This window comes from Erinaceus europaeus, chromosome 3 (assembly GCF_950295315.1).
Source record: "Erinaceus europaeus chromosome 3, mEriEur2.1, whole genome shotgun sequence".
Lineage (NCBI taxonomy): Eukaryota > Metazoa > Chordata > Mammalia > Eulipotyphla > Erinaceidae > Erinaceus > Erinaceus europaeus.
Genome location: NC_080164.1, coordinates 10,256,725 through 10,325,831, shown reverse-complemented (window position 1 = coordinate 10,325,831; position 69,107 = coordinate 10,256,725). Strand labels below are relative to the sequence as shown.

General features: G+C 53.2%; 2 protein-coding genes and 2 long non-coding RNA genes across 4 annotated transcripts in view; 2 read left to right on the top strand and 2 right to left on the bottom strand.

Moving 5' to 3' along the window:
* The window catches only part of GDF7 (growth differentiation factor 7), a 4,562-nt gene extending 2,903 nt beyond the window's left edge, over window positions 1-1,659 (bottom strand). Inside the window, exon 1 of the mRNA XM_060188573.1 lies at window positions 1,226-1,659. Within this exon, the coding sequence (XP_060044556.1) occupies window positions 1,226-1,592 (367 nt within the window). The 5' untranslated portion in view covers window positions 1,593-1,659. The remainder of the gene's footprint in view (window positions 1-1,225) is intronic.
* Window positions 1,660-15,673: 14,014 nt separating this feature from the next.
* Window positions 15,674-50,912, top strand: HS1BP3 (HCLS1 binding protein 3). The gene is made up of 7 exons (XM_060186635.1): window positions 15,674-15,772; window positions 24,383-24,548; window positions 29,581-29,788; window positions 31,794-32,034; window positions 41,932-42,098; window positions 43,660-43,780; window positions 49,050-50,912. Exons 1-7 carry the CDS (start codon window positions 15,741-15,743, stop codon window positions 49,306-49,308), a joined length of 1,194 nt encoding a protein of 397 aa, XP_060042618.1. The 5' UTR covers window positions 15,674-15,740; the 3' UTR covers window positions 49,309-50,912.
* LOC132537631 (uncharacterized) lies at window positions 32,524-35,521 on the top strand. The gene is made up of 3 exons (XR_009549094.1): window positions 32,524-33,129; window positions 34,344-34,384; window positions 34,595-35,521. It is a non-coding gene; the product is annotated as an uncharacterized LOC132537631 (long non-coding RNA).
* On the bottom strand, window positions 44,767-50,592 carry LOC132537435 (uncharacterized). Its single transcript, XR_009548867.1, has 2 exons — window positions 50,468-50,592; window positions 44,767-45,717 (listed from the first exon to the last, which is right to left on the bottom strand). It is a non-coding gene; the product is annotated as an uncharacterized LOC132537435 (long non-coding RNA).
* Window positions 50,913-69,107: the final 18,195 nt, after the last annotated feature.

Here is a 69,107-nt window from a genome sequence, read left to right as displayed (position 1 = left end):
TGGGACAGAAGCAATGGGAGCCCTGAACAAGTGTCCCCTTGCACCAGTGCTTTCCCCAGAAGAGGGGTGCTGGTGGGTGCACCTTCTCGGCTGCCCCCACCCCCCTGCAGGTCTTGACTTCCCCCTGCCAGCCCTCCAGTTGAAGGGAGCAGGACAGGCTGTTCTGCCTGGTCAGCCCAGGAAATTCTTGAATACAGATTCCCACGCAGGCTGAGGCCCTGGTAGGCCTACTTTCTCGAAAGAGAAAGAGCTGGTGTCTTCTCCAGCTTGGGTCCCTGGGGCGTCCCAACTTTCCCAGGGTGAGAGGGAAGGGGATGATTTCAGTGAGCCCCCCAACCCAGCTACTAGTCCAGGGGGAGGGACCCCCAGATCCTGAGAGGCTGCTTTAACAGTCCCATCCTACTCTCTGGCCAACTGGGCCCAGAATGTCTGAAACCTGATGGTGGGTTCCAGCGCTGCCTGGAACATCACTGACTTTCTAGCCCCTGCCTAGTGCCTTGTGCCTTCCCCTCCTGCCTTCCATGCTGGGGCTCTGGCTGGATAGAATTAAGGCCGAAATTACTTGCATTTCCGCCTGAAATTAGTTAAATTTTCCCTATCTGTCTGTTTTTTATGACTTCAATGGAGATTAATCAAAACCAGATGACAGCAAGGCCGCCACCCGCCCTCACCCATGCCCTACCTTTGCAGGGCCTAAGGCGGAGCAAGGTGGGCCGCTTGGTCCGAGAGGGGTCCGAGTTCCTCGCCAGCTTCTGCTCCCCTCCAACTGGACTCCCCAGCCGCGGACTCTGCTAGGGGCCCAGCACCCACTCCAGCCATGCACGGCCTGCGGAGGAGGGCGGCCTCCCGAGCCGCGGTGCCACCAGCCTGTCCCGACGTGGACACCCCACCCGATTACAGACTTCCCAGGGTCGCCCCCAAGTCTGCGGGCCCAAGAAACAAGCTACAGCGGTGGCTGCAGGGAAGTGTCCCCAGCCGGCGCCACCAGCTCCCCACAGTCCCTGTGGCCCTTGCTTCTCCAGAGCTGGGACTCTGCCCGTCCCCTCGAGGGGACGCCCGACTGGCTGGGCCAGGGTGACCGGACGAGGCCGGAACGCGGGCGCGGACGGCGTGTGTCACCTGGGCTGCGGTGGCGGTGGCACCCCGAGTGGGGCGGATGGGGACGCGGTGGCCTCTGCCCGGGGAGCGACAGAAGGGCCGGGCCCGGCGCAGAGGAGGCGGGTACCTTGTGTCGCCTGGTCTGCGAAGCCCGTGATGGTGTCGGCGCGGCCGTGGCGGCCAGAGTCCGAGGGGGAGGCGGCGGGCGCCCCGGCAGGTCCCCTCCCCGCCAGGCTGCGGTACAGCGACATCATGAACTGGTGCGGCACCACCGAGCCGTTCCTGAAGCCCGAGCCAGCGGCCCGGCGGGCGTTGCGGGGACCCGGGGCGGGGGCGGCCGGGGCGGCGGGGCTCGGAGGCCGCCCGCCTGCACCCCCGCCGCCCCCCGGGCCGGGCCCCGCAGCTCGCAGCACGGCGGCCGCCTGGAGCCCGAGGCGGGGTCGGCAGGCGCTCAGCAGCCAGAGGCACAGCGCGGCGGCCGCGGGCAGCTCCATGGGCTCCGCGGCTGCGGGAAGTCCCCCGTCGCCCTGTGCACATAATGTTTAATAACGGGGAAGCGTGCGCCGGTCGCGGCCCCCCCGCATCCCCACCCCACCCCGCCCGGCGCCGAGCAGCGCCCCCTGCTGAACGCTCCCGCGCCGCGCCGCGCCCCCCAAGTCCGGCCCCGCGAGCGCCTGCCTCCCTCCCTTGCTCCCCGCCCCCACTCCGGAGCCCCCACTTTGGGCAAGCGGGCCTCACCCGCCCGCCCGAGGCTGCACCCCAACTCCGGCCCCGCCTCCTGGCCCTGGACGGTGCACCCCACACCCAGGCCCGGGGGCGTCCGGGCCAGACGCGCACTCCCAGCCCCGCCCCCTGCCCCTCGCCGCAGCACCCCCTTCCCCCCCTCGCCCTCCCCTCCCCAGGACCCTGGTCGCCGGGGGTGGGTCTTCGAGAGGACTCGGCCCCGCCCGTCGGAGCTGCGCCCCGCGCCCTGGGAGCAGAGAGGGGCTAGGGGCGCGCTTTGGATGGGGCGTCCGGCGGCTGCCCCCCCCCCAACTCCTGCCCTAAGGTTCAGAGCGGGGATCCGAGCAGGGGAGAGCGATCGTCGGGAAGAGAAGCCAGCGACTGGGAGGGCAGGTCGGAGGGACAGAAAGCCAGGGGCGGACAGTGGGAGGGCTGAGGCTTGGGAGCGCTATTCAGGAGCGCGGGGCTGAGGGCCGCCGAGGGCTGGAATCCACCACCGCGCACTGAGAGGCCCCGAGAGTAGCGACTTTCCGCCAGGATAACAGACGCCGCAGGCTGTCGGGTATGTGAGCGCGCAGCTCTGCGGGGCAGGGTGCGGGTGGAGGGCCCTGGAGCGAGGGGCGGGCATTTGGGGCGCAAGCAGCTGGGGCCAGGTCCCCAAGGGGCAGTTTCAGGTCCCCAAGGGGCGGGGGGGCTCAGCGCCACCTGCAGCCTGACTCCCCCAACGCGAAAAGATGCAGGGGCTGGAGCAACCCAAGTGTGATGGGCGCGGGCCTGAGCGCTTGCATCCCCAGAAACTGGGCGGGCGCAGGCCCGAATGCAAGAGCCCCCAGAAGCTGTGGGCCTCTTTGTCTTCGCCTTTAAAACTCTTCCCGGAGGTGGCGCTTCAGGTCAGTAGAGGAGGTGGGGAGAGGTGGATCCTAACCCCTTCAGTCAGGGATCATTCAGACCCAGGAGAAGCTCCTGGCCCGACTTGGAGTCTGGGTCCTAAATTCCCTGCACCAGCTGCTTCTTCCCAAGCAAACTCAGTACTCTCAGTACTCGCTTTGGGTGGGGACTCAGAAGGCTTTGCCCGACTCCAGCCTCTGCCCTCCACCGAGGGAGATGGGGGAGGGAGGCAGGAGAATTGCAGCTGGGGACCTGGGATGGCTGGCTGCCTTAGCCGCCCTTGATCCAGAGGGAGAACCTGCCACAAGATTTGGTTTTAGGCCCCTTCTCTCCGTGGTGTGAATACAAAGCCGTTTGCAGGGTCAGAGAGACTCCCCAGGCTCTGCCCAGCCATCCGGATCCCTGCTGAGGCTGGTCTAGGTCTCTCTCCTCCACTCAGTCTCCAACTCCCTCCCTCACAGCCACCAAGGAAGAGACCAGATGAACAGACTTTGGATATTATACCAAGAGCTAACTGCACTTGGATGTGTGCCAACATTCTGAGCCGGGCAGGAACTAGCCATCCTGTCTGTCGACAGGGCTCTCGGACTTTATTTTATTTTAATATTTATTTATTTATTATTTATTCCCTTTTGTTCCCCTTGTTTTATTGTTGTAGTTATGATTGATGTCATTGTTGTTGGATAGGACAGAGAGAAATGGAGAGAGGAGGGGAAGAGAAATGGAGAGGGAGAGAGAAAGACAGACGCCTGCAGACCTGCTTCAGCGCTTGTGAAGCGACTCCCCTGCAGGTGGGGAGCTGGGGTTCAAACTGGGATCCTTCCTCTGGTCCTTGTGCTTTGTGCCACCCGCGCTTAACCTGCTGAGCTACCGCCTGACTCCCCGAACTTTATTTTTAATGGTGGCAAGTTATAGCCAAAGGGCTGCTGTTCCATCTATGATGACCCACTTTTTTTTTTTTTGTTCTTTAATGCAATATGCAGTGTTATGGGGACAGACCCCAGAGGCTTAAGTTTGTACTCCATGGGCCACCTTATCCTTCCCAACTTTGATTTATTTTTTTTTTTTAGTTTTTAAAGAACATTTTCTTATTTTATTTGATAAGGCAGAGAGAAATAGAGAGGGGGAGACAGAGAGAAAAGAAGACACCTGTAGACCTGTTTCACCATTCATGAAACTTCCCCTCTTCAAGTGGGGACGGGGGGGGGGGTGCTTGAACCCAGGTCCTTATGTGTGGTAACCACCACCCGACACCCAGAAGGTCCCTTGGCGTGTTTCCAGCTCCTTAAAGAAGAAATGGGAGGGCCTGGCACAGCAGGTGCCAAGCTAGTTTTTGTGGGTTAAGTGTCAAATCCTGTCTTGAGGTGGTCATGGGGTGGAGGCATTCTGGGTGGACTAGAGTAGGCACTAAGCTTGCTGAAGCCAGAGTTCACAGTGTGTGCCTGGCCTGGACCACAGGTCGGCACAGAGGAGATCAGTACCGTGTCCCCAGCCCCCAGTCCATTCTGGGTCCCCGAGAGTGCTGGTGGCTGTGAGAACCAGGAGGCCTTGCAGTAGCTGGTCATGGTGGACCAGCTGCTGGAGCCACTGCTTACCAGGAGAGCATCCTTGACTTCGCCTTGCTCACCTGTGTTTCCTGGCCTGCCCATCGAGGCCTCCTGCCCGGCAAGCCCTTCCTACAGCTGCTCTAGATGTTGGTGGCTTCAGCAACTCACAGGGCACCCAAGAGTTTTCAGACCAAAGAAATGGACAGACAGACAGTCACATGGATGGTAGCTAGGAATCTAGCTCAGAGGGTAGGGCATATGCCTTGAAAGCCTGAACTTCTGTAGCGCAGTGTGTTAAGCGCACGTGGTGCAAACCACAAAGACCAGCATAAGGATCCTGGTTCGAGCCCCCGGCTCCCCACCTGCAGGGGAGTCGCTTCACAAGTGGTGAAGCAGGTCTGCAGGCGTCTGTCTTTCTCTCCTCCCCCTGTCTGTCTTCCCCTCCTCTCTCCATTTCTCTCTGTCCTATTAAAAAAAAAAAAAGAAAGAAAGAAAGAGAGAAAGCCTGAACTTCAGGGCTGGGGAGATTGCACAAAGGTGATGAAAAAGAGTTTTTTTATGTTGGAGGCAGCAAAGATCCTAGGTTCAATCCCCCAGTACCACCATAAACCAGAGCTGAGCGGTGACCTGGAGAAGAAAAACAAAGGGGGTGGGGAAGGTGATTGGGGGAGAAAGAAGATGAAAGAAAGCCTGCGGCTTCAGAGTGGATTCGCCGGCACAGTATATAATGAGAACAGCACTGCTGGTATGTCTGTCCCCTCCCATTCTCTCAAATAAAATAACCCTTTTTTAAAAAAAAAAAGCTTCTTTAAATATTTATTTATTCCCTTTTGTTGCCTTTGTTGTTTTATTGTTGTAGCTATTGTTGTCATTGTTGGTGGATAGGACAGAGAGAAATGGAGAGAGGAAGGGAAGATAGGTGGTGAGAAAGAGAGACACCCACAGACCTGCTTCACCAATTGTGAAATGACTCCCCTGCAGGTGGGGAGCCGGGGCTCTGCTGGGGAACTATGCAGATGCAGTCTTTGCCCTCAGGTTTTGCCACTTCCCGTGATATTCTCAAGGACCTCTCCCAACCAATCCTGTCCCAGCACATCACTCCTGGGTATTGACCTATAAAGCCCTCCTACTTTCTCTCTCTCATTCTCTCTCTCTCTCTCTCTCTCTCTCTCTCTCTCTCGGTTTTTTACCTGGGGGGGACGGGAGGGTGGTGCACGTAGCGGGGACAGCCATTTTTTGGCAAGCTCCATGTGGCCCGAACCACTGCGCTCTGACCCAGCCCGAATAAAGGATTGTGTTTCCTCTTCGCTATCTCCTCCGCGTCCCGCGCAAAGCGACAGGGCTCCAACCAGGATCCTTATGCCGGTCCTTGTGCTTTGCACCATGTGCGCTAAACCCGCTGCACTACCACCCAACTCCCTGAAATAAACCTTTTTAAAGGCACATGTGTAGTGCAGTCAGGTGGCTCAGAGCAAAGGGACAGGAAACCAGTGCTGGGGACCACTTGTGTCAGTAGAAGACACCTGTGCCAGTCCAGGGTCCCCCTCCATCCCCTGCACCAGTGCAGCCGCTGCTCACCACGCTGTCCTTAGTCACCTCCACCTCACCGCTGCTCAGTCCTGAGAGCTGTGAGTTATTAGGCCTGTTCAGGAGGCAACGAAAGTGGAGCCACAGAGAAACTCAGCACCTTCTCCAGGATGGCAGAGCCTGGACTCACTGGCCGTCTTGGCCCAGCCTTTGGGGAGGTATGAGGGCAAAGGACTTGGTCTGCAGCCCAGTGGAGTGGAAATGTCCCTGTCTTGCCTCTCTGGTCTCTGGAAAATTCTCAGCCAAGGAAAGGAACAGCCCAAGTAGAGACAGAAGCAGTGTCACCCCCAGGGGCTCCTTCCTGCCTCTGCTGTCTGTCAGGAGCTCAGAACACCTGCGGCCGAGTACTGGCTGCCATCCTAGTGCCAGAAGCCACAGAGCTCCGGAACAGGACTGGCAGGAGTGCGTGGGTCACTGTTTGGTGGGCGTGATGTGAGCTGGCAGCCTTGCAGGGCCCACACAGCCTGGGCTGGACTTGGTGGGGCTGCCTGGGGCAAACAGATGTGCATAGAGCTCTGAAGAAGAGAATCATCAGCCCTGAGTGCTCTGAATCTGACACCCTGAACTTAAGTTCTGTCTAAATGAGGCCACTCTGCAGGGCTGGACCTGGCAGTCCTGCTCTCAAGCTGTCAGTCATTCCAAGATTAATTCATAATCTTCAGAAAGAGAGAGAGAGAGAGAACTTAGAACATACCACTGGCGTATGTGGTGTCAAGGATCGAACGTGAATCCTCAGGCATGCAAGTCCTGTGCTCTGCTGCTGAGCGATGGCCACCAAAAAAACGTGGCTGCTGTTGTTTTGCTGTTGGAGGCAGGGCTTCTCACGGGCATCATTTTACTGCCCCCTCCCTCCCTTTTTCGTTGAGATAGAGACTCACACAGAGAAAGGAAGAGACACAACAGCATCAGAGCTCCCGGGGTCTTAGTACCTCTCATGTGGTACTGGGGTTCAAATCTGGGCCACAAAGAGCAAGGCACACGTCCCATTCAGCTAGCTCTCTCCAGCCCCTGCCAAGTGCCCTTTGAAGGGGGATCCATCCTGTGTCCTCTGTATGGCCCCAGCACTTACTGGAAAAGGTTGATGAACTCACCTCCCACCAGCACCAGCCCCAGGCAGGAGGAGGGAGCTCAGAGCATCTGGGAGAAAACTGGGTGGGAAGGAAGGTGTCATTTCCATCTTCACTGATGACCACCCCTCCCTGCAGACTCCAGCCCCAGCTTGGGAGGAAGGAACGGGCACCCTGGGGATGGGGACAGGGGTGGGGGGTTCCTGGCTGGGATGTGGGGAAATGGAGTCCACATTCCTAGCCCTGGGCCTGCCCTGGGGGAAGGGAGCAACATCCCCCTGCTCACCCACTCACCCACCAAACCGTTTGCTTTCTCCCAGCCCTGGTCGAGGAGGCTAGCTACAGAGCCAGAAAGAGCTTTGGGGTTATTTACACCAATGTCCTAGGATGCCGCCTCTGCTGAGGCCAGAGGTCTTCTTCTCCAGGAGACTGGAATGTTCTCTGTGCTGCTCTGAGAGCCATCACAGAGCTCAGAAACACCCGGGGGAGGGGAGGTGTCACATGGCTTCTGGAAACCAGAGCGGGCCAGTGGGTTGGTGGTTAATCTTGACTTCTGTCCAAGGGAGTCAGCAGGCGGTGACCCTGAAGTCTGAAGTCCTGGGTCTTGAACCAGCAGCTCCTGCTCCCTGGACACCAGCCCGCCAGGTGATGACAAGGACTCAAGAGGTCCAGCAGCTACCTGAGAGGAAGCCATGTCCCCCATGGAATAGAGACAGCTGACATGGTTCCCATCAGCCCCTGCGCTCCAGGCCCCTTGAGACCCTGTGACCTGGGCTTCTGCTGCCTGAAGCTTGGGGGCCTCACAGGAGCCTGCGTAATCCACCACTGCAGGCCCTGCATCCTTGTCCAGGGTCAGAGAGACAGAGTGCTGGCTGCACACCAGACCTGCATGCCTCACACTCCACAGGTTTCTGGTTCAGTCCCTGACGCGGTATGCCAGAGCTCTGGTCTGTCTGCCTGTTTGTAGTTCTCTCTCTCTCTCTCTCTCTCTCTCAAATCAATAACATCTTTTTGCGAAAGTAGGGGAAAAAAGAAAGAAAGAAAGAAAAGATGGATTTGGTGCTAGGGATGAACTCATTTACAGGTGAGATTTAAGAAAGAAGGACAGGGAGGGGAAACATAAAGTCAGCCTTGGGCTGTGTTGGTCTGCTTCTAAATTCTGCTTATAAGACCTTCTGTTTTGATCATCACATTAGGTTCGCTTGTATTACTTACAATGTGGTCTATTTACATAATCACTGTTTTACCTGGGTCCCGCCCTGCCTGCAGGGTATTGGTTTAATCCCCACTGGTTAGATGGAAGCTTTCTATGTTCTGTTAGCACTCTTTTTTTTTTTGCTCCGCCCCCTCTCCTAGTCATTTCCTTTCCCTTGTCACTTCGGGTGAAGAGATGCATAAAAGGCGATGTATCTGATTAATAAACGAGATACTGCTTCCCAGCTCAGCCATGAGTCCCTGGTCGTCTCTCTACCACCCGTGAAGCTATCCCAGCCCGGCAAATGGCGCCTGAACAGGGACTGGCAGGGCTGGGTGTGGTGTATTGCAGCAAAGCAAAGGATTCTGAGGAAGCAGGGGAGAGGTGGGGTGGGGAAGGTGTCGGGGTCCTGGGGCAGGATGCTGGAAAAAGACCGAAGTTCAGGTGACTGTTTTGCAGACACCTAGCACAAGGAGTTGAGAGATTGTGCCCATCCATATGGCTACAACTATACTGCCTAACATTCCCCAAAGAAGTGATTTAAAGAAAAAAATTTTTCAAAAATGCAAGAAAAGAAGAGAAGGAGAAACGAAAGAGAAAATTTCAGATGTGGCCTGCAGACCCCTTAACCCTTGCTGGCTTCAGATGCTCCAAGTCAACAGTGAGGCTGACACTCAGATGTCACCCGTGAGGGGTGAGGGTATGGGGTGTGGGTGGGCTCCTGAGGCCATAATACCTCGGTGGATTGTGCTCCGTCTCTGCTGATCTCAGAAGCTAAGCAGGATCCCGGCTGGTGAGCACTTGGGTGAGAGTGTGAGGTGGGTACCCTGCTGCCAGGGAGACTCTAGCCTGCCCTGGGCCTGACCCCACTGCAGCCCACAGCCTCTGTGACTTGGAGGGGTGGGGAGGGGAGGGGAGGAGGGAGGGCCTGGCTGGGCTCAGGCTCCAAGGATGGTGTCCAGGGGAGGGGTGACAGCACCTGCAGACACAGTCTTGGGGCTGGGTGGTTAAGCACACACAGTACTAAGCTCAAGACCTGCTCAAGGATCTGGGTTCGAGCTGCTGCTCCCCACCTGCAAGGAGGACGCCTCACAAGTAGTGAAACAGGTGTCTTCCTCCCTCTCTATCTCTCCCTTTTCTCTCAGTTGCTCTCTGTCATAGCCAATGAAAAAGGGGAAAAAATGGCTGCTAGGAGCAGTGGATTTGTAGAGCTGACATGAGCCCCAGCAATAACCCTGGAGGGAAAAGAACAAAACAAAATAAAATAAAACAAACAACTCTGCAGCCTCCCGCCTGCTTCACTGCATCTGGAGGAGCTGGTCCTCAGCAGCTAGTGGGTGTGGGGTGTAGACACAGTTTTGGGGCTGGAGGAAGATTCCAGTGGGCTCCAACAGAGGCCCCTGTCTGACCCACGCCCAGGCTGGGCTCCCAGCGCTTTAGCCTCCCCCCCCCCCCCCCCCCCCCCCCCCGGCCACCTGGCCCCCTACAGAACCAGGACAACGGCTGTGGCATCCACACTGAGGTCACCTCACCCTGGGACCACTGACAGGGCCACTGAATGGGGGAGGCGGGCAGACAGAGGAGGGAGCCTGCTAAGTTCTTTCCCACGTGCCCCATGAAGGACCTCTCAGAGCCCTGGGGTTTAGGGACATGTGGCGGAGAACTAGAGGACACTGCCACCTGCTGGTCACTTCTAGTAATAGCATATGTTATGGCTGACTGGCCCTCCAGTGGGGAGAAGGCTGACAGTCAGAAGCTTATCTGGAGCTGTGAAGGTGAGAGGACAAAGGCCTTGTGTCTCAGGGAGCTCCGTAGAGAGGCAACAACATGGGACCAATGGAAGAAAAAAAAAAAAAAACCGCAAAAAACAGGCGTCCAAACCACCTTTGCTGTTCACGAGCTTTGCGGCTGATGAAGTAGTCCTCACCTTCATGCTTAAACGGGGGCAGGAATTCCTACCCGTCAGCACCCAGCCTGCAGGAAGTAAGGTGCAGGTTCTCCCGCTGGGCCGGGCTCAGTAGCTGACGGCTTTTGTCATTTTCTGGGTCAGTCCCGGTGTAGCCAGAGGGAAGCCTAGTGAATCCAGCCTGTCTACCCTCTGTGGACTTGGCCAACGTCAGAATCAGTAACATTCTGGAGTTCAGTTTCCACTGGATTTTCCTGGAGAGCTTTGTGGACTCATTAGGGGTGTGTGTGTGTGTGTGTGTGTGTGTGTGTGTGTGTGTACACAGGGAGAGGGTTTAAACCCAGGGTCTCATGCACATTATCACTGAGCCAGTTCACCAGACCATTTTTTTTCTCTACCCTTTTTAGGGTGAGAGAATGGGGAACCACTCCACTGTGGTGCCAGGCTAGCTTCACGGGCGGGAGAGAATCGACCAGGAACTCATGGCTGAGCGGGAACACAATCCAATTCTGCCTTTATTCATCTGCCTTTATATCTTGCCAGGCGGAAGTGGCAAGCCAGAAAAAGGAACTGGATAGGAGAGTGGGTGGAGAGAAGGAAAAAGCATGAATTCTATCTAACCAGAGGGGATTAAACCAATGCCCTGCAGGCAGGGCGGGTCTCAGACAAAACAATGATTATGGAAATAGCCCACAGCGTTCAGCAATGCAGGGGGGAGCTGGTGTAATGACCAGCACTATGGAGTCCTCCTGGCTACCCTCACTCGGTGGCGGGGATCAAACCCAGGGCCTTATGCGTGCAACTTGGGGCCTCAAAAATGAGGACACCTGAGAACCAAAGGAAATGAGAGGGGCAGGTGGAATGCTGAAAGCACGTGGCCTTCCATGCAAACTTATTTTTAAGTTAATTTGTTTTATTTCATTTGTTTACTTATTTAGCTTTACATATAAAGGTAGAGAGAGAGAAAGAGAGAGAGAGAGAGAGATAAAGCTTCCTTTGCTGTGCTGGGGTCCAGGCTGCAACCTGGATCACACATTTGGCAAAACAGTGACTATCCAAGTGAACAATTGCACTGGCCTCTAACTTGACTTCTTTCCTTCTTTGTTTGTGCCTCCAGGATTATTGCTGGGGCTCAGTGCCTGCACTATGAATCCACTGCTCCTGGAGGCTATTTTTTCCCTCTTGTTGACCTTGTTGTGTATTGTTGTTGTTGGATAGGACAGAGAGAAATCTGAGAGAGGAGGGGAAGACAGAATGGGGGAGAGAAAGACAGACACCTGCAGACTTGCTACAGGTCTTCACAGGAGTCACCTGTGAAATGACTCCCCTGCAGGTGGGGAGCAGGGGGCTCGAACTTGGATCCTTATGTCAGTCCTTGCATTTTGCGCCATGTACATGTAACCCACTGTGCTACTGCCCGGCCCCCTAAGAGAGAGAGAGAGAAATGATGGCAACTAGACATGAGGTGCTGGGGTAAATGCTTTTGTCCTACGTATGTGTCACTTAAAGACAAAGACACATCCTGAGAAACACATCCTTAGGCCATTATGCTGTGCAAACATTATAGAGTGACACAAACACTGAGGACAGGCCACACCCCTGGGGACTCTGCAGGGACCAAGTTCACACCTGAGGTACGTCACCGACCAAAGCCTCACTGCTTAGCCGTGACTGCAGTAAACCAGCGAGTCACTTATTTACTTATGAAAGTCATTTACTTATGAAAGAGCATTACCCTGGCACATGGACTGCTGGGGGTTGAACTTGGGACCTTGTGCTTGAGAGTCAGATGTCTCACCCACCTGGCTGCCTCCTGGACCGCTCCAATAAATTACTTCTCCAGCTAGAAATGCTACTTTTTCACATATCAAACTGTTGAGCGTTTTGAGAATGTGGCCAGGGCTGGTGGGGGCTGATGCTCCATCCGGCCTTCCTGGAGACCCTTTGGAGGGAAACATCAAAAGGTGGCAAGTGTTAAATCCTTGGGAACACCCCATGTCCCCTCAAATTCTCCAACTTTCTGCAAGTCACCCTGTCCTGTCATTTCTGGACAGAAAGGCTGAATTTGCTGTGCTGGGGTCCCTGGAGAGTCGTCCCCAGGGGTTTGTAAATACCAAGGTTTTAGAGTTTATTTTTTCCCCTCTAAATTCATGATGATGAAACCATTGCTCCTGGCAGCCTCCCCTCGGCCCCCCAAATAGAGAGAAGTTGAGAGGGAAGGCGGAGATACAGAGTGTACACTTACTGTCACGCACAAAGACCTGGGTTCAAGCCGCCAGTTCCCATCTTCAGGAGAGAAACTTCAGGATCGGTGAAACAGTGCTGCAGGTGTCTCTCCCTCTTCCGTCTTTTCCATCTCCTCTTCCCATTATTATTATTATTATTATTATTAATCTCTGTCAGCAACAGAACTCTCCCTCTGGGGAAGAGCCCCTGGCCACGCTCCCAAGGCCCCCTCGCACCCCGCCTCCGCAATGTGGTGTTAAGGCCGTCCTGCCAAGGCTCCTTGAGTCAGGCAGGAAGCACTGGAGATCAGAACTAGATCCCAATTCCCGAATTCCAGGCAGTATGGACAATTACCCGCCGCAGCTATGTTGGGGCACTGGGTGTCGATGAGGCAGAACACAGGGCCACTGTTCCTGCTGTGTGGGGGCCATTTGTGCTCCTGGGGGGGGGCGGGGGCTGAGGTTGCACTCAGAGCCTGGGGTCAGAGTAAGGCTCACTCACCTGCAAGGCACTGGAGTCATGTGCTGCCAGCATCCTGATCATGGATGGAACAGCTCCAGATATCTGTTTAGTGAATGAATGAATGAATGAATGAATGAGTGAGTGAAAAGCCCAGGTGGCTGGGAAACTACTCAGCAAGGGGAGCACAAGACCTGCATGCCTGAGGCCTCCAGTTCAATCCCAGGTGCTGTATGTTCCCACGTGGTGCTCTGATTCCGGCTCACTCTTTTTTTAAAAAAATTTTTTAATATTTATTTTATTTATTCCCTTTTATTGCCCTTGTTGTTTTACTGTTGTAGTTATTATTGATGTTGTTGTTGAATAGGACAAAGAGAAATGGAGAGAGATGGGGAAGACAGAGAGGGGGAGAGAAAGACAGACACCTGCAGACCTGCTTCACTGCCTGTGAAGCAACCCCCCTGCAGGTGGGGAGCCGGGGCTCGAACCAGGATCCTTATGCTGGTCCTTGCACTTTGCACCACATGCGCTTAACCTGCTGCGCTACCGCCTGACTCCCTTCTGTCTCACTTTTGTGTGAAACTCCCTCTCTCCTGTGATTTATTTGATTGTTTTATTATTATTATTATTATTACCACCAGGTGGGGGAGGATCGAACCTGGGATTTTGGAGCCTCAGACATGAAAATCTCTTTGCATAACCATTATGGTACCTATTCCCCCCCACCCCCCCACCCCTGATTTGAATGATAAACTAAATTTCTCTTTCTTTTGGTTGTTCCTGAGGCTTCACAGCTTCAGACCAACTTTTCCAGGCAGAAAGACAGAAACAGAGGAGAGAAGGATGGGGGTGGGTGGGGTGGAGCCCCTAGTCCTTATCTTTTTAGTTGCTGCACCTCAGGGCAAGGCTGGGTGGGGCAGTGATGTGGGAAGGTAGTTCTGCAGAGCCCAGGGGGTGGGGTAGGGGGGTGTTAATTATGTGGAGGGCAAATGCTGTGGGTCAGAAAGCCCTAGAGGGAGTCGGAGTCCAGAGTCAGCAGGCGACAGTCCCCACAGGGATGCGGGGAGTCAGTTCCTCAGCCCCACTCCTGGGAGTCTCAGCCCTGGCTTCCTGGGTGTCTCTGGCCGGCCTTTGCTATCCCCTGAGCTCCTGGCCCTCCGAGCCCCACCGAGCCCCCCTGTGGTGGAGTTTAGCCTTCTGGGTGAGTCTCAGCTCCTGGTGCAGCATCCGGGAATCCTGAGTTTTTTTTTTTTTAATATTTATTTATTCCCTTTTGTTGCCCTTGTAGTAGTTGCTGGATAGGACAGAGAGAATGGAGAGAGGAGGAGAAGACAAAGAAGGGACAGAGAGGGGGAGAGAAAGACACCTGCAGACCTGCTTCACCGCTTCTGAAGCAACTCCCCTGCAGATGGGGAGACAAGGCTTGAACTTGGATCCTTATGCTGGTCATTGCGTTTTGAGCCACGTGAGGTTAACCCGCTGCGCTACCATCTGACTCCCAATCTTGGTTTTTTTTTAAAAAAAATATTTATTTATTCCCTTTTGTTGATCTTGTTGTTTTATTGTTATAGTTATTATTGTTGTTGGATTGGACAGAGAGAAATGGAGACAGGAGGGGGAAGACAGGAGAGGAGAGAAAGACAGACACCTGCAGACCTTGTTCACCGCCTGTGAAGCGACTCCCCTGCAGGTGGGAAGCTAGGGGTTCGAACCAGGATCGTAATTACGCTGGTCCTTGCGCTTTGTGCCACATGTGCTTAACCCGCTGTGCTAATGCCAGACTCCCAATCTCGGAGTTTTTAACAAGTGTCTGAATAACAGACTTAAAAATCATTTTATTTATTTATTTTTAAATTTCTTTACTGAGAGAGTAATGGTTTACAGTCGACAGTAAAACACAGTAGTTTGTACATGTGTAACGTTTCCTAGTTTTCCACACAACAATTCAACCCCCACTAGGTCTTCCTCTGCCTCTCCAGTTCCAGGACCTGAACCCTCGCCCCCACCCGAGTCTTTTGCTTTGGTGCAATACCCCGACTGCAGTCCAAGTTCTGCTTAGTGTTTTCCCTTCTGATCTTGTTTTTCAACTTCTGTCTGTGAGTGAGACCATCTCATAGTCATCCGTTTCTTATCTCCTGTAACTTGTTTATTTATTTGAGAGAGGGGCCCACTGTGACATGTGCTGTACCAGGGTCAGTTTTCAGGACTTCATGCCTGCAAGTCCGGTCTCTCCCGGGGCAGCACAGCGTTAGTGTGTGCGCTTAACCAGGAGCGCCACCGCCTGGCCCCGTGCAGCATAGGTTTAATGGAAGAAATAATAATAATTCCATAAGCTCTTGTTGGGCACCCCCACGCGCACCTCCTTTTTTTTTTTTTTTTTAGATATTTTTATTTGTTTATTGTTGGCTAGAGACAGAGAAATTGAGAGGGCAGGGGGAGAAAGTGAGGGAAAGAGACAGAGAGACACTTGCAGCCCTGCTTCACCATCTGTGAAGCTTTCACCCTGCAGGTGGGGACCAGGGGCTTGAACTGGGGTCCTTGCACACAGTAATGTGTGCGCTTAACCAGGTGCGCCCCCGCCTGGTCCTGACTTGCACCTCTTTAGGCGATGCCGCGGGGCAGTTTCTGGAGTCAGGTGGGCCCCTCCTTTGACCTGAGCAGGGTGCCGGCTGAGGCTGTAAGTTCAGGTCGCCATAGAACCTGCAGGGTGCAAAGTCCCTTCCCACCCTCTCCACCCCACGCTCAGGGGACCGGATCTTCTACCCGCTGAGCCCCTCGCTGTTCATGCAGGACGGGGTGCACGGTCACCCAGGGGCGCGGAGAGGTCTGCGCGGGTCATGGGGGGCCATGCGGGGCGCAGGGGCCCTGCAGAGCCGCCAGCGGGCAGAGCCGCCCGCCTGGGTCCCGGGAGGTCCCGCGCCGCCTGCAGGTGAGCGGGCGGCCACCAGGGGGCGCGCGGGGCGGGGCGTGCGCGGGGCGGGGCGGGGACGTGGACGCGGGCGCCCTCCGCCCCGCGATCGCGGCCCCGCCTGGCAGCCTCGGTCATGCAGTGCCCCGCGGTGCTCGTCACCTCCAGGTGAGCCCGACCCCCGCGCCCGGCCGGGGAGCCCCCTGCCTCCGCCCTCGCCCTCCCCGGGGTCTCCAGGGCGCCCTGGGCTCTGCGCCCCGGGACGGGCCTGCGCCCGCGGGTCCTGCGGGGCAGCCTGTGCGCGCGCGGACGGGCCGGGTGCGGGGCCGCTGCGGGGCTGGAGCAGTGACCTTAGGTCGCCATAGAAACATGCTGCGGGGGAGGATCCCCAGGCTCTGGGAGGGGCTGCGTGAGGCCACTTCCTGCAGGGAGAATGCACAATTGTGGCCGAGAAGAGGGCGCAGGTTTCCAGAAGCGGGGCCTCCAGCTCCCCGCCCGCTACAGCCCCCCGCCCCACTTTCCCGGAAAAGGCTGCCAAGGGCTGCAGCGGTTCCATCTCCCCCCACTCACAACCCTTTATGTCCACAGACTCACCGCGCCGTCTGTGCCATGCGGGAGTGACTGGCCCCAGCCCCGAGGGTCTTCCCTCAACCCTAGTCCCAACTGCCCTGGGACCTTGGTTCTGGTGAAAGTGGGGTTCTGTGAGCCCACCCCACCCGGTACCAAAGCTTGCTTGTTCTTCTGTGATGCACTGAGGTTAGGGTCCCCCAGGTCTCCTTGACAGCAGAGTCTTCCCTCCCGCTGAACCTCAGTTTTCCTTCCCTTTCCTTTCCTTTCCTTTTAAAATCTTTTTTTTTTTTACTATTTATTTTTTCCCTTTTGTTGCCCTTGTTTTTTTTTAAAGGGCGTGCCTTCTTAAAAATTTTTTATTATTATGATTTATTTTTCTCTTGTTGGCCTTGCTTCTTATTGTTGCTGTTGTTGTTTTTATTGTAGTTATTATTGTTGCTGTCGTTGTTGGATAGGACAGGGAGAAATGGAGAGAGGAGGGGAAGGCAGAGAGAGGGGGAGAGAAAGACAGACACCTGCAGACCTGTTTCACCGCCTGTGAAGCGATTCCCCTGCAGGTGGGGAGCCGGGGGCTCGAACCGGGATCCTTATGCCGGTCCTTGCGCGTTGCCACCTGCACTTAACCCGCTGCGCCACCGCCCGACTCCCCTCAGTTTCCTTTTGTACCCAAGGAGGTTTGAGACGGGCAGGTAGATATGAAGGAGATCTTGCAGTGGCCCACATGCAGGAACACACACACATCACCATGTGTCAGGACCTGGGTTCAAGCCCCAAGTCTCCACCTTGCTTCACGAATGGTGGAGCAGAGCTGCAGGGGTCTCTGTGTGTCTCTCCCTCTATATTTCCCTTATTAGTGGCTGAGGGGGGGGGGCTAGGAAGGCAGATGTATTTGTCCTGCTCCTGGCTGATGACTCACAGGGGATCCAGGAGAGTATAAGGCAGCACGCAGCAAAAGGTGCTCGGGAGTTTCTTGGGATAAAAAGTCAAGAAATAGTCACCAGGAGAAGGTTGGACAGTGAAAGAGGAACTGCCTGGCCAGAGCTGACACAGAGCAGGGCAGGTGAGCAGAGAGCCAGAGCTCTGGGCATACAGGCTTCACCCGACTTTGGGTTCTGGGGGCCAGGCGGTGGCGCAGCTGGTTAAGTGCACACACTACAGTGTGCAAGGACTTAGGTTCAAGCTCCTGGTCCCCACCTGTCCAGGGGCGGGGGGGCATGGGGGGCTTCACAAGTGGTTAGGTAGAGCTGCAGGTGTCTCTCTGTCTCTTTCCCTCCTTATCTCGCCTCCCCTTTCAATTTCTCTGTCTCTAACCAATAATAAGTTAAAATAAAATAAATTGGGTTTTGTGGGAAAGTAGGGGAGGCGTGTCTCCAGGGGCAGGTTTCTGTGGTACAGAACTGCCTCCTAGTCAATTGCCAGGTGTGGAAGGCTTTCAGAGAGACTAGAAGCAGGTGGCTGGTTTTTGCACCTGTAAATTAATGTCTGAAACCTTTCCCACTAGGAAATATATAAATGTATTTTTCCCCTTACCAGAGCACTGCTCAACTCTGGTTTATGGTGGTGCAGGGGATTGAATCTGGGACTTTGGAGCCTGTGGCATGAAAGTCTCTTTGCATAACCGTTATGCTATCTACCCCTGCCTGAAAGAATATATAGAAAGAAAGAAAGAGAGAGAAAGGAGGAAGGAGTGGTCCGGGAGGTGGCGCAGTGGATAAAGCATTGGACTCTAAAGCTTGAGGTCCTGAGTTCAGTTCCTGGCAGCGCATGTACCAGGGTGATGTCTGGTGTCCTCTCTCTCTCATTCATATTCTCTCTCTCCCTTCTCCTGTCTTCTTCATGAATAAATAAATAACATCTTTAAGATGGAAAGCAAGAGTGGTCCGGGAGGTGGCACATTGGCTAAAGCGCTTGACTCTCAAGCGTGAGGTCCTGAGTTCAAGCCCCGGCAGCACATGTACCAGAGTGATGTCTGGTTCTTTCTCTCTCTCCTCCTATCTTTCTCATCAATCAATAAATAAAATCTTTAAAGAAAAAAGAAAGAAAGAAAGAAAGAATCTCTCATGTCTGAGGGTCCAAAGTCCCAGGTTCAGTCCCCTGTACCACCATAATCCAGAGCTGAGCAGTGCTCTGGGAAAAATAAACTAGAAAAATAAAGATGTATGTATTATTTATCTGGGAGAGAGAGAACCAGAGCATGACTCTGGCACATGGCACACCAGAGATCAAAGTCAGGACCTCCTGTCCTTGCAGACCAGGCCCTCTGCCCACGGTGCCACTACCTGGGCCGCTGGGAGTGTCTTCCTGGGGTGTGGCGGGGCAGGGAGAGGAAGGGAGAGAACCAGGAAGATCCCTTGAGCCAGAGTGGGGCCAGCAGAACGGCCCCGTGAGACGGTCAGCCTGCTCTGCTGTGTGCGGCCCAGGTTGGATCCTGCCTGGCTGCCCCACTGTGCTGGAGGAAGCTTTGGTGCTGCGGTTTCTTTCTCTCCTCCTTCTGCTCGACTTCTTCTTCCTCTTCTTCCTCCTCCTCTTCCTTCTACCAGGGTTATCACTGGGGCTCAGTGCCTACATAATAAATTCACTGCTTCCCAAAGCTGTTTATTTCCTTTGCTGTTTATTTGACCGGGCAGAGATCCATTGAAAGGCATGGGGGAGAGAGAGAGAGGGGGAAGAGAGGCAGAGAGACACCTGCAGTCCTGTTTCACCACTTGGGAAGCTGCCTCCCTGCAGATGGTTTGAACTGGGGTCCTTGCACATGGGCACATGTGTGCTAATGCGTTTTGCTGCTACCTGGCCTCTGTTTCTCTTTAAAGAAGTCAGGCCAGAGGGAATCGGGCGGTAGTGCAGCGGGGTTAAGGGCAGGTGGCACAGAGTGCAAGGACAGGCGGAAGGATCCTGGCTCAAGCCCCCCCCTCCCCCCCTCCCGCTCCCCACCTGCAGGGGAGTCGCTTCACAGGTGGTCAAGCAGGTCTGCAGGTGTCTATCTTTCTCTCCTCCTCTCTGTCTTCCCTTCCTCTCTCCATTTCTCTCTGTCCTATCTGACAATGACAACATCAATAACAACAATAATAGTAACTACAACAACAATAAAAAAGGGCAACTAAAGGGAAAATAAATAAATATAAAATAATAATAATAAGAAGAAGAAGTCAGGCCAGAGCAGTGAAGACCCAGCAACAGCACAGCCAACACCAAAATGGAAGGAAAAGGAGAAAGTGTAGCAGGCAGTGAGGACGGGGAACAAGTGTCCCGGGGACAGTGCTTGGTGCCCAGCAAAGAGAGTGGCTGGAATGGAGTCCGGGGGACAGGACAGAACAGGCAGGCCGTTGGGTTTCTTGCTGAGCATGATGGGACATGCCCCAGCTGTCACAGAGGCCCTGGGGCTGTGGTGTGACAGAGGCCAGGAGACATTTGGGGGCTTCTGCAAGAGACCATGAGATAGCTGAGGGCGTGTGGTTGGATGGGTGGTCCAGGGGTTTGGGGGGGAATCCTGTGTGTTCTGGGGAGGCTGATCTCTGGGATTCTGCTAAATCTGAGAACAAGAAAGAGTCAGGCCTCTTGCAAAGCTTCTGTCCTTGGTGGCTAGAGTTGTGGGGTGCAGACTGTGACCCAGGCAGGTTGGGAGAAGGTGGGGGCCCAGCGTCTGTCCAGCCATGCCAGTTTCATGGAACAGGGGTGATGCCAAGTGGACAACGGGGAAGAGCAGCTGACCTGGACTTGAGAGAGGCATCTGGGCAGCACAGGCCCTCGGTGCTGTTGAAAACCTAGGGAACTAAGAAGCCTAAAGAAGGGGCTCTGGGGAAACTGGGGACCACCCAGAGGCTGAGCCACAGTCACCAGGGAGGACAGAGAAGAATGGGGTTGGGGCGTGCGTTGAAGGCTCTGTTCAAGGAAGAGAGCCTCAGTTGCCAGCTAGGTAGGTGAGAAGGGGGAGCTGGCTTTTGCAGTAGCAAGGCAGAAGTCCTGAGTTCTGGGAATGAGCTTTTCAGTCAGCTGTTGGAACCCAGGACTGGTTGGCAAGGGCTCCTGCTCACCTAGGAGGGGAAGCAGACTCTTTGGCGGAGCTGAAGGAGGAAGGAGGGAGGGAGCGGAGATGTGGACGGGTGACTGAAGCTGGGGAGACACTCAGGCCCATCTGGACCTGCGGAGACCTTGTCAGAATTCCGCCCCGCCTCGCCCCCAGGCCACCTGGGTGCACTTGGCCCTGTGAGACACAGGGTGTGGGTGCAGGGGGCAGACTGCCTGTGGGTCAAGTCCCGCCCCCACCCCGTGTGAATGAAGCTGCTGTCCTGCCCATAGATCAGTTTGCTGGGACTGCAAAGGCGAGCTCAGTAGTTGTTACCAAGACCCAAACATCTACAAAGCCTGAAAGATTTAGTTATCTGGGTTTCTCTGAAAAAAAATTGGCCTGGAGCTGCTGGGGACATAGCTCAGAGGGTAAGAGCAACAGACCTTGCATGCCTGAGGCCCTAGAGACCCCAAGTTCAGTCCTTGGCATCACTGTAAGCCAACAGCCAAGGCTGAGTAGAGCTCTCACATAGAAATAACTTTTTTTTTTGAGGTGTGGAGGGGTGGGCCAGGGCCAGGGAAGGTATCCCAGCATGCTTGGCTTGTATTTGACAGATTTGCAGTTGCCACAAGCTAATGTAGCCCGTGGTCTAATTATTATGCAGAGCCTGGCAGAGAAGTGTAACTTCTTCTTTTATTTTATTTTTTTTAATTTTCTTTTTAAAAATATTTATTCCCTTTTGTTGCCCTTGTTGTTTTATTGTTGTAGTTATTATTGTTGATGTCATCATTGCTGGATAGGACAGAGAGAAAAGGAGAGAGGAGGGGAAGACAGAGGGGGAGAGAAAGACAGACACCTGCAGACCTGCTTCACCACTTGTGAAGGTGGGGAGCTGGGGGCTCGAACCGGGATCCTTACACTGGTCCTTAGTTTAACCCGCTGCACTACCACTTCTTGAACACTGCTCGGTGTCAGTGGGGCAGAGCTCCAGGCCCAGCCCCATTTGATCCCTGATGTGAAGGAAGGGGCACTGAACCCACTGGCTTTGCAGCCGGAAACCCGCTGAGCAGGTTTGAGGTGCTGGTTAAGAAGACCTTGCAAAGAATTTCAGTTAAAAGAAGCTTCAAGCGCTGTCCTGTGCAGCTTTCCTTGTGCTCATTTGCTCCCCTTACACCCCATTTGTTCTTTTAAACCATCCCACAATACTCCTGGCTAATTGAAGCCACTGTGGAATTCCTTTGACGTCACTTGTAACTAATAAAAGAGAGAGACCCAGGGAGCAGATCTACACCGCTTGCTGTCTTCCTAAATGATAGTACACGTGTAAGTTAAAGTTCCAGACTTGAATCTTCCTCCTTCCTTCCTTTCTTTCTTTCTCTTTCTTTCTTTCTCTCTTTCTTTCTTTCTTTCTTTCTTTCTTTCTTTCTTTCTTTCTTTCTTTCTTTCTTTCTTGCCTCCAGGGTTATTGCTGAGGCTCAGTGCCAGCACTACTAATCCACTGCTCCTGGCATCCAGTTTTTCCAATTTTATTGGGTAGGACAGAGAGAAATTGAGAGAGGGTAGGGAGAGACAGAGAGGGAGAGAGAAAGACACCTGCAGACCTGCTTCACCGCTTGTGAAGTGTCTCCCCTTGCAGGTGGGGAGCCGGGGGCTCGAACCTGGGTCCTTGCACTTTGTACTCTGTGCACTTAGCCGGGTGCACCACCTCCGTCCCCCAGACACGAGTCTCCGGGCGGCCATCTATTTGTGTGAATCCTGCTTTGTGACGGACATCAAGGAAGATCACGGGTCCAGCTGACAGGGAGGGGTTAGGCTCAGCTCTGGCGCTACATCACTTGGAGGCCTTGTTGAAAGTCCCCAGGGCTTCTCATCCAGTGTCCGAATTTGCCTTTCTAGAAAGTTCTCAGGTGACGCTGATGCAGGGACCACATCTTGGATGTCGGGGTCTCTGGCGGGGTCATCTCCAGGGGAAAGGTAATGGACCGGTTCTTTCTAGAGTAAAGACACCTGGGAGAGCTGCAGCGTGCTCAGATCTTGCTTATTAGCAGATGGACATGAGTTAAATAGAAAACCAAACAAAGGGAATTTTTATTGAAATATGTCAGAAATTACAGGTTTCTTAAAGGTCGGCTTGCCCCTATGGTAGGGGGCTGCTATGACAAGAATTGATGCAGATACATGAAGGTCAAGATAATTAGTCTCCTGATGCAGGCATTTAATTACCCAAAGGCGTTTGAGGGGAGGAGAGGGGTTGAACCAGTTAAGGCAAAATAGAAGGTGAGCAAGGTTTGATGCAAATTGAGTACATCAAGGGGCACTGCTAGGAGTGTGTGATAAGGTGTGTTCTCTGTGATCAGAAGGTGACTTTGAGTAAGTGAATCTTAAAGTAGGAGGCCATGTGGCCTGCAGTTAATGGAGGGAAGTATTGGGGTTTCTGAGAGTCAAGAAGGAAAGAACTAAGTCTGAGTTTCCCCCTTTTTGCTCACCTCGGTTGAGAGAGACTCACCAAGAGGGTATCTTCTCAGACCTCCATCCAAGAATGGGGGGAGTTCTCCCTAAGCTCTATCAAGCTTACACCTAGTCCCAACACTTGGAGAGCCTTTTTTTTTTTTCTAGAGCCAGGGTGTGTGGGGGTGTTTAGGGAGACAAGGGTTCAGCGAGAGGTTGTCAGGCCCAGGCAGTGCTGCCTCTGGAAGGTGGTGGCTGTGAAATTCAGCTTTGATGGGGGGTAGGGTGGCACAGTGGGCACAGGGAGCTGGAGGGTTCTGGAGAAAGGGTGGGAGTTGAGTCAGGGGTACCAGCAGAGGACACTGCTGGGCGCTGGGCTCACAGCTTTCAGGGGCTGGCGTGGCCACTGTCTGATGTGCTGTACAGAGAGGGCCAGCTTGGGGCCCGGCTCAGCTGGTGGAGCATGGGACAGCCACACCCGAGACTCTAGTTTCAGTCTGCTGGCGCTCTGGCTTCTCTCTGTCATATGCAATAAATAAAATCTTCTTTTATTATTGTCATTTATTGATGGGATAGACACAGCCAGAAATTGAGAGGGAAAGGGGGAGACAGAGAGACACCTGCCACACTGCTTCACCACTTGCAGAGCTTCTCCCCTGCAGTTGGGGACTGGGGGCTCGAACTTGGGTCCTTGTGCATTGTAACATGTGCGCTCAACTAGGTGCGCCACCACCCAGCCCCAATAAAATCTTTAAAAAGAGAAAGAGGGAGCCATCTTGCCACTAGGAGGTGTTGGTGAACCAGGAGGCTGGGTTCCCTTCAGCCCCCCATCTGTCCTCTGCTCACAGACCCCTCTCCTCTAGCTCAGCTCCTGTCCCTGCTTTTCCACCCCTGCCCCTGATATTTTTTCACAGCTATTCTAACCCCTGTCTTCTGTGTCATCCCCAGAAGAGGCAGCCTGGACTCTGGGGGCCACTGGGAAGTGAACCCCTAGACCACTTCTGACCCCCTGAAATGGTGGGCAGGTGGTTTTCTTTCTGCAGCTGTTTTCCTGTCTTTTAGCAGATTTAGACAAAGTCCCAGGAACATAGTTCCAGGAACACAGCCTGAGGTAAAGAAAAGAGATACAGAGGAAGAGAGAGACCAGAGCCTTGCTCAGCTCTGCCTGATGGTGGTGCTGGGGATTGAACCTGGGACCTCAGAGCCTCAGGCAGGAGAGTCTTTTTTTTTTTTCTTTTTCCATCACTGCTGTGCTGTCTCCCCAGCCCTCTCCTGCACTTCTGACAGTGACACCTGTGTGTACGTACATAGTGTAAGCACCCACATGCAACCACCCAGGCAGCAAAGTCTACTCATGTCTAAGGCCAAGCACGCTCACTGGGTAAAGAGAAAGGGGGCCACGTGTCCCATGGAACAGTCTGGAAGGAGTGGGGTGTGAGAAGCTAGAGGAAGGCCATTGGGTGGCCAGGGCCTCAGGGCAGACACAGTGTGACTCTGACTGCCCCCGCCCGAGGCCCAGCGTTCCACCGGCACACAGAGGGGCCGCTCTCGGGCCAGCCAGTACCTGGCCCTTCCTGTTGGACAAAGTGTTGGTGGGATAGGCTCGGGTAACATGGGGCCTTAGGTGGGCTTCCATTCCTGGCCCAGAACCAGGCACCGGCCTGGCCTGAACAGGGCCACCAGGTGTCACGCCTCGTGGAGGGAGGCCGCCCTGCCACCCCCACCTGAGCCCTCGCCCCTCCCCCCACCCGTAGGCGAGTGCAGAATGCACACACAGGGCTGGACCTGTCGGTGCCCCAGCACCAGGAGGTGCGTGGTAAGATGATGTCGGGCCACGTGGAGTATCAGATCCTGGTGGTAACCCAGCTGGCGGCCTTCAAGTCGGCTAAGCACAGGCCCGAGGACGTCGTCCAGTTCTTGGTGAGCGGGCTGTTCTGCCCGGGGCCCTGGGTTCTGGGCTGCACAAGCCACGGGTGGGTGGGGCCAGAGGAGGCCGGGTGGTGGGTGCTGGGACCCATCCGGGACAAGAACACAGCCCCTGGGGAAGAGGCTTGTACAGAGACAGGTGCAGGCAGAGTGTGGGAGCCCTGGAGCCTTTTGGGTGTAGCCCAGGGCTCTGCCCTATCCCAGCAAGGAAGCTCTGTCCCTAAGTCACTGCCTAGCTTTCCTTGTTTTTCTTTCTCTTTCTGATAGAGACAGAAGTTGAGCTGGAAAGGTGAGAGATAGGGAGAGAGAAAGACACCTACAGCACTGCTTCACCGCTCATGAAACTACCCCCTGCAGGTAGGGACCGGGGGCTTGAACCCAGGTCCTTGTGCCTGGTAACATGTGGGCTCTACCAGGTGTGCTGCCACTTGGCCCCTTATTATTATTTTTTAATGGATTTATTTTTTGTTTCTGTTGCTCTGGGTTGGGGGGGGGGGGGAGGATGGCGGGGCTCGGACCTTGGACCTCACGCACAGTCGGCATGTGCGTTACCACTGAGCCACCCCCCAGCCTCTCCCTCTAAGAGGAGCTTTAAGCCGGGTTGTGGCATGGTCCCGTTTGCCTCGCCGATCTGCCCCAGGGAAGAGAGGAGGTGGGGAAGCCCAGCCTCAGACCATCAGATTGGGGTGAGCGGGGGGTGGGGGGGCGAGTCTAGGGTGCCCATGGACAGGCTTGTAAGTGTCCCCGGCATGTCCTTGATTGTTGGCACCCGCTGAAAGAAAGAGGGAGGCAGAGCAAGCAAGGCCAAGAGGTCATTGAGGAGTGGTCATGGCCCCCAGGGGCACAGCAGGCAGGAGTGGAGCCAGGCTCCCCAGCCCGGGAGGCTGGAGGTGATGTTGAAAGGATGGGAGTGGGCAGGGCTGCCCAGAGACAGAGTGGGTGGAGGGGCTGAAGAGACTAAAGGGGAAAAAATGACCATGGGAGGAGGATGGGGGGCCAGCAGGGGCCACAAAGGGAGTCAGAGGAGCTCAGCGAGGAGGAGTTTCCTGAAGGGCCAAGATCAGAGCCCGCACATTTTGTGTGGTCTGCTTCCGCCCAGGCTGGCCCTGTGAGCAGGGATCCTTAGGGAGGGAGAGCAGCAGACAGAAGCCCCGGGCCAGGCCGCAGTGTGCAGGAGGCCAAACCAGCGGCTCAGCTCAGACCCGGTAGCAGAGGCCTCAAACTCCAGGATAAAAATCAGGGCCCAGAGAGAGAGAGCTGTCTGGGTGGGGCGCATGCCTTCCCGCATTAAGGGCCCAGGTTCAAGCCCCGGTGCCGTAAGGGAGGAGCCACGGCACAGGGGGAGACCCCTGTGCTCTGGTGTCTCTCCTCTCTGTCTCTGCCTCTCACTCTCTGAATGAAAAACAGTGTCTGGGCGTGGTGAATAAATCACACACGCATGAGGTACTGGTTCCAAAGAACAGAAAAAAACCAATCTGATAACATACATCTCCCTCCCTTCCTTCTTTCCTTTCTTCCTCTTTTTAAAAAATGTTTATTGTATTTATTTTTATATGTATGTATGTATTTATTTTTTGTCTCCAGGGTTATCACTGGGGCTTGGTGCTGGCAAATCCACCACTCCCCATGGCCCATTTTTTTCCCTTTGTTTTATTTTATTTTATTAGATAGGACAGAGAGAAGCTGAAAGAGGGTGGGGAGATAGAAAGAGGGAGAAAAAGACACACCTGCAGACTCACTTCACTGCTCATGAAGCCGACCCACTGCAGGTGGGGAGCGGAGGCTCGAACCCGGGTTTTTGCACATGGTTCTGTGTGCACTCAGTCAGGTGTGCCGGAACCAGCCTCCCTTCTGTTGTTGTTGTTTGTTTCAGATGTCTTCTGTGTGAACGAGGGAATGACACAACTGGTAGAGCAGTGGGCTTGCATGCCCGAGGCTCCAGGTTCCACCCCAGGCCCACATTCACGGGACGAGTGCTCTGCCTGCTGGCTTCCTCTTTCTCGCATGTGATAAGTTAGTATAGATCTTATATTCATTGCCGCCCGGATTACGTCAGGAGCTTGGTGACTGCCTGCATGATGAATCCGGTGGCCCCTTTTCTTTCTGTCTTCCTTAGGACAGAAATTGAGAAGGGGAGGGGCAGGGAGAAAAGGAGAGAGAAAGAGAAACACACCTGCAGCACTCCTCACTACTCCTGAAGCTTCCCCCCTGCAGGGGGGATGGGGGACTTGAACCCGAGCCCTTGAGCATGGTGACAGGTGTGCTTAACCAGGTGCATTACCTCTAGCTCCATTAAAATAAATATATATATTTTAAAATATTGATTTCTTTCAATTTCATGTGAGATGAGATGAGAGAGAGAGAGAGGGAGAGAGAGAGGAAATATTAGAGTGTAGGTCATCAATTCTCCTTTGGCTAATTCTGCTTCTAAGACCCCTTCTCTTTCTATCCGTATTGGTCATCATGCCAGGTTCCCTTGCACTGCTTGATGCTGTGGTCTATTTACATAATCACAGCTTTACCTGACACCCGCCCTGCCTGCAGGGCACTGGTTTAATCCCCACTGGGTAGATGGAATTCACCCTCTTTTCCTTCTCTCTGTCCACTCTCCTACCCAGTTCCTTTTTCCGGCCTGCCACTTCCTCCTCAGAAGACATAAAGACAGATCAATAAAAGCATTCCATTGCGTTCCCACTCAGCCATGAGTTCCTGGTCGTCTCTCTCCCGCCCGTGAAGCTAGCCGGGCATTAGAGCACCACTCTGGTACTTCAAGCACCAGGGCTGGAACCAGGAGCCTCAGGCATGCATGTTTACACTCTGCCTGCAGAGGTCTCCCCACCCCCAGCCTTGCTCCCACCCCCAGGCAGCCACCCCTCTCGGGCATCTCAGTTGCTTCTCACACTTCGCTGAGAACCAGGCTGTGGTGACGTGACAGTAAGCATCCTGGGACTGGTTTGCTCTCTGGCCAGTGGCTCAGACCATCTCTGAGGACAGAGGGGAACCCACTTGCTTCCCATGAGATCTTGGGGGTGCAGACAAGAGCCTGAGATCTCTTTGCAATGTTAGGATCTAGCTTAACTAGATGAGCCTGCATTTGCGATTCTCTATAAAGGTGCCAGTCCCTGTTCAGGGCACCATTATGCCGGACTAGCTTCGTGGGCGGGAGAGAGAGACGACCAGGGACTCATGGCTGAGTGGGACACAGTTCAGTCTTTATTCATGTGGAACACAGTGCAATCTAAGCTATCTCTAATCACAATCTTGTCCTTATATATCCTGAGGCGGAAGTGTCAGGTCTGAAGAGGATGTACAGTAGGATAGGGGGTGGAGAGAAGGGAAAAGCGTGTAAAACAGTGAGGATTAAACCAGTGCCCTGGAGGCAGGGCGGTGCTTAGTTAACAGTGGTTATGTAAGTAGAATAGAGTGTTAAGCAGGGGGGATTAAACCAATGACACAGAAGGGGATTTAGAAGCAGACCCACATTAAAGGGACATGTGTCCTCCGTGTTGAAAACAGTGTGTTGCTACCACAGAGCCAGCGTGGGAAGGGTGGCCATGTGGCGTGCGCTCACAGAGCAGGGACACGTGCTGATGTCACAGAGACACAGGACGGCAGCACTGTCTGATGACTGGAGACAACAGATTGACAGGATTCCCAGGGCACAGAGCAGCCCTGCACACGACTGAGCACACGTGTCACCGTGCGCAAGGACCCAGGTTCAAGTCTCCAGTCCACACCTGCAGGGGAAGCTTCTCAAGCAGTGCTTCAGGTGTCTATCCTCTCTCCTTCTCTCCCTCTCTGCCTCTCCTCCTTTTTTCTCTGTCTTTAGTAAATACATCAAAGATGAAAAGATTTCTTAGGCCTCACTGTTGGCTGTACAGGAAGCTCCCTGAGAAGTCTTTGCTTTAGGGGATTTGTGAAATGTGGGTCCTGAGTGGAGCTGGAAGCCCAGCTTTAAACTCCTGTGCCTGGGAGACCAACAGTGTCAGGACCCTCAGACCTGAGGCTCTGAGAACCCCAGCGCAGGTGGTCTGCGGGCTGTGCCTGCATGGAATGGTCGGGCCAGCAGAGGGCGCTCCGATCCCAGCTAGCCTGTACTCACTGCAGGGGAGTCCTCCAGAATGAGACCTGCTTGGAACCACAGGGGCGGCAGCCAGCTGCTCCCCCTTCCTGGTGCAGGAAGTGGCCCCACAGCCTTTCAGCCTGGGGACTGGGGGTCAGCCCACTGATCCCCTGAAGCCCCAGCCTGGAGGCGGCAGCCACGGCTTCCTTCCTTCTTTCTGTCTTATTAGTGATTGAATACTGATTTATAAAATTATGAGATGCAGCACCCACCACCAGAGTGCTGTGTCCCCCGTCCCCTGTGCTGGAAACTGCAGTAGTTCTCCCAAGATCACAGATACAGACTGAGAGATATGTCCTTCCCTTTTTCCTCTTCTCTCTCCGGGTCCCGATGGAGTTTAAGTTCAGAGCCCTCTGGTCATCTTCTCCTAACCTTTCTTCCTCTCTGGAAATATAAACCAGAGCATTTTTTTAAAAAAAATTATAAAACGGAAATATTGACAAGGCCATAGGATAAGAGGGGTACAACTCCACACAATTCCCATCACCAGATCTCCGTGTCCCGTCCCCTCCCCTGGTAGCTTTCCCATTCTCTATCCCTCTGGGAGTATGGACCCAGGGTCATTGTGGGATGCAGAAGGTGGAAGGTCTGACTTCTGTAATTGCTTCCTCGCTGAACATGGGCGTTAGCAGGTGGATCCATACTCCCAGCCTGTCTCTCTCTTTCCCTAGTGGGGCAGGGCTCTGGGGATGTGGGGCTTCAGGACACATTGGTGGGGTTGTCTGTCCAGGGAAGTCAGGATGGAACCCTAGTAGCATCTGCAACTTAATGGCTGAAAGGCAGTAAGATGGAAAGCAGGACACAATGATTAATGAACAAAAACCAGAAAGCACCTCCTCCTCCTCCTCCCCTTCCTCCTCCCCTTCCTCCTTTCAAAGGACACCACTTCTCCTCTCATTCCAGGTCTCCAAAAAGTACAGCGAGATTGAGGATTTGTACCAGAAGCTTAGCAGCCGCTACCCCGCGGCCAGCCTGCCCCCGCTCCCCAGGAAGGTGCTGTTTGTTGGGGAGTCTGACATCCGGGAGCGCAGGCTGGTGTTCAGCGAGATCCTGTGTTCGGTCTCCAAGGACCCCGAGCTGGCGGGCAGCACGGAGCTGCTGGAATTCTTAGGTAGCTCAGCCTCTGCACCCCTCTCTGCCCCCGTCACCACAGGGCCTCCCTGCCCCCAGCTGGGCTCCTCTGCTCCTCCTGGTGCCAGTGGGTCCACAGCTGCCCACTGCAGTCCGGAAGCTTCTGCCAGGCTGCTGGGCACAAGAGGGCTGTGCCCATCCCATCCTTGGATGAGGCAGGTGGGCAGAGAGAGTCTAGGGTCCGGCCCTCGAGGGATGACCACATGACTGCAGGGCGGGCTCATTCCAGGGCCTTTCTCCATGTTGACCCCTCTCATCCCTCCAGTGCACTCCCCCCCCCCGCCCCTCCATCCCCCACCCTTCACCAGTCAGACCCCTGGAGCGAGCTTGTCCCATAGCCAGGCTGGTGCCCTGACCCCAGGGAGACACAGCCTGCAGGGACCCAGCACCCAGCACCCTGCTGTCCGGTGGGTGTGAGGCTTGGCTGAGCTGGTGCAGGTGGGTGCTCAGGACGGGGCCAAGGTTTCGCCTGACTCAGAGCACCCATGGGTCCTGGCCTTGCACAGATGGCCTAGGGTGCTAGCATACCTGTGGGGAGGGGGCGTTCCCATTGATGGATCCATAGAGCTGCTCTCCAACTCTAGCGTTCTCTGTTTAAATCTTTTTTCTTTTATTCTTTCTTCCTTCCTTTCTTTTCTTTTCTTTTTTGTGGTTACACCTCATGCATACCCAGTTTCACCGCCCCAGGACAACTTTTTCATTCAGATATAGACAGACAGACAGGGAGGGAGGGAGAGAGGTTACAGTACTAGAGCTTCCCCTTGTGGTGGGGTGCACCCCATGTGGTGCCAGGGCTCAACCCTGGGCTGTGTGTGTGTGTGTGTGTGTGTGTATCTGTATGTGTGTATGTCTGTGTGTGTGTGTGTATGTCTATGTGTCTGTGTGTCTGTGTGTGTCTGTGTCTGTGTGTCTGTGTGTGTCTGTATGTCTGTGTATCTGTGTGTGTCTGTCTGTGTGTGTCTTTGTGTGTGTGTCTGTGTGTCTGTGTACCCAGGCAGGTGCCCCACATGATGAACTGTCGTCTGGCCCATCCCGAAACACATGTTTTTCTGACTCCTGTGGGCCTCTTGGTTTTACAAGACAGATGGGGATTTTTCCAAAGAAAATCAACAGCAAATAGATTGAGAGAGAGAGAGAGAGAGAAGGAGTATGTGTGTGTGTTTGTTAGTTTTAGGTGTGAAGTTGGGAGTTAGAGCAAAACTAATGAGTGTATGGAAGACACAGTAGAGAAGGTTCCAGAACCCAGATTTCTACATCGTTTCTCATGACAACCCCCCCTCCTCCAGCCTGTGAAGCGACTCCCCTGCAGGTGGGGAGCTGGGAGGCTCGAACTGGGATATGAGTGGATGATATATACATATGCCATTTTCTCTGTGCTCCTGCCTTCATGTCCTTTTATTTTTTTTTAATTTCTTTATTGGGAAATTAATGTTTTACATTTGACAGTAAATACGATAGTTTGTACATGCATCACATTTCCCAGTTTTCCATATAACAACACAACCCCCACTAGGTCCTCTGTCATCCTTCTTGGACCTGTATTCTCCCCCCCACCCACCCCAGAGTCTTTGACTTTGGTGCAATACACCAATTCCAGTTCAGGTTCTACTTGTGTTTTCTCTTCTGATCTTGTTTTTCAACTTCTGCCTGAGAGGGAGATCATCCCATGTTCATCCTTCTGTTTCTCACTTAGTTCACTTTGCACTCACATTCTGATCAGAGTTGGCCTCCCTCTGTGGACGCCTGCTCTCACATGCTCCGATGTAGGGCGCGTCTCGGGGTTCCCCCATGGGCCCTGGGCTGCAGGGGGTTGGCAGTTGCTGCCTCCGCCTTGCTCCAGGCTTCCTGGGCGACCGTCGGCCCGCAGAGTCACAGCCTGGGAGCTCCTGCTTGCGCCTTCTTTCCCAGCCCTCAGGCACCCAGAGCACCCAGGAAGTCCTGGGTCTTCTGGCTTTGGCAGACCACTCCCTCCTGTCTCCCCTCAGGTACCAGGTCCTCAGGGCCCCCGGATCTCACCAGCAGAAACTTCTCAGTCCTGGATGCTGACGGCCAGTCGGGGGACGACGGAGACGCTTTTGACTTCTTTGAGCAACAGGGCCGAGTGGTGAGAGATGATCTTCTCTCCCCAGGCCTGCAGGGCCAGGGTGTAGGGAAACCCCAGGAGCGGGAGGATGAGGAGGAAGAAGAGGAAGAAGAGGAGGCCTTGGACCCCCTGGGCATCATGCGGTAGGTCTCCCCATTATGGGAAGGGGCCCCCTCTGGCTTGTCCCAACCTCTCTGGCAGCAGCTCTGCCTGGGTCGCATCTGAGAACAACCCCCCCGGGTTATTATCCCATGTGGCCTCGTGAACTGGGGGCACTGACTCTGTGACCCTGCCCACGTGGGTGGGACTGGTCGTGGTCTAGGACCACCTCTTCTCGCGTCACTGGGTGTCCCCTGGCCTGCCAGGAATGCCCAGCCTGCCCCCCCATCCCCCACCAAGAACGCAGAAGCCCAAACTGCCTAGACCCCCCCATCAGGCCCAGGAAGCTCCCTGCCCAGCCTCTCCCGGCCAGCCTGTGACTGGGGCAGTGGCTGAGCTCCCTGGGTCCCACGTTCCACACAAGGTCTGACGCAAAAGGAGTGAGCCCTGAGGTGCCCAGAGTGGTGGCATCCTTTTTACAGGCACAAGCGCGCGCGCGCACACACACACACACACACACACACACACACACACACACACACCTGTGCACAGCTAGTTGCTCTCTGGGAAAGAGGTGCTCCAGCTGTGGGACTGGCTCCCTGTGGGTGACACCTTGTCTCTGTCCTATCTCATCCCCCCCCCCCAAACACACACATGCTGCATGGTGCACCCCTGCTAGGATCTGGAGATACAGGGCACAGGCCAGGGGGTTTGGGCAGGACTTCCTCCCAACCTTCCTGCAGGGGAAGCAGGCAGATACCTCCTCTGGGGTGCCCTCCCTGCTTCCTCTTGGCCCACCTGACCTTTGGAGAAGAAGCTAATCTTTCTCTTCTGCTCCAGGGCCAGAGGGCTGGGAAATAATTCAATTGGCTCGAGAGAGATTAGCAAGAGGAAAGACAAAATTCAATTACACACACATTGAGCTCCCTCCTCCCCCCCAAATACCAGAACCTGTCATCTGGTCAATGCAGGGCAGTGATTTAGTTTCTGCAAAGGAGGCCAGAAAAACAGGAGTGGGGAGAGAGCAGAATGACTTCCAGTTTAAAGAAAAAGGGGCTTTTTCAGCATTTCAATCTGTGCATCAAGAGCCAGACCTTGTCAGCCCCAACCAGGGTAGTGGAGCTGTCTCTCATCTCCAGGTGCATCACAGGGGAGACCTTCCTTCAGTGTCTCATCTCTAGGTCCATCACAGGGGAGACTTTCCCTCAGTGTCTCATCTCCAGGTCCACAGCATGGAAGACATTCCCTCAGTGTCTCATCTCCAGGCCCATCACAAGGGAGACTTTCCCTCAGTGTCTCATCTCCAGGTCCACAGCATGGAAGACATTCCCTCAGTGTCTCATCTCCAGGTCCATCACAAGGGAGACTTTCCCTCAGTGTCTCATCTCCAGGTCCATCACAGGGGAGACTTTCCCTCAGCGTCTCATCTCCAGGTCCACAGCATGGAAGACATTCCCCCAGTGTCTCATCTCCAGGTCCATCACAAGGGAGACTTTCCCTCAGTGTCTCATCTCCAGGTCCATCACAGGGGAGACTTTACCTCAGTGTCTCATCTCCAGGTCCATGGCAGGGGAGACTTTCCCTCAGTGTCTCATCTCCAGGTCCATCACAAGGGAGACTTTCCCTCAGTGTCTCATCTCCAGGTCCATCACAGGGGAGACTTTCCCTCAGTGTCTCATCTCCAGGTCCACAGCATGGAAGACATTCCCTCAGTGTCTCATCTCCAGGTCCATGGCAGGGGAGACTTTCCCTCAGTGTCTCATCTCCAGGTCCATGGCAGGGGAGACTTTCCCTCAGTGTCTCATCTCCAGGTCCATGGCAGGGGAGACTTTCCCTCAGTGTCTCATCTCCAGGTCCATGGCAGGGGAGACTTTCCCTCAGTGTCTCATCTCCAGGTCCATAGCAGGGGAGACTTTCCCTCAGTGTCATCTCCAGGTCCATGGCAGGGGAGACTTTCCCTCAGTGTCTCATCTCCAGGTCCACCACAGGGGAGACTTTCCCTCAGTGTCTCATCTCCAGGTCCATCACAGGGGAGACTTTCCCTCAGTGTCTCATCTCCAGGTCCATGGCAGGGGAGACTTTCCCTCAGTGTCTCATCTCCAGGTCCATGGCAGGGGAGACTTTCCCTCAGTGTCTCATCTCCAGGTCCATCACAGGGGAGACTTTCCCTCAGTGTCTCATCTCCAGGTCCATGGCAGGGGAGACTTTCCCTCAGTGTCTCATCTCCAGGTCCATGGCAGGGGAGACTTTCCCTCAGTGTCTCATCTCCAGGTCCATGGCAGGGGAGACTTTCCCTCAGTGTCATCTCCAGGTCCATGGCAGGGGAGACTTTCCCTCAGTGTCTCATCTCCAGGTCCATCTCAGGGGAGACTCTCCCCCATGTCTTATCTCCAGGTCCATCACAAGGGAGACTTTCCCTCAGTGTCTCATCTCCAGGTCCATGGCAGGGGAGACCTTCCCACAGTGTCTCATCTCCAGGTCCATCACAGGGGAGACTTTCCCTCAGTGTCTCATCTCCAGGTCCGTCACAGGGGAGACTTTACCTCAGTGTCTCATCTCCAGGTCCATGGCAGGGGAGACTTTCCCTCAGTGTCTCATCTCCAGGTCCACCACAGGGAAGGTTCCCCCCGTGCGCGAGAGAGGGATAGTGAGGCAAAGCCAACAGTCTGCTCCTGGCACCTGCCGTGCACTGGGCGTTGCGTGCTGCGTGCTGTGTCTCATCCGGGCCCCTCTCTGCAGACAGCTGGCATTTCCCCGTTTGACAGACTAGACACACTGAAGGTGCCCCAGGCCAGCTGCCTCCCTACCAACAGATGGCGCTGAGTCAGGGGACGGCAGGCACAGGCCTGCAAAGGCCTGGACTGAGGAGCCAGACTGACTGGCCTCGCATCCTGGCTCTGACCTGTATTAGCCAACTGCCCCTGGAAATGCACCCTTCCCCGTCTTTTACTTGTTTTTAATTTTCCACAGTGAAAACTAGGGTCACGACAGCTGCCTTGTGTTTGGGGCAGTAGTTAGAATGAGTCGACATACGTGTAAGGAGCGGTAAAATAGCTCACTTGGGTAGTACGCTGCTTTGCTGTGTGTGGGATCCAGGTTCAAGCCCAGCCCCCCCGTGCATTAGATTCTTTGTTGGTGCTGTAGTCTCTCCCTCTCTCTCTCTCTCTCTCTCTCTCTCTCTCCTTGTCTCTGACTACTCATCCTGGAGCAGTAAAGCTCTGGTAATCTCTCTCTGTTTCTCTCCCCTCCCACTCTCTCTCACACACCCTAAATGTTAGACTACGGAGCTCAGCGCCTGCCCAGAGCAGCGCACAGACCCCAGGTGAAGCCCATCTGGCTTGAACTCACGCCCCTGAGATCGCCTGAAGTCAGTCAGTAGATGAAGGGCCAGTCTCAGGTCCTGACCCAGGAAGGAATTTGAGATGAGTAGAGGGCGGGAGATAGTTCACCTACAGGAGTGCATGGTCACCATGCATGAGGCCTGGGGTTTGACTCCCAGCACCAGGGAGGCTGCACGGATGATAGAGGAGTGCTGTGGGTCTCCTTTTTCTGTGTGTCTTCTCTGGAAAGAAAGATAGAGGGGGGAGGCAGAGGGGAGGAGAGAGAGGAAGGAAGGAAGGAAGGAAGGAAGGATGGAAGGCCAAAAGAATAGAATATTGGGGGAGTCAGGCGGTAGCGCAGTAGGTTAAGTGCACGTGGCGCAAAGTACAAGCACTGGTGTAAGGATCCCGGTCTGTCTTTCTCTCCCCCTCTCTGTCTTCCCCTCCTCTCTCCATTTCTCCCTGTCCTATCTAACAAGGATGTCATCAATAACAACAACAATAAAAAACAAGGGCAACAAAAGGGAAAATAAATAAACATAAAAAATAGAATATTGGGCCCAGGAGGTTGCTCAGAGCCCCCCCCCCCACGAGGTATATTCCCAGTGCAGCACAAGGGAAAGAAAGAAAGAAAGAAAGAAAGAAAGAAAGAAAGAAAGAAAGAGAGAGAGAGAAGGAAGGAAGGAAGGAAGGAAGCAAGGAAGGAATCATGTGGTAAGGACACAGCAGCTGCCCTCAGGCTGTCCTCCCCAGGATGGGCCCCCAGAGGGGTCGTGGCAGAGACCAGATTATTGGGATGAGAGTTCATGGTGAGGAGAGGCACTGGGGTCCTTGGGGTGACTTGGACTGGAACCAGTAGTCTGTGACGCCTAGGCCAGGCCCTTCCAAGTCTCAGCACCCCCCACCCCCATCCTGGACTGGGTGGGGGGCACCTGGCCAGAGGGACCAGCAGTGGAGTCATATCAGGACAAGTCTGGGACAGCCACCAGGCCCTCGTTGGGCTTTATTTTGCTAAGGATAAGGCTTTGAGCTCAGGACTGGCCTTGGAGAACAGCGGGCAGTGCCAAGCCAAGCTGGACACAGGGCGCCTCGCAGGGCGGCTCCTTTTTTGGGTAGGAAAATGCTCTTTGGGACTGGTCATGGCGCCTGTGAATTGTATGTTTTTTCCACTAGCTGATCATGGGGGTGTGGGAGACATCCTGGGGCCACTGCCCCCCCCCACCGTACCCCCGGCCTTGATCTTGAATCCTAGGACAACTGAGCACCTACCTGGATTCCAGTAGAGTGCAGGGCTTGCATGTGTCAGGCCCTGGGTTCTATCCCTGTAACCTCATAAAAGGACAGAGTAGTCTGGCTTCGTTTTCTGTCTCTCAACCGAGGGTGTGTGGGGGAATAAAAAGGAATGTTAATTAAAATAATTCCAGAGGCTTGGGGGCCAGATGGTGATGCACCTGGTTGAGCGTACAGGTTACCACGCACAAGGACCTGGGTTCAAGTCCCCTGTCCTCACCTCTAGAAAGGAAGCTTCATGAGCTGTGAAGCAGTGCTGCAGGTGTCTCTCTCTTTCTCCTTCTTGGTCTCCTCCTTCCGTCTCAAGTTCTTTCTGTCTCTGATCAAAAGAAGTCAATTCATTTAAAATATATATTAAAAAGAAGAATCCCAGAGGATTAAGACTTGTCTACATTCGTCTGAGTGACACAGACGCTGTTACCTCCATCAGAAAGAACAATTCACAACCTCTGAGGCCTTATTCAATGCTGAAAACTGATTGGCCCCTGATATTTCCTGTCTGAATTCAATCAATCAGTCGTCAATCCATCCGTCTATCTGTCAATGCCATGACCTTGCTCTCGGGTCTTGCCATGAATTGCTCTCGGGTCTGGTGTGGGTTGAGGCTTCCAGCCTTAGGGGAGGTGCACAGACCCCAGGATTTTACCCCTTTCACAGATGGGAAAATTGAACACAGGCTTCAGTGAGGACTTGGCCCTGCACAGAAGTGCGGGTACCCCGCACCCAGGCCCTGCAGGCCCACGCAGCTTCCACTTCCTCCCGCAGTGCTCCCTTCCCGCCCCATGCTGGGGGATGTTCTTTTCTTTGCATATCCCAGGGCCCTTCCAGAGCTGCCTCTGTTGCTAGGCACCGGGCGTGTGTCATTCCTGCAAATGGCCACAGTGAGGCGCTGTGGCTCCACCGCCGAGCGGCAGGAAGGGAGGCAGCCAGCAGGGACCCGCCTGGCTTTGTCTTTGTCTTTTAAAGCAGGTTTTGGCTGGGAGAAAGAGCAAACGCTTGAATGCTCAGCAAGCAGGAAGGATGGTATTCGCCATGCCGCCCTTCTCCTCTCTGGGGGGGGACTGTGCTCCCCCCACGCCCCTGAGTCTCAGAGCTGGCACGTGTGCTGCCTGTCAGCCTCCCTCGGGGCCCTGTGCCATCACTATTAGTTTTCATATTTAACTTTCTATTTTGGAGACCTCACAATTCCGAGCAGGATGCTAATAGTTCTGCCTTCTGCTGGGAACATTTTTAATTATAACTTGGATGTGATGTGATTTATATTGGAAACACGGCTAGATGTCCTCTTTCCCTGTCGGTGTTGACACTTTGAGGGATATTTCTGTTCTTTATTAGCAAAGTGGAGTTTTGTTTTTAGGGCCCAACCTGCAGTCTGTTCTTCATCTTCTTCTTCTTCCCCCCCCCCCCTCCAGTTTATATTCCAGGTCTTTTGAGATCAACTGCAGTTGTCTCTGGATATTTTTAAAATTAATTTTATTTTTATGATATATTTGTATTTACTTACTCTGGAGAGGGACAGAGAAATTGAGAGGCAAAGAAGAGACGCCCGCAGCGCTCTTTCACTGCTTGTGAAGTGTGTGTGGTCATGTGTGAACACTACCAGATGCGCCAACACCTGGCCTTAGAATTTTCTTCTCAACATTGTCTTATTATTTATTTCATAAGAGAGAGAAAGAAAGACCAGAGCCCTGCTGAGTTGTGGCACATGGTGGTGTCAGGGATTGAACCTGGGGCCTCTGGCCTGCAAGCCCTGTGCTCTACCCCAGAGCTGTCCTCCCATCCCTTAAACTCCCAGTGTTCTTACTGATTCCCCTTTTTTCTCTTTCCCTATCTGAAATTTTTTTAAAAAGTCAGCAGGGTGGAGGTATAGCATAATAGTTATGCAAAGAGACTTTCATGCCTGAGGCTTTCAAGTCCCAGGTTCAGTCCTCCACACCGCCATAAACCAGAGTTGAGCAGTGCTCAACAACAAAAAAGTTAAAAACAACAACAAAAAAGTCAGCCAGAAGCAGGGGAGCCCTGCACACATGAGGCCCTGACAGGTATTTATAAAAAGCAAGGCAATGGGAGTTGGGCGGTAGCGCAGTAGGTTAAGCGTAGGTGGCGCAAAACGCAAGACCTGGCACAAGGATCCCGATTCAAGTCCCTGGCTCCCCACCTGCAGGGGACCTGGGTGCTGGGGTCAGTCAGGACAGGACCTAGGTGCTGGGGTCAGTCAGGGAAGGACCTGGGGGCTGGGGTCAGTCAGGGAAGGACCTGGGGGCTGGGGTCAGTCAGGGAAGGACCTGGGGGCTGGGGTCAGTCAGGACAGGACCTGGGGGCTGGGGTCAGTCAGGACAGGACCTGGGGGCTGGGGTCAGTCAGGGAAGGACCTGGGGGCTGGGGTCAGTCAGGACAGGACCTGGGGGCTGGGGTCAGTTAGGACAGGACCTGGGGGCTGGGGTCAGTCAGGACAGGACCTGGGGCCTGGGGTCAGTCAGGGAAGGACCTGGGGGCTGGGGTCAGTCAGGACAGGACCTGGGGGCTGGGGTCAGTCAGGGAAGGACCTGGGGGCTGGGGTCAGTCAGGGAAGGACCTGGGGGCTGGGGTCAGTCAGGACAGGACCTGGGGGCTGGGATCAGTCAGGACAGGACCTGGGCCCTGGGGTCAGTCAGGGAAGGACCTGGGGGCTGGGGTCAGTTAGGACAGGACCTGGGGGCTGGGGTCAGTCAGGACAGGACCTGGGGGCTGGGGTCAGTCAGGGAAGGACCTGGGGGCTGGGGTCAGTCAGGGAAGGACCTGGGGGCTAGGGTCAGTCAGGACAGGACCTGGGGGCTGGGGTCAGTCAGGGAAGGACCTGGGGGCTGGGGTCAGTCAGGACAGGACCTGGGGGCTGGGGTCAGTCAGGGAAGGATCTGGGGGCTGGGGTCAGTCAGGGAAGGACCTGGGGTCAGGGGTCAGTCAGGACAGGACCTGGGGCTGGGGCTCTGTGCATCTTGTCGCTGCCGCTTGCTGCTGTCTCTGGAAGGCTCAGGCAGTTGGCCTCAGACCAGCCCGGGGTGCAGCAAGGTAGGGTCCAGGTGTGCCCGGCGTCACAGATTGCTGACTTCAGATCAAGACAAGAGGCCGGAAGGTTCTTGGGGAGGGACATGGAGTGTCCACCCAGCCAGCGAGGAAGACTCACTGGAAGGGCAGCCTGTCCCCACTAGTGCTCGGAACCGCCATCGGTGTGAAGGAGGGAAGTCACTGAACTTGCGAGGCCCCTGCTCTCATTGCGGGTCCCCGAGACCCTGCATCAGGGGCCTCGGCATCTGAGCGGGTGGGACCCGGGTGGGGGGCGACTTGGTCTCAGAGAAATAAGTGAGGCCTCTGCCTGCCCTGTACACTGTCCGCCTTGGCCTCCCTGGGCACGGCTGCGCGGAGTGACCGAGGGAATCTGGTGGGGAGCGTGGGCAGGGCCCGCAGAGCTGCCCCGGATGCTGGCTCCGTGCATGCTCACTGGGGTCATCACCAGCTTCTCCGGGTTCTGGGATGGTGGTCCTATATGCTGCCTACCTGCTGGGACTCAGTAGATGGCAAAGGGGCCATCCCAGCAAGTGTGGCCACCCCGACCCCGCAGTGAGGATGGCACTTCTGTGCCACTGACGTCGCTGGACAGTGCTGCTGTGAGGATGGCTCTCGGGGCCTCTCTCCTTGTCCAGCCACACAGGCAGTGGCCAGAGGTGTGTCCCGGGTGGCCTGTGAGCTTGTCTGGCTTGCGTCAGGGTTCGAAAACACGCCGGGGGAGGTGGAGCGGGAGAGCTCACCTGGATAGTGAGCCTGCTTTGTTAAAGCAGGACCCAGGTTCAAGCCCAGCCTCCACTGCACTGGAAGTAGGTGTGTGTGTGTGTGTGTGTGTGTGTGTGTGTCCATGGGGGGATGGGAGATAGTTCACCTGGTACTACAACTGCTTTGCCCTGAGTGGGGACTTAGGTTTGAGCCCCAGAACCATAGCAACAGTGGAAGCTTGGGTGCTGTGTTGTTTCTCTCTCTGAAATAAACCCCAGAATAGTGAGACTGCACATGCATGAGGTCTGGCATTGTAAAGAGAGAGAGACAGGCGGACAGAGAGAAAGAGGGAAAGGGAGAGAGAGGGAGAGAGATCTCATGTGAGCAGAAGCCTTTCTGACACTGCCCCTGTGCAGAATCTCTGTTCTCCATCTCTGCCTTCAAAAGATGTCACATCCTTGCAGAGAACAACCAAACCAAGCCCCATCCCCAACCTGTGTCCCCTTTCTGCCCTCGGACACATGGAAGAGGAAAACGCAGAGGATCATGGGTACGATTGTCTTTAGTTCACGTCGCTCGTTCTTCCTGCTGTGTGGCCCAGAGCAGACACTCAGCCTCTCCAAGCTGCTGTGAGACTCTCCAGCCCTGAGCATGCAGGAGTTTATCCCAGCTTCTCTGTCTTCTCCCCAGCTCAACCAGCGAGCTGCCCGCCTGCCACGTCCAGCCCGTGGGAACAGCCACCCCCAGGTCCTGCCCTGCAGCCCCCAGGGCCCTGGCCGACTGCTATTTGTGTCTGCTGCTGGCTAATCTGCACTGTCTTGGGACAGAACCGGCCTCTGGGCTCAGCTTTGCCAGAGTGAGCTCAGACGGTGACCTTGCTCCAGTGGTACTGCCCGTTGGCCAGACAATCCCGGCACTCCGGATAGCCCGTTTCCAGTCAAGGGCAAGACTCTTAATTTGCTGGAAACTTCCAGTGACTCACGTGGGTCTCCGCAGGAGGCTCCGGTTACTCTTTTAAAACACAGATGGATTATTGATTTGCTTGCTGGGGGCGGGGGTCATGTCACCTTGTTAAAGTGTAGCCGGATGTGTCTGTCTATGTGACAGGTGTGACTTAGAGACGTGCGTGCGGATCAGGGTGTTGGGCTCGCTGGCTGCTCCTGTTTCCACCAAGTAACCGCCTCCTGGACCAGGAAATAAGCCCGGGGTTGGGGTTGGAGGCCAAGAAGCTTCCCCAGCACCCTGTTCTCCCTTGCAGCAGTGGGCCTGCGGGTGAATGAGGCATAAAGGGACCTTAGAGGTGACTTGGTAAGCAGGGTTCTTAGTGCCGGAGGGGCTTCTTGAGGCAAGCAGGGTTCACTCAGTGGAGCTGAAGTGTTTTCTAGAAGGATGGACATTCCTGTGGTGTGGGCACAGCTGAGGGGGGAGACACAGGGGCATGATGGGGACTGCCCTCTACCGGCCCCGAGACACATCCACCTGCTTCTGAGTGACCTCTGAGGGCCTGAGCAGCCACCTGCCCAGCTCCGGCAGCCGGGCTCTTGTGACAAGTCCTGACCTTTTGTTTTGCCTGTGATTCTCCAGCTCCAAGAAGCCCAAGAACCTCCCCCAAGTGGCCGTCAAGCCCAAGCCCAAGCCCAAGCCCCGGCTCACCATCTTCGATGAGGGGGACCCTGACGACGTGGAGTTCTTTGGCCCCAGTAGGAAGCTGTCTCCACTGGCCCCCTCAGAGGGCAGGGACCCCAGGGACCGTAAGTAACGGCCGGCTTACGTCACCCCAGCCAGGGCGCACCTGTCCTGCCCTCCTGGTGACCAGGTGCCTTCTGGGAAGGGATTTGCACCCACCCCAGCACGGAGCCCCCTGTTTGTCCTGGTGGAGGGTTTTTGCTGGGAGGCCCTGTCTCCCACCTGGACTTTGAGACCATCTGTGTGTTCTCCTCAGTCCTCAGCAGAGGAAGGGTAGCTTTTTGCAAAGCTTTATTTTATTTTTATTTTTCTTACTATCAGGGTTATCTGCTTCCCACAGCCATTTTTTTCTTTTTTTTTCTTTTTTCTATTTTAATTTCATACGGTAGGGAGACACTGAGAGGAAAGGGGGAAGATAGAGAGGGAGAGAGAAAGAGAAACACTTGCAGACCTGCTTCACCATTCGGGAAGCATCCCCCCCATTGTGGGAAGCAGGGGCTCAAACCCGGGTCCTTGCACATATGTGCTTAGCTGAGTGTGCCACCCTTCCCAGATGCTTTGAAAAGTGGGCACAGTCTGGGGTGCTGTGCCCTGAGGCGGGGTGGAGATGGATGCCAGCTGGGCTGGGCATCGAAGCTTCTCTTGGGGCACAAGGCTTTATGTCACCAGAAGCAGGGACCCCACAGGAAGGGCCTGGGCAGGCTGGATAAAAGGGGGAGTCAGCGGTTCAGACCTCCAGCTCCCCACCTGCAAGGGGGAGAGAGGGGTCACTTCACAGGTGCTGAAGCAGGTCTGCAGGTGTCTTTCTCTCTCCCTTTCTATCTCTCTCTTCCTCCTCTCTCAATATCTTTCTATCGTATTCAATAAAATGAAAAAAAAAAAAAGCCACTTGGAGCTGTGGATATGCGGTGCCGGCACCAAGCCTCAGGGGTAACCTTGGAGGCAGAAAAACTAGGGGAGAGTCAGCAACCTACTCCCTGGTTCCATCTTGCCTCACTGCACCCAGCTTCTCGCCCAGGGGAGGCTGCCTACTCCCAGAGCTGGGGATGGGGCTGGGCCCACACAGTGACAGCTGAGACGTGGTCCCAGCCTTGGAGAAACAGGGTGCCTGACAAGGACATCTGACAAACCTCCGGGTACAGCGGGTATCTGTGCCCCACAGGGCTCTCATGGACATGGAAGGTTCCTGCTGTGGGGGTGACATGGGGCCAGGTGGTTGAGGCTGGACAAGGTGGGGGGTAGAGCCAAGCTCCGTGGAGCCAGGACCTTGGGCAGAGGGATGTGCTGCCCACGTGGGAGGGGCTTATCGTATAACTGGGGTACATCCCTGGGAGCTGAGCTGCGAAATCCAGCAGGATGGCTTGTGGGGGGCCCAGCTGGCTGCTTCCTCCTCCTAGCAGTGGGTGGGTGCCTTGAGTGGCCCAGCACCCACAGACGTGGGTGTGGGGCAGAGACGGATGGTGGGGGCAGCACATGGGGCTGCTTGTCCCTCTCCCTCCTGTCCCCTTGCTCCTCTGACCCTGTCTTATCCCTTTCTCTCTCTGGGATGGAGTCTTCACTCTTGTCATCTCCCAGTAGATGGGAGGCTGAGGATCTTCCAAGACTGACCACTTTGTTTTTCCACAGCCTTGAAGTTATTTGAGGATCCTGACCTGGGTGGAGCAATCCCCCTTGGAGACCCCCTGCTGCTGTCGGCCCCCCAGGTTGGTGACAGTCGGAAGGAGATCTCTGTGGAGAAGCTGTTCAGGTACCAGCAGTGCCCCACCAGGGACCCTTCCAGCCCAACAGTGGGTGTCTCACTGGCCACAGAGGGAGGGAACCCTGCCCATCATGGGAGGCTGAGATGGGGGCCAAGGATGACAGCAGGGGTCAGGGGCCCAGAGACAGAGGTGTGAGCCCTCTTTTCCTTTCCACGTTCATAGGACAGTTTATGGTATAAAAATACACTTATTGGGGGTCGGGCGGTAGCACAGTGGGTTAAGCGCATGGACTGGCAGAAGGATCCAGGTTCAAGCCACCGGCTCCCCACCTGCAGGGGAGTCACTTCACCGGTGGTGAAGCAGGTCTGCAGGTGTCTATCTTTCTCTCCCCCTCTCTGTCTTCCCCTCCTCTGTCCATTTCTCTCTGTCCTATCCAACAATGAACGACATCAACAACAGTAATAACCACAATGGGGCTACAACAAGGGCAACAAAGGGGGGGGAAATGGCTTCCAGGAGCAGTAGATTCACGGTGCAAGCACTGAGCCCCAGCAATAACCCTGGAGGCAAAAATATATATATACTTATAGGCTCTCCGCTCCTCACCTGCAAGGAGGTCACTTCACAAACCGTGAAGCAGGTCTGCAGGTGTCTATCTCTCTATCTCCCCCTCCCCTCCCAATTTCTCTCTGTTCTATCCAATAAAATAGAAAGAAAAAAAAAAGGCCTCCAGGAGCAGTGGATTCATAGTGCCAGCACCAAGCCCCAGCGAGAGAGAGCACACACTACCAAATACTAGGACCCAGGTTCAAACCTCTGGTCCCTACCTGCAGGAAGAAGCTTCATGAGCAGTAAAGCAGTGCTGCAGGGGAGTCTCTATCTATCTCTGCTTCTATCTCCTTCCCTCTAGATTACTCTCTGCCTCTATCCAATTAAAAAAAAAGAATACATTTGCATGATCACATGGGCAGGCACAAGTGGTGTGTACATGTCGGGGTTGCATCGCGGGAGAGAGAGAGACCAGGAACTCGTGGCAGAGCGGGAACACAAGTCTTTATTCATGTGGGAGTCCCAGAGCTGGGTGTGAGCACAGAGGGTTTAGGCCACGTGGAGCTAGCAAAATGGCCGTCTCCCACTGTGCATGCCAGCCCTACTCCTGGTTGAGGCATGGAAGAGAAAGAGAGTGAAACCAGGAACAGCAGCGGGCTTTATCGGGTAAAAACGGATGTTGCAAGTCGGGAACGGGATTGGCTAGGAAAGGGGGTGGAAAAAACAAGGCACTCTGGGAAGGTAGAAAGCTGGCGGGATTAATGTGCCCTGCAGGCATGGGTGGAGATCTTTCAGGCAAAACAATGATTATGTAAATAGGCCATAGTATCAAACAATGCAGGGGAGCTGGCGTAATGCCCAACGTGCACAGCCTTGGGCGCTGATGAGGCCAGCTCGTGTTAGGATGCCTGTCACCCCCATGGTGCAGAGTGCAGGGACCCCAGACAGAGCTACCGTGTCCATGTCAGGGGAGGGCCTGGCTCAGTTGGCCACACAGGAGCTACTTCCTAAGGGTGTTTGCAGGGTCTCCTTGAGCACACAGGGTCCCCACACCCCCCAAATGCTCGAGCCAGGCCTGGTGTCAGGCACTCCCACCCATGTCTGTCCCGCCACTCCTCTGAGCCCTTGGAGGCTGAGAAGCCACCAGGTGTCCTTCCCGGTGCCCAGGAGCCAGGCTGTGCCTGTGGGCGACAGGGGCTGTTCGGTGGAGGCGGGGCGTGCAGTCCGGGGGTGTGCAGTCCTCAGAGGCTGCCATGCTGCCTAGTTAGCAGCCTCGGGCTGTTGGCCAGTCTGGATCACAGCCTCCGCCTGCCGGTACATGTCCCCGAGGCCCCGGGCATCTGCTGATCTGTCTCCTCTCATACTGATTCCTCAGTCCTGACATCCTGACTGGCTGGTGAAAGCCGGGCTTGCTGCCATGCCATTTGGGGAGAAACTGAGGCACAGGGGAACACACAGTAGAGTCAGCCTGGGTAGTTGCCAGGGGCTTCCTGCTGAGGTGGTCCTCTGGGGTACTCTGCCACTTCCAGAGACCCGCTCACCCCGCAGGTGGACTTCTTTGGCATGTTTCATTGGAGATCACTATTATGCCAGCACTTAGCAGCCTGTATTCTTCAGAGCAGTGGTAGGGGGATGCTCAGAGGTGTCCCTTTAGGGGTCCGTGCACCTCAGCCTGAGCCAGAATCAAGCGTAAAGCCACATGGCAGTATTGTGGTGCTGGGGAAACCTCAAGGCTGCCTGGTCAGCGTCTCTGTCTTAAATAATTTTTTTGCCTCCAGGGTTCTTGCTGGGGCTCAGTGCCTGCACCGCAAATACACTGCTCCTGGAGGCCATTTTTCCATTTTGTTGCCCTTGTTGTCATCCCTGTTGTTGTCATCATTTTTATTGTTGTCATTGCTGTTGTTGTTGCTGGATAGGACAGAGAAATGGAGAGAGGAGGGGAAGACAGAGGAGGGGGAGAGAAAGACAGACACCTGCAGACCTGCTTCACCGCCTGGGAAGCGACTCCCCTGCAGGTGGGGAGCCGGGGGCTCGAACCGGGATCCTTACAGTGGTCCTTGAGCTTCACACCATGTGGACTTAACCCGCTGCGCTACTGCCTGGTCCCCCTTAAAAGATTTTTTTAACTTTAATTTTGTTAGGACAGAGAGACATTGAGAGGGAAGAAGGAAAGAGAGAGAGAACTGGCAGTCCTGCTTCACCACTTCTGAAGCTTCCCCTGGCAGGTAGGAACCGGGGGTTTGAACCCGGGTCCTTGAGCATGGCAATGTGTGCGCTTAGCCACTTGCACCACTGCCTGGCCCCCACAGACCCACTGTCTCTGTCTCCATCTGTCTGAACAAGTCAGCCCAGAGTGGTGGAACTGCGCATGTGCACAGCTTCATCAGTGCAAAAGAACCAACCGACCAACCAAACCAACCAACCAACCAACCAACCAACCAACCAACCGACCGACCAAAGAGGTAGAGAGAAAGAAAGACCCCTCAAGTAGGGTTGAGCCCTCAAGTGCAGGCTGACGGTGGAGGTAGTCCCCCGGGGGCAGGGGGCATTTTTCTTCACAAAGGCCCGTGGGTATCACAGAGCATCTGAGAATCCCCGCAGCCCTGTGTGACCCTAGCTGGCATCTGGGAACAAAGGAATTAAGCAAGAGCCATATTTGGTTCTTCTCTGCCTCTGTGCTGTAACCATCAAGGATGTCATCAGACTTCCTCACAGTAAAAAATCCTCATATTAATTAATTAATTCATTCATTCATTCATTCATTCACTCACTCATTCACTCACTCACTCACTCACTCACTCACTTGCTTCTCTCCTCCATCCACTTCATCATGCCCAGCACTCCTCAGGCTGCGCGATGTGGCAGGCCTGCCAGCCCAGAACATCCCCTCTCACTGTGTGGCCCCCACTCTGGTTTCCAGCTGAGTTCTTGTGGTCCGGCGGGAGCGCAGAGGGTTAAGCGCACGTGCTACGAAGTGCAAGGACCTGCGTAAGGATCCCGGTTTGAGCCACCGGCTCCCCACTTGCAGGGGGTCGCTTTTTCTCCCCCTCTCTGTCTCCCCTACTCCCTCCATTTCTCTCTGTCCTATCCAACAATAACAATATCAATAGTAACCGCAACAATGATTAAAAATAAAACAAGGGGGAGTTGGGCTGTAGCGCAGCGGTTCAAGCACCCGTGGCGCTCGTACAAGGACCCGCATAAGGATCCTGGTTCAAGCCCTGGCTCCCCACCTGCAGGGGAGTCGCTTCACAAGCAGTGAAACAGGTCTGCAGGTGTCTGTCTTTCTCTCCTCCTCTCTGTCTTCCCCCTCCCGTCTCCATTTCTCTCTGTCCTATCCAACAACAATGACAACAATAATAACTACAACAATAAAACAACAAGGGCAACAAAAGGGAATAAATAAATAAAAATAAATATAAAAATAAAAAATAAAACAAGGGCAACAAAAGGGAAAAAATAACCTCCAGGAGCAGTGGATTCGGCACCGAGCCCCAGCAATAACCCTGGAGGCAAAAAAAAAAAAAAAAGATCTTCAAGCTGAGTTCTGTGTTCTGCAGGGACATGGGACGGGACATGGGAGGGGCTTTATAGCCTGTCCAGCCTCCTGCTGGGTGAGCTCACACCAGAGACCTGGAAGAGGGGACGTGGAACCAGCACCAGTGGGAGCACTGTGGACGTAGCTCAGAGAACCCAGCTGAAAGTGGGGTGGTGGAAAGGGCTGTACCCCTGACCCTGAGGGCAGCCCCCACCCCACTGTGCCTGATCCCACCTCCCCATCAGAGCACGTCCGACTCTGGGCAGCTGTAGGGGTTACTGCTTGGCCCAACAGTATCAGTCCTGAACCCTAGCCTGAGATTTTAATGGCAGCTTTATTTTCCCAAGGGTCTCAGCTTAAGGGATGTTCATTCCCTTGCAACTTTTCCTGGTACTCAGACTCTGGGTGGGGCTGGGGGTGAGGTGGGGGGAGCAGCACCAGCCACCGGGGTACTCAGAGGGCTGCTGCTTGGTGGGACAGTGGACGCAGGGCACCATCCAAGGAAGAAGGGGTCTGGTTCTGTGGACAGCGGGAACTGGCAGAGGGTAGAGTGGTGTGTGACTGCCCTTCTCTCCTGCCATTGGTGCCCGTGGCTGGTCTTGTGTGATGTTTCATCCCCACGGATGTGCCCACAGCTCTGAGGCCACAGCAGTCTTGCTGGACTCTGGCTTATGCCTTTTCCAGTCCCCATGGGCTCTGTCTGGTGCCTGTGGCCCACAGAGGGGCTCCATGGGAGGGAGGGGCAGACCACACCCCACAACAGCTCAGACTCCTCCTCTGTTCTTCCACTGATGACTGATCTTGGTTTAGATGAGAGAGCGGCTTCTGAAGCATGACACCCTAGTTCCAACCTGGGCATGGCCACACCCTGTCACCTGAGGCAGGTCACAGACCTGACTGTCCCTCATATTCAGGGACTATGGCTCTGCAGGTGTGGCAGGCACCCTGCAGGTGAAGTCACTCAGAGAGGCCAACAGAGTGGGGTCCTCTGAGACTGTCTCCCAGAGGCCGCTGAGGGGCCCACTGTGCTCCCAGCCTCACAGCTCCTTCCAGGGGGCATGATGGTGGGACAGTGGGGGTGGGGCCGTGAGCTGGCCACGGGTGAGAGGCCAGAGCAGGAACTGCCCCTGTGCCCAGCACTGTTTAGGAGTACTGTTGCCTGGAGGGGGCGGGGGGCTCAGACTTTTTTGCAGAAGGCTGTGCTCAGGGCTTCTTCCTCTGTTCCCTAGAATTGAAGAGGACTTGGACCAGATTCTGAACCTGGGGGCTGAACCCCAGCCCCAGCTCAAACCCAAACCCAAGCCCAAGCCCAAGCCCAAACCACCAGTGGCAGCTAAGCCAGCACTACCCATGGTCCCCCTTGGAATGGAGCCATCTGACTCCACGACTCAGAAGCAGCAGCGGATCCAGACCATGGACGAGATGGACATCCTGCAGTACATCCAGGACCACGACGCAGATGGCCAGGCTGCCCCCAGGCTCTTCTGAGCTTCTCCCGTAGAGGGGTCTATGCTTGGGGGTGTGACTGTGCGGGGAACGGGGGGCAGGGCTTGGCCTCTTACGGCTGGGGCCTTTGGTTCCAAGGGAGGGAGGGAGGAAGCCGCCTGGGTCATAGGATTCCTCAACAGTTGCCTTGTCTCTGTGCCTCCTGGCCTCAGGGGTTACCTCCCCACCCTGCCCAGGGTGCAAAGTCACCATAGGAATTGGAAGCCGCAGTGGTCCATGTGGATGTGGAGGGCAAGTGTACATGGGGGCGTCTTGCCAACCAAGACTCCCACCCCAGGTGGTATGAGGCTTCACTAGGGCAGGAAAACTGTGTGCCCACTTCTGCCTACTAGGCCTGCCCACAGGGAGGGCCTGGCCAGCCTGGGCCTGGGTTGGAGGCAGGGGTCTCCCAATCCGGGCTGCTCTAGCATCTCTGGAAACACAGCTCTTAGGGATCCGTAGGCCCAACCCAGCCTCCCTCGGTTCTGATGGTCTCAGGAGTCCCGGACTTTGCTCTTCCTGCTTTTCCCAGGGCGGACCTGGCCAACCCACGACCACCTTGGACTTGCGGCCACAGGGCAAGCGTCCACCATTGCAGCTGGAAGCAGCGGGGGGCTGACGTTCTCCAGAGCTCTCCCTGGGGCCTCACACCCACCAAGGGCCTCAGCTGAAAGCTCTGGGTGCAGCTTCGAGGACGGCTGTATCCAAGCTGCCAGGCCTTCCCTCTCCGCTGAGTCTGGACGTGCCCACCAGTGTCTCCCAGAGGCCCTGTGCCAGGGCAGGGCCCGTGCCTTAGACTTCTCTGGATCCAGGGCCCCAACCCCGGGTCTGGTGCTCAGGAAATTCTCCGTGAGTGAATGACTTTTCACAGCACAGAGAATATGCCCATCCCTCTCCCCATCCCTAATTAGACCGTTCATGTCCAGAAATGGGATTTATTGAAGCAGTTTGCCATACAATGCAGCCACTGTTGTCCCCTGTCAAGTCCTGGCTGACAGAGGCACCCAAAGAGGGTTGGTTCCCATTCCCAGTGGAGCCCCCAACCCCAGCCTGCTGTCTGTTACCATTCAGCGCCCCCACCCACCCAGCCCTCTTGCCCCGTGCCAGAGCCTGTGAGGCAGAACGGGGCCCCTACCTCACCCATCCTCATCTCACCACGTACCTTGCCAGTCCTGAAAACCTCCATCCACCTTGGCCAGAGAGAGAAGAAACAGGCGGCTCTGAAGCCCATCCTCCCTCAGCCCTAACCCCTCACCCCTGACCCTCTCGAGGGGCTTTGGGCTGACTGGGTGGCCTTGGCCCCACCCCCAGCACTTCCCTTCTGCTGCCAGGTCTTCACACCCGAACCCACAGGCAGACGCCTTCCCGCCTGCCTTCTTGCTCTGCCCGGGGCCTGCACCCCAAGACTGTGCACCAAGACTGTGAGAGGCCTTGGGAGGGAGGAAGCGGATGTGAAGCAGAGGGCTAGCTCCCTCCCTCCCTGTTGCCTCAGAGCCCAGTGGCGGTTCCCCAGCCCCCAGCCAACATGTATCACAGGAACAGCTGTGACCAAATACAAACAGCCAGTCGGCCACCCGGGTCTTCCAATAAAATCTGTCAGTGACGCATCCCCGTGTGTCTGAGTGGCTTTCTGAGCTGCATCTGGGCTGGCGGCAGCAGCTGTCTTTCCGGGGAGCTGCCTTTGAAGGAGCCAGTGGTCTCCTCACCTCCCTCCCCCCCCCCCCCCGCACCCACACACACCACACACACATACAAGGCTGTTGCTTGGGGACAAAGGGAGGACTCCACTGTGGAAACTGAGGTAGAGGCCAGCAGCCCACGTTGGGTGGGAGTCATTGGGTCAGCAAGCACTCAGCCAGGACCATCTGAAGACAGGACTTTCTCTAGGCCTCTGGGATGGGGCTGGTCTAGGCCTGGCCTGACCCGGGGTCCTTTCAGCTCTGACAGTCCTGTCCAGTGGTCACGTCCTTTCCTGCACGGCCTGTCCTGGCCACCATCTGCCCGCCAGAGCTGACATCCTGCAGTGCAGCTTCTGTTTGGGACTCAGAGAGCCTAACCCATGGGGTTCTGCAAGCCAGCACTCCCTAGAGAAAGAGAAGCAGGGCCTCGGGCCCAAAGAGGCCTCCACAGAGGTAGTTTCAGTGACCCTGATGTTAAGGACAGCTCTGAGGGACAAGAGGCCCGGACCCTCAGATAACCAAGACGTGGTCGGGAGGAGAACTTTGGGATTGGCAAAGCAGTGTCGCAAGTATCTCTCTGTCCCTCTCTGTCTTCCCTTCCCCCTTCTCAATCTCTGGCTGTCTCTACCTAATACAGAAAGATAATATAAAAAAATTTTTAAAAAATGACCACGTCTTGGTTCACACCTAGAAATGATGACAGTTTTTGAAGAGCACAAAGGAAACGCCCTTTCTGATGTGGGTGAAGTTTCAGAACCAGTAACCCAATAGGAGAGACAGGCGATCTCAGCGGAACCGTGGGAAGCTGGGTGCAGGTGTGAAGGGAATGTGAGAGGTCAGGGAAGGAAAGAAGCCTGGCCCGGCCTTGGCTTTCCTTCATGTCCCGTGGGCCTGGCATCCCACCGAGCTTTCTTCACAAGACTTGCAGTAGAGTTTATAAATTCTGTACCTGAGTACAGGGTCACCTGCAATGGGAGAATGCTGGCTCTGTGGGGGCTCCTCTCTGACCCTGGCCAGTTCCCCCAAAATAATGGTCTTCTCCCTGCCTTCCCCTTGTCCTTGGTTCTTGTAACAAGAATGAGCTGGAGAGCTGGCTTCTGGGGCTGGACAGATGGAGCATTCTAGTAGGATCTGAGGCACGCAAGGGTTATTATTATTATTTTTTAGGATTTTATTTACTTATTCATGAGAAAGATAAGAGGAGACAGAGAAAGAGCCAGATATCACCCTGGTACATGTGCTGCTGGGGACTGAACTCAGCACCTCATACTTGAGAGCCCTATGCTTCATCCATTGCACCACCTCCCAGACCACACAAGGGTTAATTTTTAAAGAGAAAAAGCGAAGGTTAACTTATCTTTTTTTTTTTTTCTCTTTTTCCCAACAGAGTTATCTCTGGGTCTCAGTGCTGGCACTATGAATCTTCCTCCTGTCCCCTTTCTATTTTCTACTAGAAATTAGAAATATTAGAAAGAACAGAGAAACTGAGAGGGGATGGGTAGATAGAGGGGCAGAAAGATAGACACTTGCAGAGCTGCTTCACCACTCGGGAAGGGAGTGGAGGCTTGAACCTGGGTCCTTGTGCATGGTAATGTGTGCACCACCGCCTGGCCCCCAAGTTGCACTCTCTGTATACAAAAAAAAAGACACCTGCGAAGCTTGTTGCTGTGAGTTACCAGGGGAACTAGTAAAAAGGGCCAGCACCATTGCTCTTGTGGACACGATTCTGGCTGGGTCTGCCGGCTTAATAAACACGGCTTCCTGAACGATCACCTCGGGGTGTCCTGTCCGTCTGTGCCTCAGAGTCTGGTAACAGATGGATCCAGCCCAGAGACTAAGTCCAGCAGTGTAACCAGAAGTTTGTTTGTTTTGAGACAGCTGGGAGCCCATGGACAGGACGTGCCATCTGCAGCTGGCCCGCTCCCTTCCAGCACTGTTCCTGTCAGGAAGTGGGGGACTCCCGCTGGTTCTCGGGGAAATCCCCGGCAGGCTGAGTGGTGGGCGCTACTGGAACCCTTTTAAGGTCTGGTGGTCACCTCGTGCAGTGGCCAGTCTTCCTACATGTCCTCCGGGCTCCCCCAGGGCCTGAGCCCTCACACACATGCACAGGACACCTCACAGGGCCCACTGGCCTTCATGTCCAGCTGCCACCTTGGCATCACACTCTGTCACCAGGGTTAGGCTTGGGTTTGTGTGCCTAAGGTTGTCTCTATGGAAACCTGAGGCAGAAAGTTCTGCTGAGCTCTCAGGACTGTCCGGTTAAACACATCCTAGGAAGGACAAGGGACACTGGCTGCTGGTGGGTACCCAGCATCGTGGCTGAACAGCTGGCACCATAGGGGGCTGTGGGGTCTTTGTGTGCCTTTCTAGCCACCTGGAGCTGCTGTGGTCAACTCTCAAAACCCCTCTGAGCGGCTGAAACTTTCAGTGTTAAGTTTTGGAAAGCTCAGTGCAAAGTCTTGAGTTGGTCCTGAGGCCTCTCTGTTGGGGGAAGCTGACCATAGAGCCTGGGGAACAAGAGAACCCCTGTGGGCAGCTCTGTGGGCAGAAAAGGACTGAGGCGCCAGCCTAGCTTGGCTATGTGACATCCCTAAGCCCTCAGTGCCAAGGGACTTCAGGGAAAGGTCCTATACATTTTTTCTTACTCTCATATTTCTCCCTTTTTTTTATTTGTAGTAGTGGGCTACAGCATAGTATAGATCCACATCACACTCATTACCCAGGTTCTGTGCCCTTACCCTCTCACCTCCAAGAGATAACCACCATAGTTCTCACAAGTCTTAGAGATAGTATGTTTGTTGACCGTACGTGTTACAATGTAAGGACCGCGGTTCGAGCCACCAGTCCCCACCTGCAGAGGGAAAGCTTTGCTAATGGCAAAGCAGGGCTGCAGGTGTCTCTCTGTCTCTCTCCCTCTACCACCCCCTTCCCTCTCGATCTCTGGCTGTCTCTATCCAATAAATAAATAAAAACAATAAAACAAAATTTAAAAAGAGTCTATTTGCTTCTTCCTTTTTTTTTTTTTTTTTTTTTGCAAGTTCATGCCTATCCATTCTCTAGATTCCACATATAAGTAAAACCATCTGGTAACTATCTTTTATCTCGTTACTGATTTTGCTAACTATAAGCACCTCCAATTTCATCCATTTTGCCCCCAAGGACAGTGTCATTTTTTTAACCACATAGTATTCCATGGAGTATACATCCCATAACTTCTTTAGCCAGTCATCTGATTATGGGCATTTAGGCTACTTCTTCTCCTTGGCTACTGACTGCCTCACCACTTGTGAAGCTTTCCTTTTGCATGTGGGGACTGAGGGCTTGAGCCTGGGTCCTTGCGCCTTGTTAGACACCTGCAGACCTGCTTGTGAAGCAACCCCCCTGCAGGTGGGGAGCCACGGGCTCGAAGCGGGATCCTTACACCGGTCCTTGCGCTTCATGCCACGTGCGCTTAACCCGCTGCACTACCGCTCGGCCCCCTTGAAGGAAACTTCAATACTGTGATCTCTTTCTCTTTCTCTCCTTCTCTCTCTGCCTCTCCATCTCTATTTTAAAAAACCAAACACAACAACAATAACAACAATAATTTTTTTTTTATTTAAATTTTTAATTTAAGAAAGGATTAGTGAACAAAGGCATAAGGTAGGAGGGGTACAACTCCACACAATTCCCATCACCCAATCCCCATAACCCACCCTCTCCCATGATAGCCTTCCCATTCTCTAGCCCTCTGGGAGCATGGACCCAGGGTCGTTGAGGGTTGCAGAAGGTAGAAGGTCTGGCTTCTGTCATTGCTTCCCTGCTGAACATGGGTGTTGACTGGTCGGTCCATACTCCCAGTCTGCCTCTCTCTTTCCCTAGTCAGGTGTGTCTCTGGGGAAGCTGAGCTCCAGGACACATTGGTGGGGTCCTCAATCCAGGGAAGCCTAGCCAGCATCCTGGTGGCATCTGGAACCTGGTGATTGAAAAGAGAGTTAACATACGAAGCCAATCAATTTGTTGAGCAAACATGGATCCCAAGATTGGAATAGTGGAGAGGAAGTGTTGGGGAGGTACTCACTGCAAACTCTAGTGTAATCCTGCTTTCAGGTATATATTTTGCAGTAGTTTATGGATACGTGTGCACATACGCTCTCTCTCACAGAAACTGGTGTATGTCTAGGTTATGGGACTTTGTTAGAAAGTGAACTACCTGAGATGAAATTAGAGTGTACTATAAAAGGAAAGGTCTCACCCGAGTAATGAAGCTGAAGGGTTGTCATTCCACACGTGAAGTCTCTGGATACACTCTGAGGTGAAGCATGTTGAGATGGCAATCGTTGCTTTGGTTAGGTTGTGATCGGCGGATGCAATATTATTTGGTATGGATTGGGAGAAGCATACGGGAAAGTGAGCCCTATCCAAGGGTGCCAGGACTGGGGGAAGTAGGGGCTCTATAGTGAAGATGTGAGGTTCCTGCTGTCTTAGGGTTCAAAAAGACAATCAATAGTTAATATTACCCACACATTATTTGTTAATTGGGTTAACTTTGAAAAGTCCCTTTGTTATGGTTTGCTGTACAGTACCCAGTATCTTGTATATAGCTGTGCTATTGGAAGCTTCTAATCTACTTGGTCTAGGCTTTTGAGAGAGTCCGCATATCAAATACGTAGCCTATCTATTAAAAAGATTCAGTTTGTCTTTTGAGAACCTTTGAGACATACAATTGATTTCCCCCTCTCATATTAATTAACTACTGATTTATATGTCTACATTTTGCTAGGAGTGTACATAAACACCATTCCCATCACCAAAGGACCGTGACCCATCCCTCCCGCCCATTCCCACCCCCCACTGGCCCAGGAAGCTACATGTCTACCCCTCACCACTGGGTTTTTACTTTGGTGCCCTACTTACAATTTGATCAGGTCCTGCTTTTAGTTTCCCTTTCAAATCTTCTAAGTCAGCTTCTGTTGATGAGTGGGATCATCCCATACTCATCTTTAACTTTCTGACTTAGTCCACTTAACATAATTCCTTCTAGCTCTGTCCAAGATGGGTCAGAGAAGGTGAGTTCATTGTTCTTGATAGCTGCATAGTATTCCATTGTGTATATATACCACAGCTTTCTCAGCCATTCATCTGTTGTTGGGCACCTGGGTTGCTTCCAGGTTTTAGCTATTATGAATTGTGCTGCTATGAACATAGGAGTACACACCTCTTTTTGGTTGGGTGTTATGGAGTCCTTGGGGTATAACCCCAGGAGAGGAATTATTGGGTCATATGGAAGGTCCATGTCTAGCCTTCTGAGGGTTTTCCAGACTGCTCTCCACAGAGGCTGTACCAATTTACATTCCCACCAGCAATGTAAAAGGGTTCCTCTGTCCCCACATCCTCTCCAGCATTTGTTGCTGCTGTCCTTTTTGATGTATGCCATTCTTACAGGAGTGAGGTGGTATCTTAGTGTTGTCTTAATTTGCATTTCTCTGACAATCAGTGACCTAGAGCAGTTTTTCATATGTTTGTTAGCCTTTTGGATCTCCTCTGTGGTGAGTGTTTTGTTCATTTCCTCTGCCCATTTTTGGATGGGGTCATTTGCTTTTTTGCGGCTAAGTTTGCTGAGCTCTTTATATATTTTGGTGATTAGTTTCTTGTCTGATGTCTGGCATGTGAAGATCTTCTCCCATTCTGTGAGGGGTCTCTCTGTTTGTTTAATAGTTTCTTTGGATGTGCAGAAGCTTTTCAATTTGATGTAGTCCCATTGGTTTGTTTCTGCTTTGGTCTTCCTTGCAATTGGGTTTGATTCATCAAAGATATCCTTGAGGTGTAGATGGGAAAGTGTTTTACCAATGTTTTCCTCTAAGTATTTGATTGTTTCTGGTCTGACATCTAGGTCTTTGATCCATTTGGAGTTGATTTTTGTTTCTGGTGAGATAAAGTGGTTCAATTTCATTCTTCTGCATGTTTCAACCCAGTTTTCCCAGCACCATTTATTGAAGAGAGCCTCCTTCTTCCATTTAATCCTTTGGGCCCCCTTATCAAAGATTAGATGCCAACAACAATAATATTTTTAAAAGTCACATCTCTTTATCAAATAGACTTCAGATCTTACAAGTGACTCCTCCAGAGTGACCTGTGGCACAAAATGGAGTCAGCAGTGCTCAGAGCCATGCTGGCTTCCAGGACAGATACTCAGTTCTGGAAGGCTTTTCCGGCTCCACATCCTAGTTCAGAATCAGCCTGATGGCTTTCCCAGGCTACTGACTCCGGGGGCCGTCCTTCCTAACGCCTCCCCGTGTCCCCATCCTCTTCTCTCTGGATCTCAGAGGGAGCTGGAAAAGGGCCTGACAGCTCTGATGGTGGAAAATCTTTCAGAACGTGGGAGCCTCTGGCTTCCTTTGCCAGGATGGCTCTGGATTTCACCTGTGCATTTCTGTTCTCACTTTTGGTTTAGAAGCCACTTTGCTGATGTGGCAAACACACACACACACACACACACACACACACACACACACACACACACACACACCACACCACACCACGCCTAAGAGCAAGCCTTGTCCCAGAAGGTGATTTTCCTGGAGACAAAAGTCCAGCAACTGGCTTCTTGTCCACTTGTTGCTTGTCCACCAGTAGCAGCAGATGCTGAAGTTAACATGGTGCCCCCCTAGGGCCCAGTGTGACTAAGACAACCTGGGCTCCAGTCAGGCTCGGTCTGGTTGAGTAGGACTGGAACCCCAGCCTCACAGACTAGAACCTCCACGGATCTAAGAATAGAAAATTCTCTAGTCCCTTGGGGAGAACATTTAGCAGGGTTTTTTTTTTTTTTCCTTTTTTCTTTCTTTCTTCTTTTTTTTTTTTTTTTCAGGTTCAACATAAACTTATCATACTACCCAGCAAATTCTACTTGGAACAGATCCAAGGAGAAGAAACACAAATGTTCACAGCAGCCTTACTCATCCCAGCCGAGAAGCGAGAAGCGGAAGCTGTCCCCCCCCCAAAAAAAAACACCAGCTGGTGAGTAGGGAACAAAATGTGAGCTAGCCCTGCAGTGGAATATTACTCAGGGATAAAAAGGAAGGAAATGCTGTGAATGGAGCAAACTTAAAAACACCAGGCTGCGTGCAGGTCAGGAGCTGATCTCACAGAGCACATGGTATGATTCTGGAACTTCCCCAAGGGACAAATAAGCAGAAATAGATTAGTGTTTACCCCAGGCTGGAGTCTGAAGCAACCGCTGCCTATATAGGACAGAGGACTTTGGGAGGAGGGGGGGAGGGTGGTGGACATGTTCTAAATGGGTTTGTGGGGGTTGCACTGCCGATAACACGTATGGGAGTCCTTCAGAGGAGCACTTCAATGGGCAGATTAGAAGCGAAGCTCTGGGAGTTGGGTGGTAGCACAGAGGGTTAAACACACATAGTGCAAAGCATGAGGACCAGCGTAAGGATCCCAGTTCAAGCCTCCGGCTCCCCACCTGCAGGGGAGTCGCTTCACAGGCGGTGTAGCAGGTCTGCTGGTGTCTATCTTTTTCTCCCCCCTCTGTCTTCCCCTCCTCTCTCCATTTCTCTCTGTCCTATCCAACAACGATGACATCAATAACAACAATAATAACTACAATAACAAGGGCAACAAAAGGGAAAATAAATAAATATAAAAAAATTAAAAAAGAAAAAGAAAGAAGCGAAGCTCTACCATTGAATTACACTTTAAGAAAACTGTTAAAAAGTTCATGAGGACTGGGTTTGGTGTACTGCACCAAAGTAAAGGACTCTGGAGTCGGTGAGGGGAGGAGAGTACAGGTCCAGAAAGGATGACAGAGGACCTATGGGGGTTGTATTGTTATCCAGAAAACTGAGAAATCTTATGCATGTACAAACCATTGTATTTACTGTCAAATGTAAACCATTAATTCTCCAATAAAGAAATTAAAAAAAAAAGCAATGGGTATAGATGGGATGGAAAGAACTCGAAGTGATTATGCTAAGTGAAATAAGTAAAGAGGTAAGGGACAATTACCAAATGATTTCACTCATATATGTATAATAGAGATGACTGAAAAAATATAAATTTGCAAAGAGAAAAAAAAAGAACCAAACTGTCTCTTGTAATGTGTGAGAATCATGATTTAATGGTGTTTGAAAAGAAAAAAAAGAGTTCATGAGGACTGGGTTTGGTGTATAGCACCAAAGTAAAGGACTCTGGTGGGGGGTGGTGGGGAGTTCAGTTCCTGGAACATGATGGAGAACGGGGACCCAGTGGGGGTTGAATTGTCATGTGGAAAACTGAGAAATGTTATGCATGCACAAACTACTGTATTTTACTGTTGACTATAAACCAGTAATCCCCGCAATAAAGGGGAGTGGGGGAAGCTAATGACCAAAACACAAAAGAAACAAATCCAAGGGCAACAGAGCACATTGGCCCTGAGGGTGGGCCAGCACTGGGCCCTCCAGCCCACCATGCTGTGCAGCCCTGGGTCAGTTACTCACCCTCTCTGGGCCTTAGTAGCCTCACCTATTTATTCTTAAACAATATTTTGTTTACTGTCGACTGTAAACCATTATTCTCCCAGTAAAGAAATTGAAATCTATTTTGTTTTTATTATTTATCTATTCAATTATTTATTTATTTATTCCCTTTTGTTGCCCTTGTTGTTTTATTGCTGTAGTTATTCTTGTTGTTGTTGATATTGGATAGGACAGAGAAAATTGGAGAGAGGAGGGGAAGGCAGAGAGAAAGACAGACACCTGCAGACCTGCTTCACCACCTGTGAAGCGACTCCCCTGCAGGTGGGGAGCCGGGGGCTCGAACCGGGATCCTATGCCGCCGGTCCTTGTGCTGTGCGCCACATGTGCTTAACCCGCTGCGCTCCCTTATTATTTGTTTTTAATGAGACAAACACGGAGAGAGATACACAGAAGGACCTATGGTGGTGCTTGGGATTGAACCTGAGACCTCAATCCTCAGGCAACAGTCCTTCGCATCATCATTGTGTTATCTCCCCAGAGCTATCCTTACCTATTAAAAAAGAAAGGAAGGAAGGAAGGAAGGAAGGAAGGAAGGAAGGAAGGAAAGAAGGGAGGGAGGGAGGAAGGAAAGAAAGAGAGAGAGAGAGAGAAAGGAAGGAAGAAAGAAAGAGGAAGGAAGTCGGGCAGTAGTGCAGCAGGTAAAGTGCAGGTGGCACCAAGCACAAGGATCTGCATAAAGATCAGGAGCCCTGTTGGTCTGCTTCTAAATTCTGCTTCTAAGACCCCTTCTGCTGCATTGCTTGACATTGTGGTCTATTTACATAATCACTGTTTTACCTGGGTCTCGCCCTGCGTGCAGGGTATTGGTTTAATCCCCACTGGTTAGATGGAAGCTTTCTGTGTTCTGTTCCCTCTCTTTTTTGTGCTCCGCCCCCTCTCCTAGTCATTTCCTTTCCCTTGCCACTTCCGGTGAAGAGATGCCTAAAAGGCGATGTATCTGATTAATAAAGGAGATACTGCTTCCCAGCTCAGTCATGAGTCCCTGGTCATCTCTCTACCGCCTGTGAAGCTAGCCCAGCCTGGCAGAACCCCTGGCTCCCTACCTGCAGGGGAGTCATTTCATAGACAGTGAAGCAGGTCTGCAGGTGTCTCTCTTTCTCTCCCCCTCTCTGTCTTCCCCTCCTCTCTCCACTTCTCTCTGTCCTATCTAACAACGACAACATCAATAACAACAACAATAAAAAAGGGCAGCAAAAGAGAAAATAAATAAATATTAAATCAATTAAGTATTTGATAGTTTCTGGTCTAACATCCAGATCCTTGATTCATCAGGAGTTGATTTTTGTTTCTGGTGAGATAAAGTGGTTCAGTTTCATTCTTCTGCATGTTTCAACCCAGTTTTCCCAGCACCATTTATTGAAGAGAGCCTCCTTCTTCCATTTAATATTTTGGGCCCCTTTATCAAAGTTTAGATGTCTATAGGTGTGGGGGTTTAACCCGTCAGCCTCATTACTTGGGTGAGACCTTTCCTTTCATAGGATTCTCTAATTCCATTCCAGGTGGTTCACTTCCTAACAAAATCCCAAAACCTAGATATAGACCAGGTCCCATGAGATAGAGCACATGGTCACATGTATCCATAAATTAGGGCAAAATATGTACCTGACAGCAAAAGTACACAATAGTCTGCAGAGAATCAGTATAAAGTTCAGAATGAAATAGTGTCTACTTAGACTTAAATACTCTCCTCACCTATTTCCTATAATACTTCCTCACTCACTCCCAAGCTATCCTTATCAAAGCAAGGACTGCAAAAGCTGAATATGGGCAAGAGACTGACATACTTTAATGATGACTCTATAGTCACTATCAGGCCACCCCATCAACTGGCGCTCTAGTCGGGGAATCCTGAGATTCCCAAACAGACATGATGTCTTAGACCTCGAATAAATCCTTCTCTCCATCGTTACTGTTCATCTCTATCAGGAACAACAAAACAGACCCTTTTGTGGGCCCCCATAGGGCCTTTCCCTCAACTTGGATCAACAACGCTAGAGAATGCTCCATCCTCCGAAGGGAAGATAGACAACATATTCTATGCTACACCTGAGGAAGATAGGTTGATGTTGAGGCAGTTGGAACGATCCTACTCATGACCACAGAATGTGAGGTCAGATCTACAGGAATGCAGAGGTCACATAGGCTCCTAAGCTGAATATGGGCCCCAGATCAGATCAAATCGATAAGGTTTACAGTCAACAATATTTATACACCTTTCCCATATTTGGGGTTACTCTCTTCCCTGATCCAGCTTTCTGGTCCTTTTTTCAGTCATGACATCATCTCCCCAGACAATAACTAGGATCCACCTGAATATCAGATGTCAGGGGAAAAAAAAAAACTAGTATAGCCACAGGCCCTTTGGAATATAACTAAAATATGCCTATTAGCTATCTACAGAACAGAGACCCTCACCCCAACTCTTCATCTGCACTATTCCAGCCTTTAGTTTCATGATTAGTCAACAACTTGTTTGGCTTTGTATGTTAACTCTCTTTTCAGCCACCAGGTTCCAGATGCTAGCATGATGCTAACCAGACTTCCCTGGACAGACAACCCCAGCATTGTGTCCTGAAGCTCCAATTCCCCAGAGCCTCACCCTACTAGGGAAAGAGAGAGGCAGGCTGGGAGTATGGATCGACCTGTCAACACCCATGTTCAGTGGGGAAACAATTACAGAAGCCAGACCTTCCACCTTCTGCATCCCATAATGATCCTATGTCCATATTCCCAGAGAGATAAAGAATAGGAAAGCCATTGGGGGAGGGGATGGGATACAGAGTTCTGGTGGTGGGAATTGTGTGGAGTTGTACCCCTCTTATCCTATGGTTTTTGCCAGTGTTTCCTTTTTATAAATAAATTAAAATTAAAAAAAAATAAGAAAGAGAAAGAAAAGCAGGTTGGGGGGGTTTGTCGGGAAGTGGCATACCTGGAAGAAATTAAGAGGGGTGAGGAGATAGAGAGGGAGAGAGACAGAGAGACACCTGCAGCCCTGCTTCACCACTCATGAAGCTTTCCCCCTTCAGGTGGGGGCCAGGGTCTTGAACGTGGGTCCTTGGACACTGTAATGTGTGCTCTTAACCAGGAGCGCCACCACCTGGGCCCCCAAGCACTCTCTCTCTCTTTGTCTAAGAGTGAGAGGCAGCACTGGGGTGGGAGGAGCAGCTGGAGGCTGAGTGGAAGGTGGAGGATGTGACATTAGATGCAGCCACTCGGTCCCTGGGGCCTGACTGCAGAGTGGGGTAAGGACTGTGGGAGACAAAACTGGGTGATAGCCGCAAGGGGACCTGCCATCTGGGGTGGGGGTGGGGGCTCTGGGATATGACCTGGAACTCCAATCTGAATGGGCCATGAAAGGTGGCAGGAGGGAGGGTGGATGGACCACTGTGGAAAGAAGCTGTTGCTGCAGACGTCATTGTGCTGAGGCTTGCTGATGCCACCAGTGGGCTCATCCCAGCACACCCCGCTCCAGGCCACATGCAGTTCCCCCAGCACCATGGTGACTAGGAAACAAACAAAAAGTGTACTTCCCTCCCCGACCCTGACCTTTTGTCCACTTAGAGCTGCTGGTCAGGCTGGGCGGGGCTCTGGAGGGAAAGGTCCAGAGGGGAGACAGAAAGTGAGAGAGAGAGAGGCCTTTACTTCCAGGGGCTTGGAGCCTGGTAAGACTTTGAGGAGGGTCCCAGCACCGCTAACCCCCTTCCTCTTTATACTTTGGGCCTCTCCAACCTCCTCAGCAGTGCTCTGTTCACTTTGGCATACCTGCATTCCCCAAACGTCCCCCCCTTTGTCAAGTCCTACCTACAGATGTTGACAGGTCAGCATTATTGCGAATAGCTTACCCCCAACTAAAGGCGAGAAGCTTAGTACCCATCACCTCAGTACATCTCAAACACAGGCACAGGAAAAGAAGCCAGAATCCCCTCCAAGTCCACTCTGTAGGATTCCGTGTGTAAGAAGTTCTAGCAAAGAAGGGCCAGGCGGTGGTGCACTGGGTACCACGCACACATTACCATGTGCAAGGACCTATGTTCAAAGCCCCAGTCCCCACTTGCAGGGGAGAAGCTTCACAAGCAGCAAAGCACATCTGCAGTTCTCTCCCTCTCCCTCTCCCTCTCCCTCTCCCTCTCCCTCTCCCTCTCCCTCTCCCTCTCCCTCTCCCTCTCCCTCTCCTCCCCCTCCCCTCCCCCTCCCCCTCCCCTCCCCCTCCCCTCCCCCTCCCCTCCCCCTCTCCTCCCCTTCCCCTCCCCCTCTCCTCCCCTTCCCCTCCCCTTCCCCTCCCCTTCCCTTCCCCTCCCCTCCCCTCCTCCCCTCCCCTCCTCCTCCCCTCCCCCTCCCCTTCCCCCTTCCCCTCCCCTCCCCCTCCCCCTCTCCCTCTCTTTCCTAGAGTGAAATCAATCGCACAGACATGAATCCCCAGCTCCATCAAACAATAAAAATAAAAAGAGACCATATCCTGTTTAATAGAATTTATATAAAGTATCCACATGGAAAACAACAACAAAATACCCACATGCAGGTGGGGGTAGATTATATAATGGTTATGCAAACACACTCTCAGGCCTGAGGCTCCAAAGTCCAAGGTTTAATCCCCCACCCCGAACCCTGCACCATCATAAGCCAAAGCTGAGCAGTGTCTTGGTTAAGGGAAAAAAAAAACAAACCCACATCCTACAATGGTCTCTTGTAAAACAAATAAGCTTCTCCCCCTTTTTTAATAAATGTGTTCTGCACATATATATTTATCTATTTTCCCTTTGTTGCCCTTGTAGTTTTTTATTGTTGTTGTAGTTATTATTGTTGTTTTTATTGATGTCGTCATTGTTAGATAGGACAGAGAGACATGGAGAGAGATGGGAAAGACAGTGAGGGGGGAGAGAAAGACACTTGCAGACCTGCTTCACCGCCTGTGAAGGGACAACCCTGCTGGTGGGGGGGGTGGTGGCTCGAACTGGGATCCTTAACGCCGGTCCTTGTGCTTTGCGCCACGTGTGCTTAACCCGCTGTGCTACCGTCCGACTCCCTGCATGTCGGGTTCCTCGCAGGAACTGGCCAGCCCGGCTCCCACGTCACCACCCCGTCTGTTGGCCACCAGAGCTTAGATGGAGAGCAGGGAACCTCGGGCCAGCAGCGGTGGGGATGAGCTCGCTGAGGGGTCTTCCCAGCGTACCATGGCAGCGCACGACACAACAAACCTCCTCAGGGTACCGGTGGAGGAACGGAACCTTTTATTGTCGCAGTTACAAGTTTATAAAGGGGTAGCCATGCAGGGGAAGTGACCAAGCTGGCCAATGTGACCAATATCTCCTTATAAGGGAAAAGAGAGCAATGCAATGAGAAGGTGTGGATGGTGACACAGGAACGGGAAAAAGAAATTTAAGGAAGGTGAAGCCCACCAGAGGGAGGAGTGTCAGTGAGACTGACAGGAAGGATGGAATTCCCCCGCATACTCTGGCCACATCTTGCTGGACCACAAGGCTGGCATGCCAAGGGGAGTCTGATAGACGAGCTTCCCCCGGGGGGGTCAACCATGCATGCTCAAACACGCATTACACCCACACCTGCATGCTTTCTTTAAAAAATATTTTTATTAATTTAATATTGGGTAGAGACAGACAGAAGTTGAGGGAAGGGGAGACAGTGAAGGTAAGAGACAGAGAGACACCTGCAGCCTTGCTTCACTGCTCATGATGTTTGAACCTGGGTCCTTACGCACTGTAACGTGTGCACTGAGCCAGCTGCACCAGTATCTTGTTCCATAAGCCCCCCCCCCTTAATAACAAAATGGTGAGTAGATCTGAGCTTATACAGTAGAGCACAAGTCTCCCTACACATAGGATCTAGGTTCTGGCCATAGCTGATCCTGGCAGAGTTTCCTAAGAACGATGGGGCACTGCCATCTTGTCTGTCCTTTCTCTCTTTCCTCTCTCATTCTCTCAAGAAAGTAAAGAATAAAAAGTTGGGGCCAGGAAGAGCATCTAGGAGTCTCACACATATGCATGGCCCTGGGTTTGTTCCTCAGTGCCACATTAAAATAAAATAAAAAAATTGGGAGTCGGGCTGTAGCGCAGCGGGTTAAGCGCAGGTGGCGCAAAGCACAAGGACCGGCATAAGGATCCCGGTTCGAACCCGGCTCCCCACCTGCAGGAGAGTCGCTTCACAGGTGGTGAAGCAGGTCTGCAGGTGTCTTTCTCTCCTCCTCTCTGTCTTCCCCTCCTCTCTCCATTTCTCTCTGTCCTATCCAACAATGACAACAACAATAATAACTACAACAATAAAACAACAAGGGCAACAAAAAGGGAATAAATAAATAAAATAAATATTTTTAAAAAATAAATAAAAAATAAAATAAAATAAATTAAGTGGTGGTGTGCCTGTTTGAGTGCACACATGGCCATGAACACAGACCTAGGTTCAAGCCCCTAGTCCCCACCTTCAGGGGGGAAGCTTCATAGGCCATGAAGTAGTGATACAGAGGTCTCTCTTTCTCCCTCTCGATTTCTCTGTCTATATCCAATAAGGTAAAATAAGTTTGTAAAGATAGTAAGTGGTAGGTGTAGTTTATTACATTCACAAAACCATCAAGTGGCGGTCAGGTGGGGGTGTACTTGGTTGAGCACACACATTACAGTTCACAAAGACTCGGGTTCAAGTCCCCCGTCCCCACTTGCAGTGACGAAGCTTCAGGAGTAGGAAAGCAGGGCTACAGGTATCTCTCTCTCTCTCCTTTCCCATTTCCAAAATAAATGAGTAAATAAACTTTTTTTTTGGCCTCCAGGGTTATTGCTGGGGCTTGCTTGGTGCCTGCACTATGAATCCACTGCTCCTGGAGGCCTTCCCCCCCTTTTGTTATAATAAACTATTTTTTAAAAAATTTTTAATATTTATTCCCTTTTGTTGCCCTTGTTGTTTTTTTATTGTCGTAATTATTATTGTTATTTATGTCATCGTTGTTGGATAGGACAGAGAGAAATGGAGAGAGGAGGGGAAGACAGAGAGGGGGAGAGAAAGACAGACACCTGCAGACCTGCTTCACTGCCTGTGAAGGGACTCCCCTGCAGGTGGGGAGCTGGGGGCTCGAACCGGGATCCTTAGACCAGTCCTTGCACTTTGTGCCACGTGCACTTAACCCACTGCGCTATAAAGTATTTTTTAAAAGGACACACAACATAAAGGGTATCTAGAACTTGTGAGGAAGAGGCCCTTGCCAGCCAGGCCAGAGGATGGGGAGGGGTGGAGGATGGGAGGCCTGATATGCAGGAGGGAGAGGGGCCCCTTGTTTTCACAGTTGACGCCAAGAGTCTTGTGAGAGAATTGTTCAAGGAGCCAGGCCTCCCAGGTTTAAGAAGCTGTGTGTGTCTGAGTGTTTCCTGAGAAGGAGATGGGCTGGAACTTGTCCTTCTTGGCTTCCTCGGAGCTGAAGACAAGCTCTCCCCTGGTTTGGCAGGAAACATTTGAAGCTCTTGCCAAGACATCTGTTTCATTTTCCCTGGTAATCAAAGGCATCGAGAGAGGGAAAAAGAGAGAGAGAGAGAGGCTCGAGGTTTCAGAGTGGGAACATCCATAATTCTGTCTCCTTCCTGCCCCCTGGGGGGAACTGAAACGGAAGCTCCCAAGCTCAAGTTTCCAGAGGGTCAGAACTGAGCCTGCTGGGCTGCTCTGGAGAATCCAGTGTCTGGGAGAGGAGTGAATGGGAATGGGGGTGGGGGCAGGAAGCTCCACCAGGTGAGGGCACCTTATTTGCTTTAAAAAAATTATTCACTTTATTTGAAGGAGGTGTGGGGCGGGGAGTCAGGAGAGCCCTGCTCAGCTCTGGCTTATGGTGGTGTTGGGGATTGAACCTGGGGCCTCAGGCATGAAAGTCTGTTGTATAATCACTGTGTTATCTCTCTGGTCCAAGGGCTCCTTATTTATTTATTTATTTATTTTTAATTTCTTTCTTATTTATTTTTTATTTTATTTTTACTCATTGGATAGAGACAGAGAAATTGAGAGGGAAGGGGGAATTAGAGAGGGAGAAAGAAAGAGAGAGAGAGGGAGAAAGAGAGAGAGAGAGAGAGAGAGACCTGCAGCACTGCTTCATGGCTTGGAGAACTTCACCCCTGCAGGTGGGGACCAGCGGCTTGAACACAGGGCCTTGAGCATTGTAACGTATGCACTAAACCAGGTGTGCTACCTCTCCACCCCCTGGGACTCCTCATTTAATTATCTAAACTTCCACAAGGCCAAGGGCAGTGAATTTCCACAGAGAGTCTGCAGGTCCCACTGACTCAGGATGTCTGATGTCTGGCATCTTCTCCAGGGTTGGCACCTTGGAGGGTGCTCTGGGGGAAGATTTACTTGGCTCCCACTGGTGCCCCATGCTCTTAGGTTCAGCTCAAGCCCACTGTGTGTGAAGCATTGTTGCCTTCAATGAAGGAGAGGAAATGATTTCTCTCTCTCTCCCTCTCCTTCCCCCTCCCCTTCCCCCTCTCCCTCTCCCCCCCCTCCAATGTTATCCAGGGTTATTGATATGTCTCTGCCTGCACCATGAACCCACTGCTTCTGTGGCCATTTTTTCCTTTTTTTTTTTGGATAGGACAGAGAGAAATTGAGAGGGGATGGGAAAATAGAGAGGGAGAAAGACACCTGCAGAACTGCTTCACTGATTGTGGAGTGTCTTCCCTGCAGGCTGGGAGCCAGGGGCTCGAACCAGGATCCTTGAGCTGGTCCTTGCACTTGGTACTATGTGCACTTAACCTGGTGTGCTATCACCCGGCCCCCAGAAATGATTTCTTGATGGAGGCTGCCCAGGCGGAAAGGAGCTGGACCAGAGCCTTGAGCCATCTCTCTTTGCCCCACAGACTCTGGTCTCCAGCTGGCACTCGGCCCTCTGAGCAGCTAAGGGGGTGAGTCCGCAGGTGTTTGCCTGGCTCCCTGAGCTCACACTCCATGCACTCCTCTCCCTCCAAGTGCACAAGTCAACGCTTTGCAGAAACCACACCCACAGGTAGCACAATAACGTTACATCACAGTATACTTTACAATGCCTTTTTTTTCCCCTTTTCTTTTCTTTGATAGGACAGAGAGAAATTGAGAGTAAAGGGGCCTAGAGCGGGGCCGGTGGTGGTACCTGGTTGAGCACTCATGGTCCAGTGAGCAATGACCCAAGTTTGAGCCCCAGGTCCCCCAGCTGCAGAGAGAAAGCTTTGTGAGTGGTGAAGCAGGGCTGTAGGTGTTTCTCTGTCTCTCTCCCTCTCTCTCTCCCTCTCCCCTCTCAATTTCTAACTGTCTCCATCCTATAAATACAAATCATGAAAGGGGGCTACAATAGCAGAGAGAGACATCTGCAGCCCTGCTTCATGGCTCAGGGAGTTTCTCCCTACAGGTGGGGACTGGGGCATTGAACTTGAGTCCTCGCACATGGTGACATGTGTACTCAACCAAATGCACCACCATCTCACCCCAGAACATGTTCTTTGTTTTCTTTTTGCTTCCATTCCTCCCTTCCTTCCTTCCTTCCTTCCTTCCTTCCTTCCTTCCTTCCTTCCTTCCATTTTATTTGATAGGACAGAGAGAAATTGAGAAGCAAGGTAATGATAGGGAGAGAGAAAGAGAGAGACCTGCAGACCTT

Bases quoted from the DNA above. Each gene is read 5' to 3' on its own strand.
- HS1BP3 (XM_060186635.1), top strand. From the start codon at position 15,741: ATGCAGTGCCCCGCGGTGCTCGTCACCTCCAG. The intron at 15,773-24,382 runs GTGAGCCCGACC...CCCCACCCGTAG, and splicing joins GCGGTGCTCGTCACCTCCAG to GCGAGTGCAGAATGCACACA. The intron at 43,781-49,049 runs GTACCAGCAGTG...TCTGTTCCCTAG, and splicing joins TCTGTGGAGAAGCTGTTCAG to AATTGAAGAGGACTTGGACC.